We start from the raw sequence: 72,089 nt of genomic DNA, 5'->3' as shown, positions 1-72,089 counted from the left end.
AGCTGTATTAGTCAAAGTGATGGTCAATGACCCAGGGATGGTCTTCAAATTGGCTGCTAATTCAATGTATTTTTTCCAGGAAGGAAAGAAATAATTGCAGCCATTAGATACAAACATAGTGCTGGTCTCTGGTACAACTGGAAAAAAACCCAGCCAGTTCCCAACTTTGGGTAGTTTAAGAAGCACTGATTTAGAGAAGGTCCTGGGAAAATTAGAAAAAAGTGGAGTGACTGAAGGCTGTAGATAGCTTACTATAGTAGTTAGAGAATATAGGAGCACTCAGTATACCATGTGGAAGTTAAGACAGAAACCCAGAAGAAGGAATGGGCTTTGGTGTCCCATTTCCAAGTGTGACAACTATGCTTGTTGGCCAGTTTCAGTGGCAGTTGGTCCCTAGTAAATTGAGAAACTCTAGTGTGCTACTCCTTTCAGTGCAGTATCTTTTTCTATGCCTCCTTCCACACAGCTGTATAAAATTCACATTGAACTGGATTGTATGGCAGTATGGACTCAGATAAACCCAGTTCAAAGTGGATATTGTGGAATAGCTGCCTTGATATTCTGGGTTATATGGCTGTGTGGAAGGGCCTTATGTTTACCTTTCCTACTTTTACCAGAGACTGACTGTCATTGAAGCTGTCTGAACAGCACCTTGAGTGTGTATGGTAGCATTAATGTCTTACTGTGAAATAGGGCACTTGTTTTTGCCTTAATTCACCCTCAGCAGAACAGTATTGAAGTTTGAGCAGTTATTGCCCTTGATGTACCTAGGGAGTAGGGAAAGTGCAGCTTTCTGCAGCCTGCAAGTCCATTTTGTGATCATCGCTCCCCGGGCTCACAACAAAAATCTATTTTCTCCTTAAAATAACCCAACACTCACAAGGTCAACATCTCGTTTATTTTCTTGATAAAACAAAGGCCTTTTTAAAAATTGCTCCTCACTACATAGGTGTTGTGGGTGACTGTTTTAGTCATGAGTGGATTAAAACAAATTTTGGGTGTGGTTTTAGGGATTAAATTCATATTGCTGAAGCAGGTCAATATGACCTGCACATCCTTACATGTTTATTATCCACCAAAAGAAAACAACCAAATGGTGCTGATAAGAAAAACTGAATTAGGTGCTGCTAGGAGGCATCTCTGATGCTGGCCATGTAGCAAGTTCCAGGAAGAGGAAGATTTCCGGGGGGTTAGCATGTGTTGCATCTGGGCCCGGGCTGTGGCGCAGGTGGGAGAGCAAGCCAGCTACAATTAACTGCAATGAATCACTCTGACCAGGAGGTCATGAGTTCGCGGCCGCTCGGAGCCTATGTTTGTTTGTCTTTGTTCTATGTTAAAAAGGCATTGAATGTTTGCCTATATGTGTAATGTGATCCGCCCTGAGTCCCCTTCGGGGTGAGAAGGGCGGAATATAAATGCTGTAAATAAATAAATAAATAAATTGCATCTGATCCTCAATGTTGGCCCTATCATCAAGAAAAATGAGGTGATCACCTCAGGCATCAGTAGCTAAGAGGTAGTTATGGTAGCTTTGGAGCCATGTTTTCTTTCTTTCAATATTCTTAGTCTTCCTCTCTGTTGGAAGACAGAATGCCTATACTGCATAGCCTGTCCTAGGCTACCCAAACTAGTGTGAAGCTTGAGGTTCTGGTGCTGCCACATCTTTTCATCGGGTTAGGATATAGTCATCTATTTTAAACCAACTCCTGTCAATGCAGAAAATTAACAGGTAAAACATCATTGACAGGTGTCCATCCAATCTTTGCTAAAAAACCATCATATCATCAGCAGTTGTAATAAGACTAAACTGACAGAAAAATTAGGCTGGTTTTTTTACATGAAATGTGATCAGTGTGTTGATGGGCCATGTTGTACATATTGTATATGGTCTCAAGGAGTGTAGCATCACCAATTTTCATTTCTGTTCTCATATTCACTTGGAGGGATGAGATATCACTTCTTGGATGCCTTTCAGGTTGAAGAGTGAAAGGCTGTTAGCTGTAGCCACCTACAGGAAGAGGTGCTCTGTTTATACACAAGGATAAAATGTAAAAAGAACCATGGCAAGGATTTTATGGCAGAGCAGTTTTTTTCTGTTCAGGTGTATATGGTAACATTTGTTTTAGAGAACTTAATTTGAGATTATTTTGTTATGGTTCAAATGGTTAAGGAATCTGCATGAGAAAATCCTAAATTACTTCCTTATACCTGGAGAACAAGATCAATGTTATTGGAAGCTGTAAATGCTCCAATAGAAAACAGCTAATGTCTTGAGCAATGACCATCCACCCAATTCATTGTTCCAAGGACTTCCCAGTAAATATTACTACAGAGAAGAAGATGGTCAATGCCTTTGCCTGAGGTGACCTCAGAACAAATAATCATTACACCCTAACAAGGAACAGTTTGACCCCATAAATTGCCTGCCTACACCCAAAGGAGGAACAGTTTGACCCCATAAATTGCCTGCCCTTCAGTGACTTAATCTGAAGAAGGAAGATAAAATCCCTGAGGATTAAATAAGGAACAACACTCTGAAAACAGGGGAATTCCAGGCATGAATCAATCAGGGCAGCTAACACCTCTGAACAAAAGATTTCCCCAGGCCATTAATGCTAATCAAGGTGATTAATTAAAACATTCACACTGGCTTCTAACAGACAAGAGTTCCTTCTCCCACCCTGGACCTTCCACAGATATATAAACCTTCCTTGCTTAGTTTTTTCCAATATAGCTCACAACCTCTGAGGATGCCTGCCATAGATGTGGGCAAAACGTCAGGAGAGAATGCTTCTGGAACATGGCAATTCAGCCCGGAAAACACACAACAATCCTGTGATTCCAGCCATGAAAGCCTTCGACAACACAATCCCTGAGGAGCTTTGTTGGCTAATGTCTTGCTCTGAATTTGGATGGAAAGAGCTCTTCCATAATTCTTGTCCGTTCAGAACAGTGAGTCAGAAAGCACTGGTCTCTCTGAATACATTGCTAGGAAGCGCTTCAAACGCTACATGGTTATACCGCATGATTCCATTTGTCATGTTTCCATGAAATTCTACAGATACTGTTGACTGCACATCTCAGCAACCTTATCTTGCATAGCTAATCATAAAAACTCTGACACTTGCAGTCCAACAACATCTGAAAGATCCCATGATTGCCACCCTTTCTGCAAGAGGTCAAATGCAGAGTTTGGGAAAGTTACTTTTTTGGACTATTATTCCCATGTGGACACTAGGCTGGAAATTGTAAAGATTGCAACTGAAAAAAACTATGTTTCTAAAGCATGTTCAAATGTAATCTTCATAAGCAACACAGAAATTTAATTCTGCTTCTGCACATTGTGTTCTTGCAAGGTTTCATTGTACTCCTAGTCATTTTTTCCCTTCTTAATTATTAAAATCTATTTCAGGCAGCATTACTTTGATAACTCTTTCAGGAGTGCCAGCAGCTTAAAATCTTCATTAGGGGATTCCAATGCAGAATGAATCATAGAAAATCTTACAATGTAGTATTTTCTATCTATTTGCTCCTTTGCTATTCTTTCCAGTGTCTGGCAGTGCTATTGCTTCTCTTCTGATTTAGAGGAATTGCCATGCAGTTGAGATAGTGAACCAAGATAATGGCTGTGTGGGAATATGCCTCTGAGTGAGAGAGGGAGAGATCAGGTGAGCTATTTGAGCTGGTTATCAATTGTTAATTGTCTACTGATCCTTAAACTAGATACCAAAACTGAAAGGACCACTATCAGCAGTGCATGCAAATTATATGGATCTTGTAGGTGTGCTGGACCTAAACGATAAGTGGGATACTAAATTTTTTATTGCTTCCCAGAGCTTTTTGAATCTGCTCAGTTTTTCTCTTTAGTCAAAGTATCTGCTTAACTGAAAAAGTGGTTAAGAAAAAGGGGATACAGTTTGCACACACTTTGCCTTAACTATAAAGCAACAGTGGCAACTATCAGAGCAGAGGCTAAGAGGTTGCCTTTAAGACGACCTTGGGGAGACGCAACCTCAAAAGCCCTTTGGGGATGGGAGATGTCATTTTCACCACATTTTAGGCTCAGGAGAGGCTTCCAGATAATAAATAATGCAAATCTCTATATTATTTGGGTCCAGAGTGTTCACGGAACATCTCCCCAGTACCAAACTGGCAGACCATTACAGTCCTTAGGCCTGGTTCTGAAAGCTACAGATTTTCATTTGTAGCCAATATACAAATGCATTTTGTCTAGAGTGTCAATCACCTTCTGAAATGATATCTCCTTTTGATATATGAGGTTTCCACAGTGGCATTTTTAGGCATTTAGTAAAAACATATACTAGAGGCAACTGGTGTCTCCCATATTATAAGGCCAGTGAATTCACTCCTGCTTCAGTCCAAATGTTAAAAGCTATATTGCACATTGGTGTTTTTGTGTCATTGTTTTATTATTCTGCAGTAAACTGTAATATTTCCAGAGGAGGAAAATCAAAATGGTAAAAGGTCTGGAGACCATGTCCTATGAGAATTGACTTAAGAAGGTGGGCATGTTTAGCCTGGAGAAATTAAAGTTACGAGGTGACATAAGTTATGGACTATGGAGGTGGCTTGTTTTTTGCTGCTTCAGACACTAAGACACAGAGTAATTGGAGGGGGCGGGTCGCATAAGAGATTCCACCTAAAGATTAGGAAGATCTTCCTCATGGAAAGAGCTGTTTGACAGTGAAAAATGCTGGACAGACATTTGCTATAAATGCTTTGTTTAAATATTCCTGCATTGCAGAAGAGGATTGGGCTGGATGGCCCTTGCTGTCTCCTCCAACTGGATGTTTCTATGATTCTGTAATTTTATTTGTGAAAATAAAAAGTGGTATAGATATATTTCTAAGAAATAATGTGATATGTCTAAATCAGAAGCCAATTACTTTTTAGCTAAAAACCCAGGAGGAGCAAGCAGAAGGAGTAGACGTGGACCTGCAGTATTATTGTTCTTCGGCAGGTGAGGATGGAACATTTTATGGTCAGAACAGACATACTACTGGACCTACCTGCTTTGCCATGAGAGGGCACAATAAAGATATAGTTTCAAAGGTGCTGACAGATGTGCCTTCTATCATTCATCTGATCTGAAGAGACACTGAATCAACAGAATAAAGATCCCATGGCGACTTCACTGCAAACAGTGATGCCCTTCAGAATGATATCTTTGTCCTTCAGTGTTCGTTCAGGTGCTTTAGGAAAATGATAGCCTTAGCATTAAAAATAGCACAAAGCATCCAACTCTGTAAAGGAAAAGGAAAAATTCTATTTCGCACAAAAGAATATTATGTATTCCTGCTTGTTTTCCATCTTTCTATATCTGCCTGTTTTTATCTGTTTATGCACTTTTCTGTCTATTGTTTGCTTCACTGTTGGAGGGGAGGTTGTTCTTTACACACACAAATATATGTCAGGTTATTTCAGGCAGAATTATGCACACAAATGAAAAGCAAACATTTCATTGCTATGCTGAATATAGATGTATCATTCTAATCACAACTTGAAATCTATTATTTTCTGGAAATCATGCTCAATAGCCACCTTTTAAAATGCACACAAAAATGATAGTATTTGTAAAAATACAACAAATACACACTTGGAATGCCTTATATTCTTGGGTGGGAAAGAACAGGTTCAAGGAGTTATTGTTCCTTGAAAGCAGTGCTACTTTTGCATTTTTCCTAGGTAATATGGGTTTGGCTACTGTGGTCCATCACCACCACACACAAACACACCCACATTAGGGCAGTAGAATCACTGAAATGGGACTGCCTTTGAAGACTATCAAAAAGCTACAACTAGTACAAAATATAGTGAAAAAATAGTCTATTGTATTCTTTAGGGACCACATATTATTGATATTTTTTAGTTCAATTCATGGTGATCTCCAGTATCCTCAACAGCCTGGGACCAGGTCATCAAAATGATTGCATTTTCAGTTACCCAGAATCTGCAGTGTGTCTAACCACTCTAAGACACTAAGTTGGTGAATACACATGATAAAGTTTTCTCTCTAGCAGCACCTTGGCTGTGGAACTCACTTCTAAGGAAAATCAGGCCAGTTGCATTGAAACTGACGTCTGAATTTAGGATTTAAAGTTCATAAGCAGAATCACTGTATACATGATGATATGCATGTTGTAGAATTGCCATATTAGCTTAAGTCTGAGTCTTATTCTTAGCCCAACCAAGTGAATCCATCGATCCTGTGAAAGTATTGATTTATCATTCTGCAATTGATTCAATTGACCCATTCAACTGCAATTGATTCAATTGACCCATTTGTATTTTTGCACATGTTTGCCACTTATAAAAATCGAATCTAGGGTTGAATCTTTCTCTCCAAACAATTCCCCCCTCCCAAAAAAAAAAAGCTTTAAATTTCATCCAAAAATTAAGACTACAATTAAACCTCTGAGTATTTAAGCCCTACTGAAAGACAAATGTTTTCACTGAAGGATAGCTAAGGGAGTTCCAGTCTATTTCTTTACCAGGAAATAAATTCCAGAGCCTAGAAGTAGTAATGAAGAAGGCCCTGTCCTGTATTCCTACCAGATGTATCTGTGAGCATGGTGAAACATATAAGACAGCCTCCTCAGAAGCTCTTAAAATTAGGCAGGTTTATATAAGAGAACAGAGTATTTGCACCACCTGCGTCATATATAGGTTATAATGTGTAATTTGAAATGTGCCCCAAAACAGACTGGCAGTTAATTGAGCTGTTGCAACAAAGAAATTATATGTATCTTATCCATCAAAGTAATCAAAGCTACCTCTGACGCATAACCAGACTTGAAATTAGATGGATAATCCACCTCATCTATAAAATCTTGAAACTGGGTAACCCATTACATGCTCCAGTTACTTTGCCCACAAATGGAATTTTGGAAACTGGCCAGTTAGCTGTCCAGTGTGATGGAATTTTTCAACAGTGGAGTTATAAATGTCTGCTTTAGACCTGATGACTTGTTTTGGTGAGGCACTGACCACCTCCTCTACCAACTCATCTTGGCCCTCTCTGGCTTTTAAAATAAATGATGGCGTACTCATGTGATGAACCTCACCTTTCCAAGAACCCTGTCCACATTCTTGGGTGGTACAAATTGAAACATATTTATTATTAATGGACAAGCACAAGGCAAAGTTTCACCCACTGCATCTATGTATTAATTATAATGTACAAGTCAGATCAGATCAAAGCAATTATGTATGTAAAATATTAGGAAAGTTACTCACAGTGGGCTGTTGTCGTTCCTGTTGCTGCTGCTATTGTTCCAGTAAGAAAGATGACTGCTCAATTTCTCTATTTCTTAATGTCCATCCAGGAAAAAGAGTTGCTGGTTGCAACTCTGGATTTATTTCTTCATTTGTTTAAGGCATTTATTTTTGTGGGTGAATCCCCACGTTAATCTTATTGTGTACGAGCCTTCGTTCCGAAGGAAGCAGTCAAAATATTTCCCCTTGTGTCATTCAGTATTATTTCTAATCATTTCTTTTTTTATGAGTTCCTCTGCTGGGTTCCCAGAACGCATGTGCAAGATTTTGTAATTTCCTAAAGGGTATCACCACATGAGTGACCTTGGGAAAGAAGAAAAGGGGGAAATGTCCATCCATGATATTAGATCCGTCACCATGTAATCTGTCATAAATTCCTAAAAATGATTGACAATTTATCAAATGTGAGGAATCCTTTGTGTGTGGTAAGAATAAGATGTGGCAAGATGCAGGAAATTCATGCCAGATAACAAAAGGGAAACCTCATTGTCTGGTGTGTTCTCAGTGCGTCAATATTGTAGAATTAATGCAATTTGACACCACTTTAACTGCCATGATTCAATGCTATATAATAATGGAAATTGTAGTTTTACAAGGACTTCAGCTTTTTCTGCCAAAGAGTGCTGGTCCTCAAACCATCAATCCCAGATTCCATTACATTGAATAACTGAAAGATAGACTTCATCGTGGGGAGTAGAGGTGCACCCCATGAATATGTGATTGTTTGCATGGGGTGAGATGATTTTTAAAAGAGCAAATTTGTTCAACTGCCTTTTCTCTTCTTCATTTTCCTTCTGATGTAAATATATATATCTTGCAGTTGCTATTCCCTCACCTCACTTTCTTTTTATCCTCTCTTCAAGAAGAGATATCATCTTATCTTTCAAGAGGCTGAAACAAGAAAGGCTCCAAACCATTCCAGTGTACTTAAAATGAGAATGCACTTATATTACTGTTTCTATCTCAACATATCTTTTAATACACCTTACCTTTCCTATTTCATAACAAATGGATGGTAGTAATAGCAATTTAAAGAAAGTAAATCCATGAACCACTTGTTATGTGCATAAATGTCCAGTTTTAACATGCCAAATTGTTTTGTAGCTTTTGTCTGTTGATCCCCCCCCCAATTTAAATTATTGAAATTGGTGAAACTGATTTTGATGTGATACAGAGTGAGATATAAATACTCTAATATTTGGGGGGGGGGGGGTATTCCAACGGTCTAAATCCACAAAACGCATTCCACCTTTCTCACCTGAAGGGGACTTAGGGCAGAGCACAACATGTATACAGCAGACCCCCCCCTCCCAAATTCTCAGGGTGCTCCGTGAAAAAGCCTTACATTTATTATTTAAACTGTCATGTTTATTCATATCATGATCTGATCACTATGCGCAATATATCCCATATGCATGGGGGTATTGGGATAACGATACAAAAGGTTTGATAGGGTAGATCCCCCCTCACCCAGACTCAGCGCCCCCCCCCCCCCCGAACCAAAAATCCCATCCCCTCCCGAATCAAAATCCTGGCTACGGGCCTGACAGCAAGCATTCCATGCCGTGACATAAAATAATTATAAATATATACAAATATTAAAACATTAAAAACATTAAAAACATTAAACATTAAAACATTAAACATTAAAATCAGTTATATCTACTTTAAAACCAGCTGTTTAAACCAACTCAGGACACCATGCTGGCTCTGGTCAGTGAAGTAGGTTTCCTATTATTGCCTCACTGCACTGCCCCAAAGGCTTGGTCCCACAGCCAGGTCTTTGCCATCTTTCTAAAGAACAGGAGGTCTAATATCTAATATCTGATCTAATATCGCCAGGGAGGAAGTTCCATAGCGAAGGGGCAATCACTGAGAAGGCCCTATCTCTCGTCCCCACCAATCACGCCTGTAACAGTGGCAGGACGGAGAGCAGGGCCTCCCCAAAAGATCTTAATCTCTGCGGTGGTTCATAGAGGGAGATGTGTTTGGACAGGTAAACTGGGCCGGGGCCGTTTAGAGCTTTATAAGCCAAAACCAGCACTTAATTGTGCTTGGTAGCTAACTTTAGACATTAGACCGCTTTCAACTCTAACATGCATGGATTTGCATGCTAAAACTGGGGTAAAGGCACAAATGACAATCCTATATTCAGCAACCATTTAGAGATCTACCTTTTCCACTCCAAAACTGAATAAATAAATTTGATCTAGAAAATGTGAAAAAGGCTTCTACATGCCATTATCTGAGATTGCCAAGACTGATCACATGAGTGAGAAACATAGGTTATCAAAATGGAAGATTTGTGATGCGCAATACAGGGATGAAGATGTTGGGCTCTCGGAGTAATGTGTCCACCTTAATGTATCTTACACAATTCACCACTCATATTTTCAGTGGTCTGCCTACTAGTCATGTGCACGGCATCTGTTCGTGCCATTTAATTCATGTTTCCGTACTGTTTGTTTCATTCAGGGAGAACGATACGGTAAACCCCCCTCTGGAACGAAAATTAGCTCCAAAGGAAAGAAAGCAGGAGTGGGTACCATTTCCTTGCCTGCTTTTCATGAGCACAGTTTCGTCTTTTTTTATTAATCCCCCAGCAAACAAAAAGTAAACTCTCATTTACTCTCTTCTTCCAGGAGGTCATCACTCTTCCTTATCTGCAAGTGGGAAGCCTCCTTAAAATGCCTTGGAGAGTGTATGTGTAGTTCCTCCTCCCTTCTTCTCAGCTCTTGGAGGGGGCTAGAGAAACCTTCCTTGCATGAGAGATGGAGGAGGAAAAGGAGAGGGAGGCAGCAGCAGCAAGCAAGAACCCAAGATGGCAGCTCCAAAACAAACCATGCCATTGCCAAAAATGATGGGAAGGGCAGGGAAATTCCCACCATTGCCGCCAGTTAGAGAAAAAGTGAAATAGTGGGGCTGAGCAGGCACTGGGCTGTGAGTGTGGTGTGTGGAGATCTTTGACAGACATTTGGCAGGAAGCAATGGTGCCCTGCCCTGCCTGCCTGCTGCTGCTGCTCTTGGAGAAGTTAAAAACGGGGCCAGCAAAGAGGGGGGGGGGGGGGGGAGAGAAGAAATGTTTTTAAGGAGATTTTATTTATAGAAAAAAATCCCTAAAAATCAGGGGATGACCCAAACATTATAAAATTTGGTGGGCTAAGAGTAGTTGATGTGCCCTCCATGTGTGGCAATTTTCACCCCTCTAGCCCTAAAACTGAGGGAAGGGGAGCCTGGGGAAGCTGCCTATTGCCACCAATAGACTGAAAATATTCATATTTTGAGATGTGGAACAAATACGCCCATTTGGAAAGGCACCCCTTTTCGGAAGGTGCTCAAAAAAGAAAATAGTGGCCTTACAAATGAAACAAACAGAAACAGATAGCAATTCTATACAGATGCACAAGACTACTTCCTACATAGGGAGGACTGGGTGCAAATGATGGCAGAGCATGTGACCAAGATAATAAAGAGATAAAATGAAACTTCAGCTTTTTGGTGATTAACATTCTATTAATTGGAGAAATGTTGAGCTTTCTTGTGTGGTTATGTATAACTCCGATGACAATTTTACTGAAATAATTAAACATTTTATTTTCTTATTGACTTTATATTCCACCTTTCTCCCAGAGTAGAATAAAAGGAAGTTTCTAAAACAATACATCAAAAACATTTACAATATACTTTTAAAACAATTTAAAACATTGTATAATACATTTTAAAATCAATTAAAATATTCTAATCTTAAAAAGATAAGTGACACATTCCCAACATTTCTTTGCCTGCCAAAAAAAAAAAAAAGAAAAAAAGGAGGGAGAGTGCCAACCTACCCTCCTGTGGAAAGGAGTTCTAGTGGATAGGAATAGTTACTGAGAAGTCTTTATCTTGTGTCCTCACCAAACGAATCTGTGTTGGTGGTAGAACCATGGGAAAAAAACTTCCCCTGAAGATCTTAGGGCTCTGATAAGTGCATAGGAGGAGATCTGGTCTTTCAGATAAAATGGGCCCAAGCTTGGAAATATCAGTGGCTTTAACATACTACAACCATAATGCTGCCTGAGGCATTTCCCTTTGATAAAACAACTTCCTTAACTACTTCATGGCCAACTCTGAATTGTGCCCTGAAACAATGAAGTAGCCAATGAAGTTGAAGGGGAAATGCCCCAGTCAGCATTATAGTTAGAATATTTTAAAGCCACTGATGTTTCCAACAACTTCCCAAAGGTATCCCCACAAAAAAAATGCACTACAGTAGTCCACACAAATCTCAGGCTCACAGGTTGGTTATTATAACAAAAGCGTGACTCGCTGAAGTCAGACCTGATGTCTCAAGGAACAGGCACAGCTGACACTAGACTGTGCAAATGCATTCCTAGCCACTATTGAAATCTGGGCATCCAGGCTTAGAGTTAAGTCCAGGAGAATATTCAGACTGCAAGCCTGAGATTTCAGGGGGAGTGTAATCTCAGCCAGAGTCCCTGTTCCCTGATTTGCCTTTCAACTAACCACAACTTCTGGCCTGCTTGGATTACGTTTCACTTTGTTTTCCATCATTTCAGTCCATTACTGCCAATACACATTAGTCAGACTGAGATAGCTTCCTTGAAGCCAGATGCAAAGGTGAGATAGGGTTGGGTGTCATCAGCATACCTGGTAACACCACACCCCAAAATCCCAAGAAGTTTCATGTAGATGTCCTTGTGCATCTTATCTGGATCGTTACATAAACTTATGTGTATTGTTACCACATATCTGTTTTGTGTTTTATGCTTCAAATGCATTGCAATATGCTAGCTGCTGTTAATTGTATTGCTTTGTCTTTCTTTCATGTTTCCTGTTCCATAGAGCTGACAGCAAAGAAGAAAATGTATCTCTGAATAAGAAAAGAGAATGAGATACCCATCTAGAGAAACAGGGAGATGGAAAGTTATATCTTTCAGGGATTGCAGTGTTGGCCATTTATATTGCCTGGCCAACTACCCCATAGAATGCTGTGACAAGGTGACACAATAACTCATTCAAGAAACAAATCCAAACTACCAATAATAAGCTAATTAGATGAAATTCTTGGCAGTGTTGGATTTAAATTGATTTTGAATGACCACAGCAATTGTCAGATATACAAGTATGTGCTCCTTGTTAACTTCCTTCTATCCACCCTGTCTTCTGGCACACTGAGGTAAGGGATGAGAAAAACCATTTTTCTTAGATGTGATAAAATATAAAAAAGTAACAGAGCAAACAAAAATAGAAAACATGCAGTTTGCTAAAGGAACAATTAGCCCTGGTCACCTAACAAGTGGATTTATGCATCCCATGAATTAATATCCTTCATGGAATTTTCCTGGGACCACATGTAACCTAAGTACAATTCCTATAAGTAGATATAACTGAGTACGATAGTAGACATCACATACTTGATATAATTCTTTATATTTGCAATTCACATGTTTGTTGGTTTCTAATGCAATTCTAGGCTGAATCAATAGGAATATAGTCTTGAGATCATAGTCCCACTCTGTTCTGCTTTGGTCAGACTTCACCTGGAATATTGTGTCCAGTTCTGGGCATTCAAAAAGATATAGACAAGCTAGAATGTGTCCAGAGAAGGGCAACCAGAATGGTCAAAGGTTTGGGAACCAAGCCCTATGAGGAATGGCCAAGGGAGCAAGGTATGTTTAGCTTGGAGAAAAGAAGGCTGAGAGGGAACATGATAGCCATGGTTAAGTATTTGAAAGGATGTCACATTGAGAACACAGAGTAATGGATTGAAATTGCAGACAAAAAGATTCCACCTAAACATTAGAAAGAACTGATAAGAGTTGTTTGGCAGTGGAATATGCTGCCTTGCAGGGCAGCGGAGTCTCCTTCTCTGGAGGTTTTTAAGCCGAGGCTGGGTGTCCATCTGTTATGGTTGTGTTGATTCTGTGTTCCTGCATGGCAAGGGGTTGGACTGGTTGGTCCTTATGGTCTCTTCCAACTCTATGATTATCTGATTAGGTACTGATATTTCCTTTATTTCACCTTCCCATACTTGCTGATCAAATGGCTATGTGGACTCATTTCATGTATATGAACTAGCTTTTGTGAAAAACATGATGTTAGGAAACACAAAACTTCTGAAATTTACTTTTCATTCATTACCATTACAGTTCAAAAGTCCAGTACTTTTGTTCTGGAAAAAAAATGATTTGAAACATGTGTGTGATTTTAATTGTCATAGCTCCATCCTATGCCATCCGGAGAGCTGAACTTTGCTAAATTACTATTGTACAGTCAATCAGGGAGTGTACTCAAGGCTATCCAAAAGGTAATTCTCAGCGTCTCTCCTGACAACAAATCCCAGAATTCCATAGGACAGACCCATGACAATTAAACAGAATCAAGTTGATGTAACTACAGACTGTAGACACACTCTAAGTGCATTTTCTCTATGGTGAAAATGGAAACAATAGTGAAACAAGCAATTCACATATCCTTCTGCTCATTCAGGCACAAAACCAAAAATGGAAAACAGCTAATACAGCAGGAGTCATTTTCCTGCTGTGGCAATTATGCCCCCAATTACCTAGTGCTGAAAGACCAGGCAATATGGATAAGTAAGCTCTGAAATCTAACACCCTATGAATGGAAGCCTTTGCAGCATGGTCATTGCTGGCAAGGGGAAATGCTGAAAATGATCAAGAAGAGAGTCATGCCCCAGGGAGGGAAAAAAAACATTTTGGAGCTTCAAGAAGATAAATCCTAGAAGAAGACAAATTGACTCTATGACAAGGAAGAAGAATGGAAGCAAAAATAATCCCCCCTCCCTTTTTTTTCATTGTCATTCCCTTTTTGGTTTTTACCCTCTGATTCCCTTCCCTCCCCTCCCTCCCCTCCCTATTTTAATCCTAATTAGTTCTTTAACTGTTCTTATTTCTTTTTTCCCCTACTTTCCTTTATTTAAAATGTTTTCCCACTTTTTATGTAATTAAAACTTTCTCCTTCTCAATAAAAATTATTTACAAAAAAGGGTGAAAAATAGTTCACCTTTCAATTACTTAATCTTTACAAAATATCTCACAAAATATTTTGTCACCTATAGAAATTAGCGCCTATACATTAATATATATGCTTTAATAAATTATTCCATCTTTTAAAAAAGAAGAAGATAGATCCTATTATTTGTGCATTAATTTAAAAAAGAGAGAGAGAGATTATTTGAGGAGAAGATCCATGGAGTTTACCATCATCTTTGTTAGACACAGTGCGTCCTGTTCTCAGTACAAAAATAATAATTTAATAAATTAACAAATTACTCTGGCTGGGACAAAGGAAGGCTATTATAAGTAATCAGTGACCTGGGCATTATGAAATCAACATTTATTTATTTATTTACCTTATTTCTACCCCACCTTTCTCTACTCCGAAGGGGACTCAAGGCAGCTTACATATGGCAACCATTTGATGCCTTAAAAATACATACAGCATATTAGTGACCTGTATATCTATCTATCATCTATCTATATAATAAAAGTTAAAATATGTTTGTATGTTTGTGGGTACGTAATGTATGTGTGTATCTATGGTTGTGGGCGACGGATTTCCAAGACAGCTCCCACTTCTAGAGAGCCCTGTAACTCCCTCCGATGATGGATCTGGACCAAACATGGCACATAGACCCCCATGACAAACAGAAAATATTGGAGAGGTTTGAGGGTGACTGACCCAGCATGATAGGAGCTGCAGTCCCTGCACATCCAGAAAACCCAGTGACCTCCATCAGGGTAAGTTTCTTAAAACATAAATCAGAAAACTCAGGAAAAGCATTTGCTCGTTTTGCTCTCTCTTCTTCCTCCTCCTCCTTTTCTGTCTCCTCTTCAATATGTCAGTTTCCTCCTAGCCTCAGTCTTTTTGCAAGATATGGATTGAAATGTACATGGCATATTGGTTGAAAAGCTTGATGCAGGAGCAACTGGTACCTCAGTTGTGAAACAGTTAATGTTTCATTTTCTATGCTTGAGCAAACCAAGAGTCAAGTCCACAGCCTTTGCTCTGTTTCCAGACTTGACATTCAAGCAACATTACAAGGATATTTCCTCATTAACTTCCTACTTCCAAATTTTTGGCAAACTTCCTTTGCTCTATCTATCATCTATCCAGCTCGAGATTGTAATGACTGCACACACATATATTTTATCACCTGACCCCATCAAATACTCTAACAGCCCTTTGTCTACTGTTCATTATGTTTTACTGTTTATATGCTTGTTTTATATGCTTGTTGTATGTGTTATTGTTTTAAATGTATTGATACGGTACTTTATGATGTACTGGGCTTCATCCCCATGTGAGCTGCCCCGAGTCCCTCTCGGGGTAAAAGGTAAAGGTTTCCCCTGACATTAAGTCCAGTCATGTCTGACTCTGGGGGTTGGTGCTCATCTCCATTTCTAAGCCGAAGAGCCAGCGTTGTCCGTAGACACCTCCAAGGTCATGTGGCCAGCATGACTGCATGGAGCACCGTTACCTTCCTGCTGGAGCGGTACCTATTGAGCTACTCACATTTGGCATGTTTTTGAACTGCTAGGTTGGCAGAAGCTGGAGCTAACAGCGGGCGCTCAATCCGCTCCCGGAATTTGAACTTGCGACCTTTCGGTCTGCAAGTTCAGCAGCTCAGTGCTTTAACACACTTTGCCACCGTGTGGAGATGGGGATGGGGTTATTATTATCTATAAAACTTACATTGTACTCTTTTAAACTTCCATAGGAATTAGAGCTGGCCCTCGAGGCAAGACGTGTGTGGCTTTCATTTTGGTTTGCCTTTGTTTTTCCTCTGTATCCCTATATTGTTATCCCTCAACACTGTGCTCTTACACTGCTGTGCCCAGCTGAACTTGATGGAATACATTATGCAAATCCATGGCCGCTGCTTGGGTATCAGCAAGAGAAATCTCGGTAACGTAAGCATTATTGTATAGTTACTGATTAAAGTCAGCCGCACACTGCCAAATGCCAAAACAGCAAGGGCTTTCAGTGAAAGGGCAAGATGGAGACATTTGAAAGCAGTGGAGGAGAATAAAGTAAGACATTACCCCAGGCTGGTAAAAAACACAGACACGCTGACTTTTTGCACCTTAAAATGTAACTGTAGTTTGCTCATAATATTATGCATGAGAAGAATAATGATATTTGTGCTAGTGCATGAAGCAGTATCAAGGAGTGCCAGTGATTTGATTATTAGACTACTAGGACTCTGGAGACCAGAGTTCAAATCCCACTTGTACTTGGGAAAACACTGTGTGACCTTGAGTAGGTCACATTCCCTGAGTCTCAAAGGTAATAACAAACCTATGCATAATCTTGCCAATAAAACCTTAGGGTCACTGTAAGTTGGAAGTGTCTTTAAAGGCACACAAAACAACAACATACGTTACAAAATGTATTGCAGCTGTGTCCACAGAAATCAGAGCTGCAGTCATAGCCTTTGCTACCAATATACAGCTAAAAATTAGTATGTCTCATCCATTTGAAGTGAGACTGAAAAACGTCCTACCATGTCATGGTGATAACAATAATCTGTTCCAGAGAAGACATTTATACTGTTCATGGCCAGTGATTGGTGCCTCACAAATGTAGTTGGGTATAGGGTTCGACCAGGTGCAATGGCTTGAAGTTACAGGATACTAGATTTTGTTTGAATACATCTTGACAATAAGACAGGTTCAGCAATGAAGTCAGTTATGCTGAAAAGTGGTGAGGTTTTCATCCCTAGAGAAAGAGGCCAAACATTTATCTGTTGGGAGTGCTTTAACTGGCCAACCTACAGGAGGTTGAACTCAATGGTCCATGATGCCCCTTCCAACCCTATGATTGTATGAGTCTAACATTATCCCTTAAATAGGTTCAGGACCTTGAATAATTCATTTAAAGTTCAGACTAAACCCCAGTACACATTTACTATCCCACTGAGAAAGGAAGCTCTTCTTATAATTTTCTCTATTTTCAATATGAAATACTAGATGGTATATTCTGGGATGGTCAAGGACATTTTGCTGTCTGAAGCAAGGACAAAATAATTCCACCACATACAGAAAGTCATAGGCTAACTCATTATTTGAAGTTGGCAAAGTAACAGCCCAGAACCACCACCCCTGTGCAACAGGCTGGTTTGCAAAAGGACAGGTTGTATGATGAATAGTGTGGAGGCTGACATTGTAGCCCTTTCGCATCTGCCATTCTGTCCTGTTGTTGTTGTGTACCTTCAAGTTTTTAATGACCTTTAGTGGTCCTAACATGAAACTATCATGGTTTTTCTTCACAAGAGTCATTCAGAGGTGGGTTGCCATTACCTACTCCTGAGGCTGAGAGAGTGTGACTTGTCCAAGGCCATCCAATGGGTTTCTCTGGCCAAGCAAGGATTCGAATGCTGATTTCTCAAGGATCTTAATCCGGCACTCAAATCACTACACGTGCTGTCGCTAGGAATGGCACAGTTAGATGTGGATATGTTCTTGACAATGTTCATGCTGTTCTGGACCTTAATGTTTCATGATGTATTAATATATTAGGACCAACACAGCTGTCAACATCTCCAACCTTTGCCAACGTGAGCAAGGTGGAGCACAAGTGCCATGGTAACAATGCTGCTGGTTTATGGCTGCCAGAGCTTGTAATCACACAATCCATTCCAAGCTGTGGATGCCCAGTCTGCCAAAGATAATGACAGCACTTTAAACAAGCTCATCTCTCTGAATCACATTTAAAGAAGACCTTTCCGTGATACACAGTCTTGTTCAGTGATAGGGCTCATGGAAGGAAAAGGCTTCAAGATAATGAATTGTCTTTTCCAGAAAGAAACCTAACCTTTAAAAATGATAGCCTTAACTGGGTGATGATGAGATAACATATAATCGAATTTGATGAGGAGAGAATCAAGCATGCAAGCTCTCTGAATAAATAAGTGATGGTCATATAGTTCAAGGTTGTTATTTTATAGGGGGGGGGGGTGTCTGAAAAGCAAGGAATGGTTTGATTTATCACTGCAGCAAAGTCCAGGGCAGTCAGCTGTTAAGGGGAAGAGAATGGTTGCCAGTGTTCAAGCTTAGAATTTGCTTCAGTGCTAGCAAGTAAGCATCTTTTCTTTGATCCAGTCTTTTAAAAAGAGGAGTTTAAAAGATCTTGCAGCACAGATAAGAACCGTTGTGATTTTCTACACTCAAACTCCCTTTTTCTACTCAGTTGTTTCTCACAGCAGCTGAAGAAGGGACAAAGGAGGATGACTCTGCAGGGATGGATCTAGAAATGTATGGAAGGGCTAGGAGCTGGCAAGAATGCAGAAATGGTGAGTACAGCTAAGTGGCAGGGATCAAAAAAAAGATTGCCAACCAACCCCCAAAAAACCCAGCTTTGTTTACTCTTCAGCAGGTAAAGCTTTTTATGGCAGACAGAAAAGCCTCTCCAGCTGTCCATTGCTGCATACAAAAAAAACCCCCACAGTAATGTGTTGTTCAAAGGCTTTCATGGCCGGGATCACAGGGTTGTTGTATGTTTTCTGGGCTATATGGCCATGTTCTAGAAGTATTCTCTTCTGATGTTTTCCCACATCTATGGCAGGCATCCTCAGAGGTTGAGAGGTATGGAGAAACTAAACAAGGAAGATGTGTTGTCGAAGGCTTTCATGGCCGGGATCACAGGGTTGTTGTACGTCTTTTGGGCTGTGTGAGAATACTTTTGGAACATGGCCACACAGCCTGAAAGACATACAACAACCCTGTAAACAAGGAAGGTTTATATATATCTGTGGACTCTCCACAGATATATATATAAACCTTCCTTGTTTAGTTTCTCCATACCTCTCAACCTCTGAGGATGCCTGCCATAGATGTGGGCAAAACGTCAGGAGAGAACACTTCTAGAACATGGCCATACAGCCCGGAAAACATACAACAACCCACAGTAAGATCACTTCAGAAATTGACAATATGAATTAACAAACTGGATAAAAGTTTATTGGTATATAACTAAGTTTTTCCCAATGGAATCATGATTGAACAAAAATACAGGGCATTCAGAGCAACCAACCCTCATTCTTCCTGAGGTTTTTATTTTTTTAAATTGAGCATTTGACATATCGGCAGCTGTTTCTTTGCTTTATATTCTCCATTTATTCATGGCTTGAGAATTTCCAGAGCCTGCACTATCTGCATTCATTTTCTTTTGGAGTCTTATATATAATATAACCTAAATATTCACAGCAAATATGTTCCTGGAGTTGTTGTGGACAAGTGAAACCACAGTTAATAGAGAACCCTATTAGAAATGAATTACTTCCAGTGGAAGAATACCATAAATTCATACTACCAGTAGAGTATCTAGAAAATGCCTACATGTGAGTAAGTGAAATTGTGGATATTGGTCCCACAGACCGGGATGGCATGGGATCACCCAAAAGCCCCCCAAAATAAGCCAGCCACCATTAAAGTACTGCTGGATTCCTCTTGGTGCATAGAAATGATGCACAAGGAGACAGGGAAGTGGGGAAGAGCCATTTTCTTCCTCACCCCCTCTCCGTCTCCTGGCACATCATTTCTATGCACCAGGAAGACTCCAGCAGTACCTTAATGGTGACCAGGTAAGTTGTTTTACATTTCCAGGGCTTTTGGGGAACGGGGAGAGGGTGGGTACGATCTTTCACCTTTGGGCTTCGGGAACCCAAGGGGTTTGAGATGGCTGTGGGGTCTGACCCCCGGGAAGTCCCAGGCAAGGTATACCCTGTAGTCAGAGACCCAATGCCCTTTAGACCCGGACCTTTCAGGAAGGCTCAGGTCTAATGAGGTATTTAATTAATTTGGAACAAAGCCTCTGGTAAAAGGACGACATAACTTTTGGGCCTGTCTGGAAAGGCCTTCAGTCTCTTCTAATCTGCAGGAAGAGGTATGCTACCTTATATTTACTCCAAACCCTGTTGGGTATATAATTCTAACATACAAGAGAAACCCTCAACCAACTCCCCCTAGAAAAAGAAACATCTTTCAATTCAAAACTAAACAATCTGTGCAAATCATGAGAGGCTTAGCAGAATCCAGAATATCAGCCATATGCAATCACTTGTCTGAACATTTTGGGGTTTTTTTGGCAAAGCTCTCAAAATCCTCAATGCTGACAGGGCGTTTTAGAGGTTGCAGTTCAAAATTTTCAAGCTTTGGCCATGATAGGCTGGCTACTGATAGAGTGAAACTGTGAGTCCTGTGTCTAAACTGAAGCACCTTAGTGAATCACTGATGGCTCAGTGTGTCAACCACTTCACAACTTAATGTGTAGATCATTTCATTAAATAACTTTACATGTTAACCAACCAATATACATTTCGAATAACAAAAATCTTATTTGTGACTAGAAGACAATACTCTGGAAGAAAGTAAATGTAGGGTTCATTCTGTCTCGTGCCTCTATTTTTGTACTCAAATTGTTGAAATGGATATGATTAATTCATATTTCCCTTTGTTTAAAAACAACTCAAGATTCAGCAGTTCAAGTTGCTGTGTCTCCACCTTTTCCTCTTCAAAGTTTCTCCCGCTGAGTTTCATTGCCTGTATTAAATAGCAATACTAAATGAGAATGATATGAATGTGTAACTGATAGCAGTGCATTTGTTGACATTCTCAACAAATGTATTGCTATCATTTACAATCATTAACAAACAATGTCGTGTGAGTTTACTCATTAATAAGGTTTACTGTACTCAATGGCACTTATTTCCAGGAAAATACACCGTACATAAAATTGCATCTGAACAGAGAGAAAAACTAAGCAGCAAAACATATATTACATGCTACAGCACCAATTTTAAGTAAAGAAAACTAATGCCAAAGGAGAAATGGGTGTATTTTATTCTCTCAAAAACAATATTTTTGTTCTAGAACAGCACAAGACATGGAATTGTGTGCATGATGTATTGCAGGAGTGAGAATAATGTGAACCTCTAGATCTTATTGAACTTCAATTCCCATCCATCCTAGCCAGCATAGATAATAGTGAGGAATGCCAGGAATTGCAGGCTAACAATACCTGGAGGCCTATAGTATATCTAATCCTGCCTTACCAATGCTCCTGCCTGAGTTCAATGAGACAATATCTTCCTTCCCTTGATATTCATCACTCTTGGATCTGTTTTCAAATACCTATGATTGCCTTTATCTTCCTGTGTATATGCAGATGCTAGAAGCAGGGCCGTAGCCAGAAAAAAATTTCGGGAGGGGTTTTGAAAATTTCGGGGGGGGGGGGGTTAACCCCTAGCACACACCCCTCCCCGCTACAAACCTGTCAATATCTGCTTGAGATAGTGCCTGGAGGGACTCTTAATGTTTTGTGTCTCATAGACTTACCATGGGGATTTGGTTAACCAGTTAAAATTCATGAGTAAACCAGGTTTTTTTATAACCTGAAAAATTTCGAGGGGGGTTTGAACCCCTAACCCCCCCCCCCCCCCGCTACAGGCCTGGCTAGAAGTATACATGACAAAGGGAACAGACACATATCAAAAGAGCCACATGTTTCTGGCCCCTTGGAGTTCACCTTGGGCAAATTTTCAGATGTCCTGACAGTTAGATCACTATAACAGTTTGTTTGTTGGGTACACTTTTGTTCCTGTCTCTGCTTTCATATCCATTTGGTAATTGAACTTAAGTTTGTAATATCTATGGCACTCCTTGGGACACCAATCTGTTATAGAGGAGAGGACAAGTTTTCTTGATTTGCAGGCAATTCTCTCAAGATTATTTTGGAGGCTAGCTCTTACAGTTAATGTGAGCTGACATGAATCGCCTATGCTGATGGTTAACTCTAGAAACTGCTCCAGTGACTGTGCACAGATCTCTTTGTGCTCAGCCCCCAGGATTGTTCTGTCTCAGAATCAAAACAGAGGGTGGAATCTAGCTTTTATTGTCCAACCAGAATCAAGCTAGCAAAGAACCTTTGGCTCCATTTGTCCTAGTAACCTTGATATAGGTACCCTTGTATGTTTAGGGGGGTTTTGTTGGCAGAAAAAGTTAAGCAGAGTGGAAACAGTCAGGAAAAGGCACTGTTCACAGCTTTTGTGGACAGGAGGAATCTAGTCTATTAGTCACTTTCAGCAAAAAGAATGAATTTTCCTATCAGCAGTTTAAAGCCTAGTTCTACCACATTTTATTTCATATAAGTTTTTGTGGACTGTCCCTCTTGCATACCCTCCTAGATGTCACAGATGAAAACTGGGGCATATGAGGCCAAACAACAGTATGTGTTTGAGGTGACAAATATATATTAATAACGAAGAACAGGCAAGGTAGAGGAGGTTGCAGCATTGTGCTTTTGCTTGTTGTTGTTAATTCAAATCAAGTTGACTTATGGCAACACTATGTATGAGAAACCTCCAAGTCACCCTGTTATTAACATCACTGCTCAGGCTTGCAAGTTCATGGCTGTGGCTTGCTCACTTGAGTCTTTGTAACTGTAGCCAGAAATGCTTAAAACATTTCATATATACTTTCTAAAATTTCAGAAGAATGGCCTGGAAACTACTTTTCCTTTGGGAAGCTCTGCATCTTAGAAATAAAAGGAAAAAAAAGATGTTTATGCTCATTTTTAAGGCTAAAGTGTTGTGACTGCGCCTTCGGGGATTATGGTTGACGGGGGATGGAATTCGAAGAGGAAGAAAAAACCCTCGTGATGAGGGTTCACTGGAGGAGTTGCGCAGGAAGCGACTTAGAGACCTATATGGGGGATCTTCTGAGGAAGATTCAGATGGGAAGATGGATGCTGAGGAACAGGTGGTGGCTGGGGAAGCGGGCACTGAATGGGCACAGCCACCGGAGATGTCTGGGGATTTGGGGTCTATGGATACTTTTGAACCTGGGGTTTCTGCAGGAGCTGATCCCAATTGGGATGCTTGGAGAAGGGAGGATGGTTCTTTAAGTGTTCATGGGGCTAAGTGTGGGCAGGATGATTGGGACTCCGACGAATTGCTAGGTACTCCAGATCCACGAGCTCTAGCTGTGTGGAGCTCAGACTCTGAGTAGATTTGGGACACCTGGTGTTTGGGTGTGAGTGTTTGGTCACCCAGGAGGAAGGGAAATAAAATGGGAATGTTTGGCCACTGCACTTTGCGTGTGGCAAGGTGTTGCTGAGGCGCCATTGGGATCTCTGTGTTTCCATGAAGACTGGACTTGGACTATGATTTGAATCTGCTGTTATCACCTAGCTTGGCTCTCGCTGTGTCTTATCGTGACCTGTTTTGGATGACTGCACCCTCTTCAGACCTTGGATCGGAATTTGACCTTGCTACTGCCTTCGCCCTGTGATTGATGACTACTATCGGCTTTTGACTCCTGGCTTGCTCTTTGGACACCGCTGTTATCTCCTGACCTGACCTTGGAATCCCGGACGACGTCTTTTCACCATCCTTTTGGAGCCTTCGGCTTTATCCACATTGTGGAAGCAGTCTACTGCATTCTTAGTTTGTTTGTTTGTTTCCTGACCAATTTGGTGTTTTCTTTTGGGAACTGTTCCTTTGAAAACTACAGAGCCGGCTAGCAGGGCCTGGACTCAGAAAGTGCAGTTTGCACTAAGTTTGTTTAGCTTTGTTTTTACCTGCTTGTGTTGCTGAATTACATTTTTGTTTGAACTGCTCTTGAAGCACTGATAGTGAAGTGTTTCAAGGTTTTTTCTGTGTTAACATTACTTTTTGGCTTATCTGCTGAATAAACTCTATTTTTGTTCGCTAATTGGCGTCTGACTCTTGACATAAAGTCTTACTAGCTTTTTACTCTTCCGTTTACACTTTTACCCTTACCTGTGGCTGCAGCTTATTGACAGAGTATATGCTATGGATGCGAAAGATCCCATGTTACCCCTTGTATCCCCAGGCAGGATAAGAAACCTGTCTGAAATCCCAGATAATCCATGCCAGCTGGTATTGACAGTATAGTACTAAATAGTCTGACTCAGTACAAGACAGCCTCCTGTCTTCTTCCTGTCATCCTGACTTCAGCAGGATCGTTTCCTTCTAAGTTACAGTGCACACTTCTGGGTGAAGAATACAAACATAAGCAAAACAGGAGCAGGATGCTGGTTGGCACTGCTTGTATTCAAAATGTTCTAAATTTTAGGTGCATTGGAATGCCCTAAAATGGGAGCTACATCCTGACTATACTGTGGAATAGCGTACAATTATTTTATGCAGTTGTCTAGTGTGAATTTGTTCTGGACAACAAAGCAGTTAAATGTAATTAGTGATTTGATCATAGTGCTGGTGTCTGTATGGAGAACATGTGCTCGGCTGATGAGACTGAATGATGTGGTTAGTGTATATGTAGAAGCGACTGCAAATAATTGTTACCTTGACGCATTGCTGGGGCTTGAGTGCCTCGATGATGCCATGAGCTAAACCATGAAGGGGCACCCAAGACAGGAAGGTCATGGCAGAGAGGTCAGACTAAACACAATCCCTGGGGAAGGTAATGGCAACCCTACCCAGTATTATTGCCATGAAAACTAAATGGATCAGTACAACTAGAGATATGTCGGTATACCATCAGAAGATAGGACTCCCAGGTCGGAAGATGATTAAAATGCTACTGGGGAGGAACAGAGGATAAGCCCAACTAGCCCCAGATATGATGACGCAGTTAGCTCAAAGCCGAAAGGAAGACCAATGGCTGATGGTGCTGGAGGCATCAATAAAAGTTGTGGCATTTATATTCAAATTTATTTGCGGCATGGTGTGAATATTACTGTAGCAGACTCACCCCAATCATGCAAACTTTAAAAGAAAACCCTAAAGCAGGGATTTTAGGTGATGGTGGATTTTAGCTCCCAGAGGTTCCAACCACCCAATGGGCAATGGTGAAGAATTCTGAGAACCGAAATCCAAATAAATCTGGAAACACTGTGGTTGGAAAATGCTGCTTTCTTCTTGGAGACTTAGGTTCTTAGAGTCTTTGCTTTTATGCTGTTTATAGAAGTGGGCAGTACAGAAGTTGCTGAGTTTTATAATCTCTAGAGGCATACAATGAAGAATATGTTCCATGTTTCTTCTCTGTCTGACTGCCTGAGTGGGTTGGTAGGAATGTACAGAGAGAAATTCCCTGCTGTAGATTGATCTGTAGAGAAATTATGTGGCATTCTCTTCTCATTGGACTTAGAAAAAATAGTTCACATATTTTAATAATAGCCAGCCACACACATACAAACATATGGAATCATATATTTTGGATTGGATTGGATATATTGGATTATATATTTTAAGAGACCAAATGGACCATCTAGTCCAACTCCCTGCCATGCAAGAAAAGCACAAAGTACCCCTGACAGATGGTCATCTAGCCTCTGTTTAAAATTCACCACACTCCAAGGCAGTGGGCTTCTCTGTTGAACAGCTCTTACGGCCAGGAAATTCTTCCTAATGTTCAAATGGAATGTCTTTTCCCGTAATTCGAACCCATTGCTCCAAGTCCTAGTCCTAGTCTCCAGGGCAGCAGAAAACAAGCTTGCTTCCTCTTCCTTATGACATCCTTTTACATATTTATACATGGCTATTGTGTCTCCTCTCAGTCTTCTCTTCTGCAGACTAAACATACCCAGCTCTTTAAGATGATCCTCATACAGCATGGTCTCCAGACCTTTGATCATTTTAGTCATCCACCTCTGGACACCTTCCAGCTTGTCAATGTCTTTCTTGAATTGTGGTGCCCAGAATTGGACACAGTATTCCAGGTGAAATCTGACCAAATCAGAATAGAGAGACATAATGACTTCCCTTGATCTAGACACTATACTCCTTTTGATGTAGCCCAAAATCCCATTGGCTTTTGTAGCTGCTGCATCACCTTGTTGGCTCATGTTTAATTTGTTGTCCACTAAGACAATACAATGCAAAAATTACAAACACTGCCTTTTTATGACTCAATTAAAATTTCTGTCTGAAGTCAGCCATTCCCTCTCTTTCTCTCTGTTACTCTCTCACACATACATATTTGCACTCACACATATAGTTTTAATTTTGACTCACAGGTCTTTCATCTATACTATAGTTTTAGCAAAGTTATAATGTAAAAGTGCATTTTTAGAAATTAGTTGTGGGTAAGCCATTGTGAAAAACCCAAGTTCCTGCTCCCAACACAAGCAAGTGGGCTAAAGGGCTTCTTCTGTTTATGGTTACAAGTATGCCATCAAGAGGATCACAGAGGCCATTCAGCCCCGCCATGCAAAGAACAAGTGGGTGTCACAAGAAAAGCTATCTGTTAGCAGCCTTCTTTACTGGAGCGAATGAAATTATAAAAATGTGTGTAGGCCATGCAGTCATTCTGGGACTTGTTGCTATTTTGTAGTAGCTGGTTTGGCCTTCTTTATGCTCAGGCCATCCCCCAAATGCTAGAATGTATAATTCCATGGATGAAATAATAAAGATATTATTCAGCATGAACAAATAATTTTGAACGGAGAATCTAGGGTATGCATACACTGCAAAACAGATCAATTCTCAGGATATTTCCTTTTGATTTTTTAAATGGCACCAATTTCTGAATCTAACTTATGTTTTCTCTCCCCCCCCCCCCCCTACCCTTCATTGGATATAGTAAACATCTCTAAGGCCTCATGAGGCTGTCTAAGGACTTCATCACATTGAGGTCCTTAATGTGGCCAATGGCAGGGAATTTTCCAGGCAGCATGGTGAATCTGTGGGACAGTGCGGGAAACCATTGTCCCGCACCTCGCATCATCCACATTGCCGCCATCCCCATCACACAAGGGAAAGTGTCACTGTCCAGCTTCCCCCCATGTTGTCCCCACTGTAGGCTATGATAACATTGTAGACTATGAGAACACAATGGTTTCCCCCGCTGTCCCACAGATTCACCATGCTGCATGGAAAATTACTCCACTGTCACTCGCGGGGACCTCAATGTGATGAGGTAGCCATCCATGTTCTCAGGGCTCCATCCTAGGACGCTTCCAAAATGGAGCCCTGTCAGAAGTCGCCCTGCGTTGTGTGAAGGGCTCCATTCTTGCTCTGACTTAGGACAGAGCCAGAAATCCGTGTGATAAGGTTTTCTCCTAATAAGACTGCTTGCTTGTCATCCTGCTTCTCTGCCATCATCCTTTCAAACCTAGAGTCCCTGTTGGGTGTGTGATTTTGGTGTGTGGGTTGTCCTAAATCAGTGGTTCTCATCCTATGGTCCCCAGATGCTTTTGGCCTACAACTCCCAGAAATCCCAGCCAGTTTACCAGCTGTTAGGATTTCTGGGAGTTGAAGGCCAAAAACATCTTGGGACCCCAGAATGAGAACCACTGTCCTAAATAGAAACTTTTTCCATGCTTTATATCAAATCTCTTTGAAGGAATATGTAATGGTATTTACTCTTCTCAATGAACAGAAAAATAGAAACAGTAATCAGGGTATCCATGTAAAGATAACAAAACAAACGACAAGCAACACAAGCACAGTTTATGCAAACTATTTTAATAATGTTTTTGTTCTGAATCAATATGTATATTGGCTAAATTTACAATAAAGAAAAAAAAGAGACACCATTATATAGAAATGCTTTTGCGATAATGACAGTTCCTCAAATATATGAGTATATGACTTAAAGTTGCAGAAATCAGAGCACAATGTATTTATCAAGCAAGAGTTGGTATTTCTACTTCACATGATATCATACTTAATTGGAGAGGGACTACAAGGAGAAATACATCAGTCAGTTTGCATTTGTGAACTGGGCAGGCATAATGTCAGCAAGCAGAGTAAATAAGCGATTGACCTATCAAAAGTAGCACAAAGAGTCAAGGAACTGAATGATGACACTGACATAAGAAATGTCTGAAGAAATGTGGTCCACTTTTATGTGCTATGCTAGTCAATCAATAGATGCAGGAAGACAAGCTCCAAGATAAAGATCTAAAATGGAGTCTGATAAATCCACATTCACAAAAAGGATGAACTGTCTGGAGACTGCTCTAGCCATCCCCAGTTTGCATGCCTTTGTTTTTAGGTAATGCTTTATAGTTATAAAACAGGAAATGAGGCAACCAAGCAAAGCTTAGTCTGTCATTAGCCAGAAAGGCCATGTGATAATGCTTGTTGTTCAGTTGCTTTTGACTCTTCTTGACCTCATGGACCAACCCACGCCAGAGCTTCCTGTTGGCCGTGGCCACCCCCAGCTTCTTCAAGGTCAAGCCAGTCACTTCAAGAATACCATCCATCCATCTTGCCCTTGGTCGGCCTCTCTTGCTTTTTCCTTCCATTTCCCCCAGCATCATACTCTTCTCCAAGTTTTTCTGTTTTTTCATTATGTGACCAAAGTACTTCATCTTTGCCTGTAATGTCCTTCCCTCCAGTGAGCAGTCGGGCATTATTTCCTGGTGGATGGACTGGTTTGAGCTTTGTGCGGTCCAAGGCACTCTCAGAATTTTCCTGAAACACCACAGTCCAAATGTGTATATCTTCCTTCGCTCAGCTCTCACATCCATAGGTTACTACAGAGAATACCATTGCTTTAACTATGCAGACCTTCGTTGCCAGTGTGATGTCTCTACTCTTCACTGTTTTACTGAGATTGGTCATTGCTCTCCTCCCAAGAAGTAAATGTCTTCTGGTTTCATGGCTGCAAATAAGGGGAACTATGAAACTATTGTTCTAGTGTCAACCATTGTCCTACCTATACAAGAAATGCATGCATATCCTCTGTATTATTTTTTCTTTTTGCTTGTCTGTAGGCCTGAATACATTATTTTCTCCTGGTCCAAGCAAAATCTGCATCATTTTCACCTGTCCTTGAATATGAGAGCTGTTTTCCCTGCCTGATGGGTAACACAAACACTCATGTGCTTATATGGAATGATGCACTCAGTTTAATTAAGACATTACCTCTGGAGTCCAAATTGATTACTGTACATTGTATTAATGCTTTGCAATGGTGTTAGTTTATTCGTAAATTTTGTTTCATTTGTGGGCCTAGCAAAAGGATTACTTTCTATAGGCCATCCAGGGGCAGAGAAGATTCCTACTTCTCCTCTAGAAGGTGATTTATAAAGCTAAACATGTATGTAACTGGGGACATATCTGAATTGAAAACTGCCTGAAGACCACATGCATATCACCTTGATTTCCACGATAATTTAAAAATGAATTATTAATACAGCCAGCCATAAGTTCAGCATATTTGAAAATGAGATTGAACTACAATCAAATTCTGCACATTATTCTTCCACATTTTGTACCTAATGACTAGTTACAAAATGGCTTTAAAATCCATTCATATTTTTGGTGTTACATATGCATGTGATGTCTAACAATAGTATAAAGTATTTATATGGGGAAATTGCCTTAAGGTAAAAAAAAAAAAGTGGAAGATTAACATGTAGAATCTGATTGTTGTTCAATGTCACTAAAATCTTCATTACTCATTTTGAAAACCCTATTACGAGAGAATATCAGCCAATAAAATCAAACATTAGTAAAAGGAAAATCAAGCAACACTCATATTCACTGGCTAATGCTGTTTCATAGACAGCAGCAGAGGAACTAAATATTTATGGTTCAGTGCAGTCTAATCATTACTGTGCTTGGTAATGTAAATAAACTATAAATGCTATGTTAATTTATATTTCTTTGATATCTAGAAAAAAACAATGTAGATAATAAAATGTGATATTAATAAAGCTTACATTTTATTTTTCTTCTAATATGTAAATAAAAAGGAAATGAGTACTCTAATACGTTTAGTCAATATGCTATAGAGGAGAATCTTCGCCATTGTGTCTTTAACTATGCTGAATGATCACATTGAAATTAAGAGAGTTTTCAGTATTCAGCATTTCCACCATCAATGGAATACCTTTTTGTTTCCTAATTGTTATTTTTGCCAGGTTTTTAATTAATGGTTTTATTATATATATTACTAGCTGTGCCCGGCCACGCGTTGCTGTGGCAAAGTCTGGTGGTATGGGAAATAAAGTATTGAGGAATTGGTGGTAGTTAAGGTAAAGGTAAACGTTTTCCCCTGACGTTAAGTCCAGTCATGTCTGACTCTGGAGGTTGGTGCTCATTTCCGTTTCTAAGCCGAAGAGCCGGTGTTGTCCGTAGACTCCTCCAAGGTCATGTGGGATGACTGCATGGAGCGGCGTTCCCGCCAGAGTAGTACCTATTGATGCACTCACATTTGCATGTTTTTGAACCTCTGGGTTGGCAGAAGCTGGGGCTAACAGTGGGGGCTCTCTCCGCTCCCCCAGTTCAAACCTGTGGCCTTTCGGTCCAGAAGTTCAGCAGCTCAACGCTTTAACACGCTGCGCCATCAGGGGATATTATTTCTTAAAGGTTGTGAATATACAATATTTCTGATTGTTTTTTTTGTCTGTTGGAGGCAAGTATGAATGCTGCAATTAGGAAAAATGATTAGGATGTAATGGCCTTTCAGCTTTAAAGCCTGGCTGTTTCCTCCCTGAGTGATTTTTTTGTTGGGAGGTGTTAGCTGGCCCTGATTGTTTCCTGTCTGGAATTCCCTTGTTTTCAGAGTGATGCTATTTGCGATATTTTATGTGCTTCTACTGTCTGTGGCCCTGAGAAAACAGAGGATTTGCCAGACTTTGATGATGGGAATACTTTGTTCGGAGGTGTTAGCTGGCCCTGATTGTTTCCTGTGTGGAATTCCCCTGTTTATTTACTGTCCTGGTTTTAGAGATTATATTGTTCTGCATTATTCTATCCCAGTAATTATTTCATATTAAAGAAGAATCTCACTTATCCAACATTCGCTTATACAATGTTCTGGATTATCCAACGCAGTCTGCCTTTTCATAATCAATGTTTTTTGTAGTCAGTGTTTTAAATTCATTGTGATATTTTAGTGGTAAATTTGTAAATACAGTACAGTAGAGTCTCACTTATCCAACATAAACGGGCTGGCAGAATGTTGGATAAGCGAATATGTTGGATAATGAGGAATTAAGGATAACCCTATTAAACATCAAATTAAGTTATGATTTTACAAATTAAGCACCAAAACATCATGTTAGACAACAAATTTGTCAGAAAAAAGTAGTTCAGTACACAGTAATGCTATATAGTAATTACTGTATTTATGAATTTAGCACCAAAATATCACGATATATTGAAAGCATTGACTACAAAAATGCGTTGGATAATCCAGAACATTGGATAAGCGAGTGTTGGATAAGTGAGACTCTACTGTAAATACTACATAGCATTACTGCGCATGGAACTACTTTTTCTGTCAAATTTGTTGTATAATATGATGTTTTGGTGCTTAATTTGTATAACGATTACCTAATTTGATGTTTAATTGGCTTTTCCTGAATCCCTTCTTATTATCCAACATATTCACTTATCCCGCCGGCCTGTTTACGTTGGATAAGTGAGACTCTACTGTATATTGATAATCTTATATTATCTGCTTAGAACTGGATTATATGAGGCCCCTTCTTCACAGCTGTATAAAGTGGATTATATGGTAGTGTGGAGTCAAGATAATCCAGTGCAAAGCAGATAATATAAGATTATAAATGGGTTATATAGCTGTGTGGAAGGGCCTTGAGTCTACACTGCCATATAATCCAGTGCAAATTAGATAATCTGTGGAAGAAGTCTAAGTGAGGCCTAAATCTGCCTGTCCCCTAACTGAAACCTGGCTGTCCCTTGGCTGGTTGCTAGGCGACCAAATGGGCAGAGATTAGCCCTCTAAACTGGCAGCAATTGGATAAAAATAATATTGCTCTCCCTCTAATTAGGACTTTATTTTTCTTTTCTTTTTGTTGTATCAACCTTGAGGCGTGGATGATGGGTTGTGTTGTCAAATTTTGAGGTTGGGGGGCCTGTACTTTTGTTGTTTTGTGAATTGCCGTGATGCCATCACTCTTTTATATATATAGATTATATATATACACACACATCATTATTTAATCCTTTGATCCTTTTGACCACAGTTTTATTGTGCCAGTTTTTATTGTCATGTACTCTTGGGCTTTTCAAATGAAAAGTGGCATACAAATATACAAGTAAGTAATAAATAAGCAGAAGTAAACCATACTCCTTAGAAATCTACAACACCACAATTTTCATTGTTTTTTAGATAATGAAAACAGTTTAAGTCTGTCTCTAATATATAGGGGTGTGTGTGAAAAATATGTTTGTATGTTTGTATGCTTCCATTTCCAGAGAGCGCTGCGAACCTCGCCAATGATGGATCTGGACCAAACAATGCCATGACCAACTTTAAATGCTAGTGGGATTTGGAGGAGATTGACCTTAGAGGCTGAGTGTTATAGTTCACCCACATCCAGAGAGCATTGTGCACCCAGTCAATGTACCACACATACCCAACATGACCCATTTTAAATGCTGATGCATAAATAGCATAACGAAATACCTAGCCTGGGAATCGTAAGGTACTTAAGATAGTATATCTCATATATAGTCATTCCTTTAACTGTGGATAATACATGCTTCTACACAAGCATATATTTATAGTAATTAGTATTTCCTTAATAATTATTCCAGCACAAAGAGCAACTCATTCCAAATGTTCATGTCTATGTGCACATCTTAATTATCTCATTGCAACAGTTGTTGATGGGAAAAAAGAAGTTAATGAAAATGGGAAAGGGAACTTTGTGCTGGTTCTATGCAGGAGCAAGATGCAGTCAAATTCCTCCCAACTGGAAAAAGAAAGAAAACTGCAAGGGAGCTTAGTAACTGGTTTCTTTTCTACATCATTTACCAGTAACTCCTTATTAGCTGAAACCATTATTGAGTGCAGTTTTCCAAATCATACTTTCCCTTGCCTTTTTCTTCTTCCTCTTTAGTATAGTGTGCTTGAATGTGTGTGACATTCGCACCCTATACAACTCCATTCCAAACTTTCAATTACCCGTGAAAGAGATAATTTAATATTTTACTTTGCTAGAGCTTTTAGAGGTTTGAGGGCATTCTGGATTGAAGTTGGGGCAAACATTTAGACACCCTTCTCCCTAACTGTTGCCCCATCTAGCGGACCTTCCAGGTAGCCTCATAATGTGGGACAAAGAAGTGGGGAAGAAAATCACAGTACCTGGAGCTGTCAACAAATAGTCCCCCAGCATCCTGACAGTTTTGGTTGTAGTGGATATTAGAAACCCGCAAAATGGACGTGGGACATCATCCAGAAGTTTTCTTTGAAGTTTTTTAATTGACTCTCCAAGATCTGCAGGACCTAATAAGTGCTGATATGGATATATAAATATGCACACAAGCAGATTTCTTGTCATTATCTCTTCTCACCCTCCTTCTACCTTTATGTTTACCCTCTTGAACCACACTTCTCTTTGGGGTCACTTGCCTGCCATGCTGGAGTCTACTATATAAATTCAAGATCGGTTTAATTTCACAACTATGAGAATAAAGGAATGGTTGCAGAGAGGTCTCATGGGAATTGCTTTTCATTTGTGCTCCATTTAGCTACCTGTGTGTCTGTGGCTCTTTCTGTTTACAGCCCTCATCAGCTGTTTGGGGATTTTAAAATGCATACATGCACTGGAGCAGTCCACACCAGTGTATCACAATGAAGTCCTGTGGTTTTTGTTTTTTTTAGTGTAGTGATATACAGTGATGTGAATATCAGCATTTTTGACCTCAGATGTTAAGCACACCTTTTTAACCCTTGTTTTTCGGCCAATGATACGATTCAATGCACATTTTTGACAAACATCATCTAGTCACCCCTCCCCTTTATTCCAGTTTTTCTCAGATTTTAAGGTGTGTAGAAGGGCCCTAGATGGTCACTTCATATATCCATGCTACAGAAGAAAAAAAGTTGGCAAAAATTCCAAATATGAAGGTTTCTGATTAATGATGAATAGTATTCTTTAACCCCTTTCAATCCCATTTCAAACCCTACTTGTTACCTCAAGCTTAGAAGAAAATTGGAGCATATTAGTTATGTGTATTCATATAGAATTGCGTTCATTTTGTGTAGTTTCATTTGTGTCATCTCATATTTGTATTCATGTCCTAGTAATGAAAATGGGCTGCCTATACGACACGAGTTTTCATCTGTCTTACGGAAAAAGTGAAAATTTTCCAACCATTGGCTGTAATGGGAGGGCTTCCAAGGCTCAACCCCCCCCCCCCCCCCCCGGCTCGATTTTTGGACTAGAGGGGTGAAAATCACCACACATGTAGGGCATTTCGACCCCTTCTATCCCACCAACTTTTAAAACGTTTGAGTCTTCCCCAGAGTACTATTGTTATTAATATTATTATCAAAACCCATTGATACACATTGGATGTAATTGGGAGGCACTGCTCTCCCAGACTCAGCTTAGGGTGCCAGAATAACTGCTGTTCTTAATATTAATATAAATATTATAATCAAGATCCATGGATACACATTGGATGTAATTGGGAGGCACTGCTCTCCCAGACTCAGTTTTGGGTGCCAGAATAACTGCTGTTCTTAATATTAATATAAATATTATCATCAAGACCCATGGATACACATCGGATGTAATTGGGAGGCACTCCTCTCCCAGACTCAGCTTAGGGTACCAGAGTAACTATCGTTATTCATATTAATATTATTATTAACACCCATTGGTACACACCAGCTGTAATGGGAAATCAGCCCTCTGTCAGTACCTGCTTATTGTTACGGGGCCGAAACGAAAGGAAAATGAAAGCAAGCATGATGATTGTGTGGCTTTTATTTTCCTGTCGCCTCTCGTTTCCTCCGAAAATGTCATCATTCGTTTTGTGTAGTCAAACGGTCAAAATGAAACGATGGCACGAAGGAAATGAATGAAAAATTTTGGCGCACATTTCTAGAGCATATGTTAAAGTGATTACGAGCTTATAACTTTCTGTGAAAATTCTTGCTGAATCTCTGCATTTGTGTCATACTACTGACCCATGTACATATGCCCACACAAGCATACATGGGCACATAAACTGTCTATTTATGCTGAAACCAACCTACCTTGGAAATTCTGCCATCTAAAAACCTATAGGCTTACATAATACATATCCTACACCCTGCCTACATCACCCATAACTCTCTCATCCTTCATCACCCATAGCTTCCAATAACCTCTAAATGGGTACAAGAGTACATCTGAGAACTTTCCAAGAAGCAACAGAACAGCCCTCTGAGAAAAGGAATTATGAAATTTATTAGCACATAACTGTAGCTGTTGCTCATGTAGATAATAAGAGAATAAGTTTTTACTCTTAACTCTCAGAATAAAGCACAACTCTAACACTGAAGAAAATTGGTGCAAAAGAAGCAATTTACTTGAGAAACACCTGCTTATCAGAGGATATCCTCCTTATATCAAGCAACCAACCAATTTCACAAGAGGAAATCTCTGTGAAAGAGATGAGTCAAGCAACAGTGAACAATGCATTGCATTTATAGTGGAACAATATATTCCATTTAGTTAGATTTTCATCTTCACCACCACATGACAGTGAAAGCAAGCTATCCATTGTTAGCCAGCTCTAAATGTATTGGTTAATCTTTCAGCAAGCATCCTATTCTATCCTCTAGATTTATGGAGTGTGCTAGTGGTAGGTATCTGTGAATCACTAGCCATCAACCTTACATGATGCCATTGTGAAACCAAGCACTTCATCACTTATGTGTATCGAAAGACAAATAATCTTGAATAACCCCACATCAGCAGGTTCTTCTATATTAAACTGAACATCATTTTCCACCAACAGATCCTTCTATACTAAACAGAACATCATTTGCAAATTCTGCAACATAACTCAGGACACTGGACATTGGATGTACAGGTTGCCATCTACAGCATGCAGGAAAAACAACAACAGGTCTAAACACATTCTTCATAAACCACAAGTCTGCCATAATAATCATAATAAAAATAATAAACAACTTTATATATCTCCCCTCTCCATGCAAGACTTGAAGTGGCTTACAAGGAATAAAACCCAGCGCCATCCTTACCAGAAAATGTAAACATCATGTTACTAGACATTCTAATTCTGATAGGTATTGTCAAATTGACTCCAAGTTTATGCCAGTCTGTTATAGCTTTTTCTTCATAAGATTTATTCAAAGGAAGTTTGGTATTGCCTTCCTCTTAGGCTGAGAGAATGTAACTTGCCCAAAGCTAATATGGCTGAGCAGGGGATTAAAATATTGGTCTTCTAGAATTCTATTCTGACAGTCAGACCACACCATGCCAGTTGAAGAGGTTTATTTCCAGACTGAAGCCTCTCATGATTCCATGGGCTGCAAAAATGGATGGGAACCACATTGTGCCCATAGTTCATGAATTTCCTTTCCCTGGTATAGCAAAACATTCTTGAAATGCTGGGTGGGATCTTCTGGGGGATATAGTCCAATATGTCAGGCTTATCTTATTTGAGAATAAAAAAATCATCAGCAAATTTGAGAAACATTTCCAAAGGAACAACATGTTACATTTTAAAGATGGATGACACATTTTAATATACAGGCAGTCCCCAAGTTACGAACATGATAGGTTCTGTAGATTTATTCTTAAGTTGAATTTGTTTGTAACATTTGTGCCCCTGTTCAGAAGATTTCACCTCACTTTCTGTCCCTGTGACAATAGGATTTTAGAAAATTCGGCTTGATATGAAAACTAGGATTGGTGATAAAGTGTATAAGTTGTATATGAAACAAAAATGGATTTTATGTTTAGACTTGGGTCTCATCTGTATATGCAAGTATCTCAACATTTAGAAAAAATAAAAATCCAGAAAACCCCTGGTTCCAAGAATTTCATATAAGAAAAACTCAATCTGTACCTGCTTAGCTTCAATACGATGGTTTTAGAATGTGACAGCCTCATAATAAAATGAAAACAAGAACTTTTTATGTCTGCTATGTTGGAGAAGGAATTCAGAGTGACTTATCTGCATCTCTGCTGTCATGTTGTTTAGAGCTTTTTGGAGGCTTCTCAGGGACTTACCTTGTAGCTGGATGAAACATTTGTTACTACTGCTAATGGGATTGTATGTGGCTCTGTGCTTCTGAAGTATACAAAATTAAATCTTTTATACAAATGCCACTACGTTAGATGGACATATCTCTTTTCATAGAATCATTCCATCTGGTACCTGGATGAATATTTGAAAAATTGAATTGAAAGATAATAAATTAGTCTAACAACTCAATAATTACTTTGGGTTTAATTAATAAGCTAAATTATGTTGAGTGTATTAAACTGCACTTTTAAGTTTCTCCTGTTTTATATTAACTAGTGATGATTAGTGTACCCTCAGCTTTTCTCATCATAGCATTTCTGGGGAATGACAATAAATGTCAAGGATTCATAGAACAGACAATAAATTTTGGAGAAATATCACATTATATTAAGCTGGATCCCCTGCCTTCACACCCTATTACTGCAGATGAAGGTTGCTTATGAAATGTGAATCTTTCTTCACCCTTTACTTCTACCACCCTGGCTATTGTGCTTTGTTGCATAACACAACTCTGTAGCTATCAGTGTCAGGAACAGTGGAGGATGGGTCTGTGGAAGAACTGAGATGAAACATTGTCCATTTATTCAGGCAGGAAAAGACAACAGATTAGCAGCAGAGAACATGTTATACTTCTGCATGCAAAATTATTATGTTATGCTGGACGATGAAGGACTGAAATCATAATGTGTCTAACAGAGCATTTTGCTCAGCATTATTTAGATAGCCAGTTGGCAATCTTTACTGATGAAAAAGAACAGTGGAATTAAATAGTGGACAGTCTTTCATAATAGTTTACTTCCTGTCAAGGTGATTGATCTCATCTGCATCATGTAATTAATGTTGAGCAATGTGGGCTATACTTTTCTTTACTTAAAAGAGTTAGAATGGAATGGAATGGAATGGAATAGAATAGACTCATAGAGTTGTGCCATCTAGTCCAACCCCCTGCAATGCAGTAAAAGTACAATTAAAGTACCCCTGACAGATGGCTATTCAGCTTCTGTTTAAAAGCCTCCAAAGGAGGAGCTTCCACCACCCTCTGAGGCAGTGTTTTCCACTGTTGAACAGCTCTTACAGTCAGGAAGACTAATGTTCAAGTGGTGATAACTTTATTACTTTGATAAAAGACACAAATATTGGTTAATAGTAATTTAACTAAATCATGTGAAACACTAAAAGGTTGCCCTCTCTCCTCTTCTATTTTGGCTTTTGAAGTTTTGAACATAGCTATACAACAGGATCAGAAAACATTGATTGTGGTGGCTGATGGCTTTCATGTCAGTTGACTGATACATGCAAACTAGAATTTCAGTCATACTTAAAAGGAGCTATACAAGGCTCTGAACACTTTTCTCAAAACAGGAATAGTATCTTAGATAGTTCCTTTAAAGACTGAACTGAAACCTTGAGCAAATTTTCTGCCCCTCTGACATGGAAGCCATCAAGTGGCATCAAATATTTCAAACAGAAATATGACATGCACACACATTGCCTGAGTTCTTGAGTTTGTTTCCTCTCCTGAGATAAGTAGAATTTTGCCCTCAAGATTTTCCTCCTGGTAGAAGGGAAAGGAGGCTTTTACTAGATCTTCTTTTATTGTGCAGTGCTTATTTTCCCTGAAAATCAAATCTGAAGGTCTTCAGTGGAGAAGAAAGAAGAGCTAACCCTCATTTCCATCAACAGGACCTTTAGTGAATCCTAATCCTTCTGATGAACGGCAAGACCCATTCTGTTCCTGCTCTTGGTGTTCCAAGTCATATTTTTTAATGCTAAACTCAAATATTGAGTAGTTGCTGTTTGACCCTTATTCTATTTTTTGCCTATCCCTTCCTTAATTCTTTCCACTTCTAAAATATGAAATAATGATTTTGTCCTGAAGCTTTAGTCTACTCATTGTAACATATAGACTATGATGCAAGTGAATTCACAGGAAAAACAAATTATCTCCTGGGTGTGTGTAAACTAGTTTGGCATGCATAGCATTTATCTATAGTTAATAAGGAAACACAGAAGAAGCACTCTTTATCAAAGTAAAGGAGTCAAACTAATTGTGTAGCAATATTGTGACAGCAATAGTTGGGAAGATGAAGGGTTGTGGTTCCCCTTTGATTTAAGGCTTCCTAATATTTTGCTAATCACAAAATCATGACTAGATAATGCAGGCCATATAAGATTGCACTTACAAAAGTCATGCTGACGCAAGCTGTTATGCAAAACAGGTTCAAGAATTGGCTCTGATTGCTTCTGTTGGAGAAACAGCTAAACAATGTCTGTATGATCAGGGGCAGCTTCAGAAAGAATAGCCATTAAAATGAGGAGAAATTTACCACCCAGCAACAATAAATTCACCAGTGATCTCTGTACTATTTCATCACCAACATTGAGATAAAGTTCAGCTTCCTGTCCAATTTAATGGGGTGTCATCTTTTGCCTCTCTTACCACCTAATCATACCTTAGGCAGTGGCTCTTGATGGCACTTCGGTTTGCTGCCGGATATTGGGAAGTCAATGCTACATGCCCCACTTTGCTGCGCTCCTCCAGCAGATCTTCCTCCATTGAAGGAATGGCAACATGGGAAGCCTCCTGTGTTGCCAGAGTGGTGGTGGTATGCCAGTTCCGCCCTCCTTCATCCACGGAGCCAGCTTGATGTTGTGTGATCGGAGCCGGCTGGCTTCATGGGTGACCGGGGCTGGATCGGTGTTTACCACCAAATCCCGCCCCACATGATGCAGTCGTTAATCAACAAAATCTTCCCATCTGGCCTTGGAAAAGGCAGGAAGAACATATTATTGTTCTAGCATTCCTGTGGAACAGGATGAAAAGAAGACAATACACAAGAAACAAGACAGAAGACCTTAAACAAGAAGAAAATCACAATACAGAAATCTTAATACAGAACTGCCATGTTCTATAGTTATTTAGTGAATTTGAGTTATTAAATTTTAAATTTGATTAATCATCTAATGATTCATAAACTCTTACCTTATGCATGAGGAACCCATCGCCCCACATACTGCATCACCCAGCTTCCTCCTCACCCCATCCCATGGGGGGAAGCATCCACCCCTGTTTCCCCCCATTGTTGCCTATGCGGTATACCGCACTCCCACTTCATTTGAGGCATGGAGCCTGCTGGAAGTAGATCAATGTTGTGGGATGGGAGCCAGTAAGCTCCATGCTACAAGTGAAATGGGAGTGTCATATGACAGGCAGTTTTGCCCGTCTGATGAGGCTGCATGTCAATCTTGGAAGCCAAATGTTACGTACGTATAGAACTAGAGAATGAGATGTGATTCTTCACACATATGTACTTATTTAAGAGGTTTACAGACAGAGCTTGGAAAAAATACTTTATTATTATAGTTCACAAATTCTTTTTTGTGTCCTCCTCCCTCCCAAACACATACACACTTTTTACATTAAGGCTGGATCTACACTGCCATATAATCCAGATTATCAAACCAGATAATCCAGATGACTTGATTTGAACTGGATTATATGAGTATGCATTGCCACATAATCCAGATCAAACCAGATAATCTGGATTTTGCTTGGTAGTGTAGATGGCATGTCTCACTTCCAGCATGCCTAGGCTCAGAAGCAGATGAAAAAGTCTCCATTCCAAATGTCACTGCCTTGGTCTAGGAGTGAAAGAAGAAGAGAAGGGAAAGTAGTAGCAGATAAAAGGTTCTCTACCCAATCCAGTTGCCATGGTCATCTTGGTGAAGTTGTTTGAGCACTGAATTAGGACTCTGGGATTTGAGTATCTGCTCAACCATGAAAACCCACTGGCTGTTCTTGGACAAGTACATTGGCTGATCTTGGACAAATCAGCTTAAAATGAAGACAAACATGAACCCCCAAACTAATCTTGCCAAGAAAAGTTGGGTTCCTGATCAAACTACACATCCCAAGATTCCTTAGGATGCTGCCATGGAAGTTACAGTAGAATCACAGGACTACAAGCAGAGACCTGGCATTTTGCTGTTGCTGATGCAAATAAATCAGATTACAATGCAAGTGATCAATGGGCCTCTCTAAATTTGCGCAGTGGCCACCATCCAAAACTTTATGCATTTTAGTATTTGGAGAGTCACACATAGTGATGGGGTGGATCCAGAAGCTGTTTAAAAGGTTCCCCTCAAAACTACTTAAATTTGTCCAGTGAGACCTAACTATTCTCTGACTAGTCAGCTCCAGTGCCATGTAAGGGGTCATCTTTGGAATCCCCTCTGTTTCAAAGAACAGAGGAACCATGTGAGGTGATGAGAAACAGCAGGGGTTCACAACCTTTCTGGTATTGCCATCTAGAAATCCAAATTATCTTGATAGCTAATGAATTTTGGAAGTTCTGTGAGTGATTGGTTTTTGTGGATTTAATGGCAAGTTTACATATTTTGTACAGGCATCCAATAGGAAAATGTACTTAATGTCATTTAATGGGTATTGTTACAGGACAATTAGTATGGTTTAGTGATTTGACAATTGGATTTTTGTTTAAGGGGAGGGGAGAATTTTAGAACAAATTCAACCCTTTAATGTGGAGTTGCCTGAAATACTGCTAGCATTGACAAAATGGTTCAGTCTGCTTACACAAAATTAAGGACACAAAACCATCCAATTACTGTACAGGACATTGTTATCCAATTACAACACCAATAGTGTAATATGCCTATACTCGTGTCACACTCATGAATCAATCTTCTGGCCCTCTGTGTCCTGTACTCTTCATCATAAGGCACCATAACTAGATATAATGGGAGTTGTGATACAGTAACATCTGGCAGGCTGTTTAGTCAGCATAATGATGTTTGAATTTTGATACAAGGCTTGCGGACTTCAAATTGCCTTTTAACCTTCCCCCCACCTTAGCCACAAGTGCATCACAAAGCCTCACACTCCTTTTCCTTTCTTCTCACCCATTTAATTTTGCAGCCGAACAGAGGATTCCTAGCCACACCATAGAAACCCCCTCCTTTGTGGAGAGCATTGATTCTCTACTCTGCATTTTGGACCTGGAACCTGGACTACCTAGAAGACACGGAGGCAGGTGCAAAAAAGGACTCACCGCAAGAAGATAGAATATGGCCCAGCCTCTGCACTCCTTGTCTTGGAACTACAACTGTTACACTCCCATGAGTTAAGCAAGATCTTATTGTATAAATGGGGATGTTTTTTAATAGAGCATTTCCTAGATATCTTTTAGCTTTTCTATCTTTTAAAGGGTTTTAAAAGTTAATTTAGGTGCTTTTTAACTTATTGTTTTTGAGAACCACCTTTGGTTGTACATGTTATCTTTTTAAGTTTTATATTTATTTTAAAGGGTATTTATTATAATTTTAACTAAGTAAGTGAAGTTTACATATCTGTGGAATGTCCAGGGTGGATATCTGTGGAATGTCCCACACCATGGACATTCCACAGATGTGTAAACATCACTTACTTAGTTTCCAACAGACCCCTCAACCTCTGAGGATGCCTGCCATGGATGTGGGTGAAACGTCAGGAGAGAATGCTTCTGGAACATGGTCATACAGCCTGGAAAACTCACAACCCAGTGATTCCAGCCATGAAAGCCTTTGACAACACAACTACTAAAGAGGTTAATTTCTGATTCTCAAAAATGTTTCATAGAAATAAATTGGCTAGTACCCATAGTATATTTTTACTGGCCTGTTATTTCTTATCATAGTTGCGAGATGCATAGAGGCATTAATTAAAATGGTTTAACAAATAAGAGTGGACACAATAGTGGCATTTGTCCTTTAAAACAATGAACTTACTCACACTACAAAACTATAGAGCTATTTCACTTTAACTACCACAATTCCTTCCTATGAAATTCCAGGGGTTGGATTTTATTCATTTCTTGCATTTGTATGCTGCCTTTATCCCAGAACAGGACACAAAGCAGCTTCCAAAATAATTACAGAGATTACCATAAATATTTAAAACACAAAGAAGTATAACCACATTTTCAAAAAGGAAATGCAAGTTTATCAGAATAAAATAGCCCCATAAAAAGCTTTCCTGCTCTCATGCTGAAAGCTTCCTATAGCAGAAGCACCATTGACTGCCAATAAATAAAAAAGCTAGAAGAGTCTTGCAGAGATTGGGAGCCTTCATTGAAAAAGCTGTCTCTCCAAGGAAGAGCAACTGAGAAACTAGAGCTCTTTGGCAGATAGTCTTAAATAAATACCCCACCTCAGGCGGACTTTACCATACCCCCAGGTGAAGATGGCGATGCACTAGCAGCGCCTGACTTTGCTCCTGGAAATAGCTGCTTTCCCTCAAACTCTCCAAGATTTATAACCCAAAATGACAGCCAAGGGAAATAAAAGATCCCAGACCAGCCCCAGCAATGGAACAGGGTCCCATAAATCACCAAAGGTGCAGAAACAGATGAGAATGGATGCTTACCTTCCGAACTTCTCATACAACAACAGGAACGGTGAATAAAGGAGCACCAACAACACCTTCAATAAACTCACTTAATGAGTGTTCCCCCCTGTCTGACCGGGAGTCTAGCCCAGGACAAATGCCAGAGGGTGATGGACATAATGATTATCTGAGCTCCCCGGGGTGCAGCCCTTCCCTAGACCATCCTATGAAGAAATATCAGGAGACTAGTTGCTGTGGCTAGGACTTACTTTTTCTTTTCTTTTTGTTGTATGAACGTAGAGGCATGGATGAGAGGTTGTGCTGTCAATTTTCGAGGTTGTGGGGCGTTTAGTTTAGTTGTTTTGTCCGGTGCCGTGATTCCATTACCCTTTTATATATATAGATATGTTTGTTGTCAGTGGAATCAATGATGCTGATTTTGAACAAACTGGGTCAAATTTCACACCAAATCCAAAGGCTAATTGAGTTGCATCCCCCACAGTGTTGCCACTGGGAGTTGATAGTGCAGAGAAGCCCAGGCGTTCACACATGGACACTCCTCCTCCAACCACACCAGTTGTAAATCACTGTCTTAAACCAACAGCTGAACCTAACGCTTTTCTCACTCTACAAAAAACCCAGATAGTGTTGCAGCTCAGTCAAAAGGCTTTGGGCTGGAGCCATAAACAACAAATTGTAAAATCACTGGCTTTCTTGCTCAGAACCCAGCCCAAACTTATCGACTTAAAAGATCACAATTTCCTTCCAACACAGAATGGTGTAAAACAAATCCTACTTACCTTCCATTCCCTTGAAATGCCAGACTGCCTAGCTCAAATTAAGGACATCTTACGGAGCAGGCACAGTATAACTATCAGCAGGGTATTTAAGGATTTGACAGTCTATAACCTCATTCTTCAAACTACATCAGATACACAAGGGCAAAGAAGAAATCCAACACAGACAACACAGATAACACAACTCCAAGACAGGAATTGTCAGCCTGCAGTTGCTTCCATTGATCTGGAACTCTAATCCGACCCTAATACAGATTCTTTCATGACTCCTCCCTCCAAGACTATTATATTAAAAAAACCCAATAATGATAGAGATCCATCTGTGATTCCAATAATGACTCAAGTAACAGAAAAGCAGAACATAGTGTTGTGACTGCGCCTTCGGGGATTATGGATGATGGTGGTGGGATTAGAAGAGGAAGGAAAAACCCTCGCGAGGAGGGCTCATTGGAGGAGTTGCACAGGAAACGGATTAGAGAGCTCAATGGGGAATCTTCTGAGGAAGATTCAGATGGGGAGTTTGAGGAAGAAATGGATGCTGGTGAACAGGTGGTGGCTGGGGAAGTGGGCACTGAATGGGCACAGCCACCGGAGATGTCTGGGGAATTGGGGCCTATGGATACTACTGAACCTGGGGTATCTTCAGGAGCAGATCACACTTGGGCTGCTTGGAGAAGGGAGGATGGTTCTTTAAGTGTGCATGGGGGTGAGTATGGGCAGGATGATTGGAACTCCGACGAGCAATTAGGCACGCCTGATCCACGAGCTCTAGCTGTGTGGAGTTCTGATTCTGAGTAAGATCTGGGACACCTGTTGTTTGGGTGTGAGTGTTTGGTCACCCAAGAGGAAGGGGAATAAATTGGGAATGTTTGGTCACTTCACTTTGCGTGTGGCAAGGTGTTGCTGAAGCGCCATTGGGATTTCTGTTCATTCAAGAAGACTGGACTGGGACTTTGCTTCTGATCTGCTGTTACCATCATTGCCTTGGCTCTTTGTGCCATTTCGTGGACCTGGTTTTGATGACTGCACCCTTTTAGATCCTGGACTATAACTCGACCTTGCTTCTGTCTTCGCCCTTTGATGGATGACTACTCACGGCTCTTGACCACTGGCTTGCCCTCCTGACCCTGCTGCTGTTTCCTGCCCTGACCCTGGATCACCCTGACGACGCCTCTTCGCCTTTCCTTTGGAGCTCCTGGCATTATCTGCATCGTAGAAGCAGTTTGCTGCAGTTCTAGTTTATTTGTTCTCAGACCAGTTTGGTGATTCTTTTTGGAACTGCCCCTTTAATTCCACAGAGCCGGCTGGCTGCAACAGTAAGGGCTTGGACCCAAAGTGACTTTTGCACCGGCTCTAAGTTTGTTTTTCCCTGGCTTTATTTTCCTGTTCTGGATTTAAGCTACTATTGTAGCTCTTGGAAGGTTTTTGGAAGGTTCCAAGTCCTTGTTTGTTTTCTCTATTTTTATAAGCCAACTCAATTTGTTTTTGAAGCTGAATTGAAGCATCTTTTTAGTTTTATCTAAATACTTGCATAGATAATCCAGTTGGCTTGCTAAAACATACTTTTGTTATTTATTTTTGTTTGGACTGCTTTTTAAACACTGATAGTTAAGTGTTTAAAGCTATCTTCTGTGTTTATGTTTACCTTTTGGCCTATCTCCTGAATAAACTCTGTTTTGTTTGTTAATTGGCGTCTGACTCTTGACACATAGTCACTTCTACAGGTGCCACTTTAAACATTCCGCATACTATGGACTCCCCTCAATTGCAGCTGGAGCTTGCCCTTAAATCGGACATATGTGAGGACTCACAGACAGTAAATGCATTTGGCTCTCTACTCACCAATGATCCACATTTTATTACTCACGTGGCACTGATCCATCCACCCCCTTGAACAGAAGGATAAGTTTCTTCCCTACCAGACAAGGATCCGGACCTGATGCAGAAGGATTGTGACCGAGCCATAGAGCCCTTGGGCCAATGACAGCTACAGAGCCAGCACGGGGTCAGCCTATAAGTGTCTATTTGCCCCCAATGAGGAAGAAAGCCCAAACTAGAGCTCTATGGTCAAAATTGGAAAATTACGCTGCAGACCTTATGATGGAGAACCCAAACTTCTCTGTAATTATGGGAGGGGACCTCAATGCAAGAATGGGACCTGATGATGCCACACTCTTTAAATGCCACAAAAGCCTTCCTCCCACCACTGAATATGAGGTCCCACTTCTAACCAAGTGGGATTCCCAAGATCAAAAAACAAACCTTGCAGGGCTGCATTTGGCTCAATCAATGTCAAGATTGAATCTCCATGTCCTAAATGCCCAGCCAGAGAGCTCTTGGGCTCCACTGAATGCAAACCCCAGAAATTGATGGGACGCAGCCAAATAGCAATTAAAGTTGGACAATAGAGTTCTAAGTCAGTAGTGTCACATTGTCTTGGATTTTCTGAGTTTTCTGGGAGGGCACATGTTATAGTCAAGTGAAAGAAAAGTAGGTAGATTTTCTCTTTGTTGACCATGAAAGGTCATTTTAAGTTTAATTTTATTTTAATGTTTATATGTCAGGTGTTAAATTGTATTTTTGAATGTTGCAAGACACTTTAAGAGGGGAAAGTGGTATATAATAATAATGTTGACACCATCTGGAGGGAAGAGCCTTGCTCTGTTCAGATGCTGGCTTCAAAGGTTTGATTCAAGCATGTCACCTGGAAGCTTTTTGATCTAAGCAGCAGGACAAAATTGCTATCAAGCCATTTTAAAGTGAACAACAAACTCAAAGCATCTCTCAGAGTTGATATTTTCATCCTGAACTAAAAGATATCATTCAGTCAGTTCATTGAGAACACAATTGAAATATTCAAAATTGGGACCTATCAGTATTTTTTTAAGAAAATCTATTTCTCTTTTAATAGGTTTCTGGGCCACAATTAATCTTCCATATCAATACTGAGAACTACTCTACTAAAGAAGAGTACACATATAAAAATGTTCAATTGAAAACTGACCTTTCCATCAACTGAGGCCATATTTATGAAAAAATAAATGCTCTTGTGTAGCCTTTAAAACATAAATATTTTATTTCTAAGTAATAAAGAATACTTGATATCACTAGGTTAAAATAATTTTGTGATGGAAACTCCAGATGACCGAAGGACCTTCAACCAGTGGAATAAAATTACGTTTGACTAAAGGATTTGACTACAGTATTTGCTGGATACATAAGAGAACTAGTACTGAAGAGAACACTTAATGCACCACTGAAACAATTCTGTTCCTTTAGAAACAGCATAATCCATGCTCACCTGACATGCCACATCTTGATTTAAGTGGGCAGATCTAATTGTTACAGTCCATAGAGAATCAGAATGACCCAGTGATCCATGGTGCTGTGGATAGGTCTGATAGCCAGGGTGGGGAGGTGCTGTTTGAAGAGCCAGTGTTTGAAATGGAGCACCAGTGCACAGCAGCTTCCTCAGTTTAGCTTGGAAGAAGAGCCTATGGAGGAACCTACCAATTTTCAGCCTGCAGACCAAGTTCATCTGAGCAGGTGGAAGAAGGATTAAGTGTTCCACCTCTTTGAGATATGTTAAGGGAGAAGATTCAACTTCACAGGTCCTCCAGGTTAGTAGAGAAATGAGCTATCAATAGTCAACACCTAAGAAGGTTGGTTGCATGCTGCAAGTCGCTTCTGGTTGTGAAAGAATCTGCTGTCTATTGATGCCTAGTGTGGAACACATCTCACCACATTAAAACAGTGGATATGGTTCTTAATGAGACATGCCGTATTATCACAGGATGTCTACGCCCCACACCACTGGAGAAATTATACTGTTTAGCCGGTATTGCACCACCTGACATCCGCCAGGAAGTAGCAGTCAACAATGAAAGGGCCAAGGCAGTGACATCTCCTGTTTGGACATCAGCCAGCACACCAGTGCCTTAAATCAAGAAATAGTTTTCTAGGATCTACAGCAATACTCACAGGAACACCTTAGCAAGTGAGAGTCCAAAAGTGGCAGGCTAAAATTGGAACCTCAAGCCATGGCTGATACCGAATGAGAGATTCCCTCCTGGGCACATAGAAGACTGCGTGATTTGGAACTGCTGACCTAAAGACCTGAAAGTCGGTGGTTCAAATCCGTGAGAGAGAGTGAGTTCCCATCTGTCAGCCCCAGCTTCCCATGCAAGGACATGAGAGAAGCCTCCCACAGGATGGTAACACATCCGGGTGTCCCTTGGCAAGGTCTTTGTAGATGGCTGGTTCTCTCACACCAGAAGCAACTTGCCTCAATTCGCGTCTGACATGATAAAAAAATCATTTTAGTCACCCTCCTCTGGACATGTTCCAACTTGTCAATACATTATTCATAGTAGGGTTTCCTTTACCTTCCTCTGAGGCTGAAAGAGCGTGACTTGCCTTAAGAACACCCAGCAATTGGCAACTCATTTTAAAAAGAAAGCATAGTAATAATAATAAGTACATAACACAACACAAACATATAAATTTACAAATTTACAAATAAATTTACAAATTCACCATCACCATTAAGTGATACAATTGTACAAACATAGGAAGTGATATATTTGCTGTTGAAATGTGAGAGGTAAGTGACCATAGCCATCATAACAACGGAAGTGTAGCTTGTAACAAAAGCCATCTTTATCAGGAGGGAAGGCTGCCCCAATAGCTCTCAAATAGCTCAGGAGCCAGCAAAGCAGCTTACTCTCCTGACAGAGATGGCAATAATAAGTCTGAGATTGCACATAGCAAAAATATCCAGTTAAATGAGGCAGCGTGATGGAATTAATTTGACTGTGTGCGTTTATATAAATTATTGCAGCTTACACCTTGGGAAGACATTGCTTATTGGACTAAATTCTTTACTTCCTGTGGAGTGAAAACAATTACCATCTACTTCGACATGTATTGTGCAAAAATGAAAGTTCAATATTTTTTACAGTAAAATGTGCTTTGGGAAATTATGGAATCCTAATTAGATTTCTTTGGATTCAGTCCTCAGGACATGGGGAAGGAATCTCAGGGTGACATTCGAATCATAGACTCAAAGTGGCTTTGGTGACTTTTTGTGACTCTGGAGACTCCAGCTGTCTTTAAAAAATGTATAATTTAAAATGTATTTGTCCACTGGGTGACAGTATTTCCCAGACAAGTAATTTTTTATTTATTTATTTATTTATTTATTTATTTTACTGCTGTTGTACATATGGTCACTAGATGGTAGCATTTCACCAGCTTAAATACCCTTAGTTCATAAAGAATTCTTCAACAGTTTGGTTTATGCCTCATCTAATCTTTTGAATTGCAGCTTTTCCATGGCAACAAAAAAAGCTGTTTTTCTTTCCATCGTTCATTTAAGTGAAATGAAACTGATTCCCCCCTTTGATCTTTAAGTAAAAAAATCATAAACCAACATATTTAAACTTTTTAAAGTTTATAGTATGTTCCTCTTCCCACCCATCTAGTTGCCCCCATCCTAATTTACCTTTAGTAGAGACCACATACAGCTATTTATTTATTTGTTCTTTCCCGGTATTTAGGTTGGGTTTCCTCACATTGCCACAGACCTAGAAATATGATGTACAAGACAGAATTTTTGGAGTACTTTTATCAGTTAAACCACATGGTAAAGAAAGACCATCTGGCTGGATAATAAAAGGCCACCCAGTGGACAAATAAATTTTAACTTATACCTTTTTTTTTATTCCTTCAAAAAACTTTCCACCTTGACCACATCCTTTTTGAATTGTTTTCCTCCAAACTGGACACAGTCTTATTCCAGGTTAGGTTTGACCAAAGCAGAATAGGGTACTCCTTTTGATGCAACCTAGAATCCCATTGTCTTTTTTGGCTGATGCATCACACTATTGACTCAAGTTCAGCTGCTTGTCTACTTTCACATAGACTACTGCCAAACCAGATGTCACCCATCCTATATCAGTGCATTTCATATTTATTGCCTTGGTTTAGTATTGTGCGTTTTTCCCTGTTGAAATTCTCTGTGTCGGTTTTGGCCCAGCTCTCTAATCTGTTAATGTCCTTTTGGATTCTGATCTTATCTTCTAGGGTATTATCTATCCCTCCCAATTTAGTGTCATCTACAAATTTGATAAATGTGCCTTCTTTTCTGTCATCCAGGTCATTGATAAAGATGTTGAATAGCTCTGGCCACAAGAGTGAGTTTTACCTCACTAGTTGCTTCTTTCCAGGATGAAGAGGAGTCATTGGTAAGCATCTTTAAATTTGGCCAGTCAACAAATTCCCAAGCCACCTAATAGTAGCAATAACATTATCTAACTCATATCTTACAGTGTCTTTGTGAGGATATTATGGGGGACATAGGGAACAGCAACACTGTGGAATTAGATCTCCCTGGGTTCAGCCCTTAGGGCAGTGGTTCTCAACCTGGGGTCTCCAGATGTTTTGGGCTTCAACTCCCAGAAATCCCAGATGGTAAACTGGATGGGATTTCTGGGAGTTGTAGGCCAAAACACCTGGGGACCCACAGATTGAGAACCACTGCCTTAGGGCAAGGCGGAGGAATCTCAGCAAGAGATGGAAACCAAGGTTGCATCTACACTGTAAAATTAATGGAGTTTGACACCACTTTCACTGCCATGGCTCAATGCTATGGAATCATGAGTGTTGTAGGCTTGCAATAATTTCGGCTGTCTCTGCCAAAGAGTGCTGCTACCCTTCCAAAACCTGAGCTCCCATAATTCCTTAGCATTGAGCCAAGGCAGTGAAAGTGGCATCAAACTCAATTAATCCTACAGTGTGGATAAACCCATAGATATAGGTATACGACTCCTCAGAGCTGCTGTTGACTTTCTGTTCAGAAGAGAACTCAAAAAATATTTGGTTGAATTGGGTCATTTTAAAAAGCAGTATATGTCAAGATAGTGCAATTTCTTCATGAGAGGCAAATATAGTATAAATTGACGTTCCTCACCATGTACTTTATGAATTGGAAATTTGTTCCTAATAAGAGATCATGTGCATAAGATACCTAGACATTATAATGTTGAAGAAAGAAATATTCCAAAAACTTCCATTTCTCAGAAAGAGACTGTTGTTGTGGACCTTCAAGTCATTTCTGATTTATGGCCCAAGAAATCCTGCGGAACTGTCACAAGGGTTGTCTTGGCAAGATTTGTTCCGAGGGGATTGGCTTTGCCTTCGTCTGAGAGAATGCGACCTGCCCAAGGTCACCCAGTGGACTTTCATGGGTGAGTGGCAATTCAAACTCTGGTTGTCATATCCCAAGATTCTGTTTCTAGACTGTTAATGTTTGTGTGTGGTGACAAATCTTCCCAGATACAGTATAATTGCATAAGCTAATTATTTTACTGAACAAATACATTAAAATATTATAAACCAGTATCTTTATTTTCTTGTCATATAAAATATGTAAAATTCAAAAGTTTGAGAGAATCTTAAGGGAAATGTTGATACTGGCTTGCCTAATACATAACACATTTGCTTATAACCATGGGAACTTTGGTGAATAAAAATTTAAAATCTAAGGAACTCTGGTTTAATATCAGTTTACAGACAAAAGGCAACAGACATTAATCCCCACAATGAAGCAATGCGGTGGGGGAACCACACCTGTTTCAATGGCTCTATTGCCCTCCAGCAGTTCTTGAGGCCGACACGGTTTTCACACTGTGAATTTTCATTGTACAGAATGTTATCTATGAATTTTGCTCTAGGGTCAGAACAACATGTTTACTAAACATTTGATATTGCAAAATTGCTCCAGGCATTGATAGAAACCGAGATCTTCTCCTAACCTCACTTCTTGCATTTCTCTTTCTGAACCTCTCTCTTGGGATTAGCTTGAAGGTTATGGTTTCTTTGCATCCCTGGAGCAATTGTGAAACACATCGAATAGTAACTAGACAACTGGTTATGACCTGCTCTGCGGCAAACCATCAACAGCATTCCATGAATAATAGTTATTGCAAACACCTCATGTTTTCAAAAGAGTTAATTGGTATATTTTAACTAAGCATTGGTAGTGCTATTGTTAATAGAAATGAAATAAAATGTTGAAGGTGCAATGTATGTCACCCAGATCTATATATATAAAAGGATAAAGTTGCGGGCGCAGTGACTATAACAACAAAACTAAACATCCCAGAAATACGAAATTTGGCAACACAATGCAAAAGGCTTGCCTCCAGGTTACAACAACACAACCACACCACAAAACCACAATCCAGACCCACAACACTCACAACAACGCATCATGCGATAACAACACAACTAAACGCCCCAGAAATACAAAACTTGGCAACACAATGCAAAAGCCTTGCCTCCCAGTTGTAACAACACAACCACACCACAAAACCACACAGGACCCACAAAACTCACAACAACGCATCGTGACTATAACAACACAACTAAACGCCCCAGAAATACGAAACTTGGCAACACAACGCAAAAGCCTTCCCTCCAGGTTGTAACAACACAACCACACCACAAAACCACAATCCGCACCCATAAAACTCACAACAATGCATTGTGACTATAACAACACAACTAAACGCCCCAGAAATACGAAACTTGGCACACAACTAAACGCCCCAGAAATATAAAACTTGACAACACAACACAAAAGCCTTTTCTCCCGATTGTAACAACACAACTACACCACAAAACCACAATCCGGACCCACAAAACTCACAACAACGCATCATGACTATAACACAACAAAACGCCCCAGAAATACAAAATTTGACAACACAACGCAAAAGCCTTGCCTCCCAGTTGTCAGAACACAACCACAACACAAAACCACAATCTGGACCCACAAAACTCACAACAACGTATCATGACTATAACAACACAACTAAACGCCCCAGAAATACAGAACTTGGCAAAACAATGCAAAAGCCTTGCCTCCCGGTTGTAACAACACAACCACACCACAAAACCACACCGGACCCACAAAACTCACAACAACGCATCATGACTATAACAACACAACTAAACGCCCCAGAAATACGAAACTTGGCAACACAACACAAAAGCATTCCCTCCCGATTGTAACAACACAACCACACCACAAAACCACAATCCGGACCCACAAAACTCACAACAATGCATCGTGACTATAACAACACAACTAAACGCCCCAGAAATACAAAACTTGGCACACAACTAAACGCCCCAGAAATACAAAACTTCACAACACAACACAAAAGCCTTGCCTCTCAGTTGTAACAACACAACCACACCACAAAACCACAATCCAGACCCACAAAACTCACAACAACGCATTGTGACTATAACAAATACAACATTTGACAACACAACTCATCCACCTCCCCAATCCCTACATTCACACTTGGCCTCCAAAAAAACAATTACAATAATAACAATGACAACAACAACAACAATAAGAATCAACACCATCACAGGCAAGAAACAGCCAGGCACTGAGGCTGAGAGGCCAGTCAGTGCTAAACTGGGCCTCCAAAAAACAATACAGTAGCATCTAACTTATCCAACCTTCATAATCACTACAACAACAATAATAATAAACACCTACACAGGCAAAACAAAAAAAAAGACTATTGTACCACAATAAAAATATAAACCGCACTCAGCAGAATCAGACATTACAATTAACAACAAACCAAAGACAACAGAGATCTCAAGCAATTATCAATCAACACAAAAATTGAAGAAGGTAACAGACTTCAAATACTACTACTAATGTGAGTATAAAGAAGGGTGGAGGTCACAGCATCAATACAACCTAATGTAGACTGACCAACACCACCAGACTAAGCCACAGCAACGCGTGGCCGGGCACAGCTAGTTACTTTATAATGTGGACATCATGAATAATAATAGATTGAGGGAACCAATTGTCCCACTTTATTCTGCATTGCTCAAACCTCACTTGGAGTACTTTGTCCAGTCCTGGGCACCATAATTCAATATTATTTATATTGAATTCATAATATTGACAAACTGGAACATGCCAGTAGAAGTGCAACCATAATAATAAAAAATCTGGAAGCCAAGCCCTATGACAAATGGCTTAGGGAGCTGGCTATGTTTATCCTGGAGAAGAAAAGGTTAAAAGGAGACATGATAGTTATATTTGAAAAGATGACATAGTAAGGTGTGGTGAGGTTTGTTTTCTGCTGCTGTAGAGCTTAGGACATGGATCAATGGATTCACATTGCAAGAAAAGAGATTCCATCTAAACATTTAGAAGAACTTTCAGATGGTAAGGCACTAGAATATGCTGCATCGGATTGTTATGGGTGGCCATCTATTGGGAGTGTTTTGATTGTGTCTTCCTGTGGTCTCTTCCAGCTCTATGATTCTATGATTCTAACTCTATCCTATGCCATGAAACTTCATCTTATTTTCTGTGCCATCCCAGAAATGATTTTTGGGACAGCTTGGCAATTGACCAATATATTTTTTAAAAATAATCAAAATTTGATGTTGTAACATTTTAATGAAAAATGTAAGCTATCACTAAACTCACTCTCATTAAGCAACAGGCTGGAAAGTAGCCAACAGTTTAACCCAATTCAAATTGGAGAAAAGAATTCAAGGGAGCCAGGAAATGCAACCCTGTCAGTTTAACTTCTGTGCCAGATAAATTGGAAGAAAAGTGTAATTAACACTCAAAGCAATGTAAAATAATGTGCCTTAGGGAGGAAGAATCAGCAGGACAGATTGAAGTCATGCTGCAATAATCACTTTGAATTCTTTGAGGATATCCGCAATCATGTAGGATGTGGGGGTGTGACAGGGATTATAGTGTTGATTTTGAAATGGTGTCTCAGAGCCCTTCCACACTGCTCTATATCCCAGGATCTGATCCCAGATTATCTACCATGTTCTCTGGCAGTTCATGTGTATGTGTGGCATTCCACTCTACATGGGTCATCACAATACTAAATCCCACATGAAACAAGTGAAAACCTGAGCATGTCTATTCATCAGTGAACTGCAGCACAACTGCATTCAGACGTATACAATATAATTTGATATTTTTCATTTTGTCTATCCAGGCATGCAATTTTCAGCTCAATCCTGTGCACAGATGTAAGTTCCAATGCAACAGCATTCAGGCACACAAAGTCCAGCTCAGTTCTTACATATCAGGAGCAAACTCCAACACAGCAGCATTGGGACATGCAAAGCACAGTTCAATACTAATCATATTGTCTATCCAGCAGTAAATCCTGATGCAATGACTTCTGGGAACGTCACACTTCAGTCAGATGTAAGTCCCAGTCCAACAGCTTCCAGGCATTTGAAGCACAGCTCTGTTCTATGCATCACTATTAAATTATCTTAACAGATTAGAGAGATGGGCCAAAACTAACAAAATGAAGTTCAACAGGGACAAATGCAAGATACTCCACCTAGGCAGAAAAAATGTAATGCAAATATACAGAATAGGGGATGCCTGGCTCGACGGCAGTAAGTGTGAAAAAGATCTTTGAGTCCTCGTGGACAACAAGTCAAACATGAATCAACAATGTCATGCAGCAGCTTAAAAAGCCAATGGGATTTTGGCCTGCATCAATAGTATAGTATCTTAATCCAGGGAAGTCGTGCTACCCCTCTCTTCTGCCTTGGTTAGACCACACCTGGAATACTGCAGTTGAAGGGAGATGTTGACAAGCTGGAAGGTGTCCAGAGGAGGGTGACTAAAATGAACAAGGGTCTGGAGAACAAGCCCTATGAGGAGCGGCTTAAATAGCTGGGCATGTTTAGCCTGCAGAAGAGAAGGCTGAGAGGAGACATGATGGCCGTGTATAAATATGTGAGGGGAAGTCATAGGGAGGAGGGAGCAAGCTTGTTTTCTGCTGCCCTGGAGGCTAGGACACAGCACAATGGCTTCAAATTACAGGAAAGGAGATTCCACCTGAACATTAGGAAGACCTTCCTCACTGTGAGGGCTGTTCGGCAGTGGAACTCTCTGTCTCGGACTGTAGTGGAGGCTCCTTCTTTGGAGGCTTTTAAATGGAGGCTGGATGGCCATCTGTCAGAGATGCTTTGAATGTGATTTTCCTGCTTCTTGGCAGGGGATTGGCCTGGATGGCCCATGATGTTTCTTCCAACTCTATGATTCTGTGATTCTGTGATTCTATGTTCTACCCATCTCTATTAACTTATTTGCATCTCTATTAATAGTGTGCTGCTGCTTAAATTCAAGAATATGGCCTTAAACTTTTTGAAAAACCCATGTCTCTAATGACTGATCAGAGAAAGCTCTTTCCTGAACAATGGTATCTTCAGGATTAGTCAGAGAAATCAAATTGGTATGATTGTGAATCAGAGAGATGGGACTGGAATTTCTTGCATAATATAAGAAAATAGGCAGGGTGAGGTTTGTTGTATGGATGGGGAAACCTTATGGGCAAAATATGGCCCATGGAAGTCTCCCCCTTTTTATTATTATTTATATTTTCCTCCCTTATATATTTATTTATTTTAGTTCATTCAAATATACATACATTTGCAAGTGTTTGTTGCAAACAGTGCAATACTTTTCATCTATTAGTCTTTCATAATCTTTCCTCAGATAATACATTTCCAATAAGGGGTTTCCCCTTTTAAAACCTTCTAAAACATATTGTCTCCCTTACCTAGAATTTGAACAGAAGAAAGCAGAAAATCTGGGCTCATTCTTGGGAAAATGTACTTTATGAATTATAGTTGCTAAAATTCCCCTTTGAATAAGCAACTTCTCAAACTCTGGCTCTCAAACTCTTGTGCTATCTATGTCAATGTAACCTTTGCATACCATTATAGTCCTTAGAGGCACTTCTAAAAGTTGAATGTCCTTCTTTCCTTCCCTATTGGTACTATACTCTGTCTTACTCATAAGATCAAGAACTGTAATTTCCTTTCTCTTATATACTTGCACAAGGAAACTTCTACCTTAATTCACCGAGAGATTTTGCAAGAGTAAATCTTTAGTTTTGGACACTGTCCAAAATTTCTTACTCCATGTTAAAGCAGGGCTGTAAACGTCTTCTTCCTGCCAAATCTCAGACATTTTATCTTTGTTAAGCATAAAAGTAGTATTGTTGGAATGTGTCAGTTTGTCTAGAGGGCATTAGAATCATATACATTTTTACTAAACAAAAACCCACATTGCTATGGATATTTAGATAATTTTCCTTTGTTCATTTCTACCTAACCATTTGTAAAATGTACAACTGACACAGCAAACAAGATAGTTATGCTGGATTTTGTATCACAAAATCACAAGTTGAACACTTCCCAAGCATTTAGGACTGTGTGATGTATTTTCGGATGATGCACACAGATCCCAGTAGGGTGGCCTTTTGCAGTTGACAGAGCGTAATTTTGTCAATGTCTATTGTTTCCAAATGCCGGCTGAGATATTTTGGCATGGCACCCAATGTGCCAATTACCACTGGGACCACCTGCACTGGTTTCTGCCAGAGTCTTTGAAGTTCAATCTTGAGGTCCTGATAGCAGCTGAGTTTTTACTGTTGTTTTTCGTCAATGCGACTGTCACCTGGGATGGCAACATCAATGATCCAAACCTTTTTTCTTTCCACAACTGTGATGTCTGGTGTGTTGTGTTCCAGAACTTTGTCAGTCTGGATTCGGAAGTCCCACAGTATCTTTGCGTGCTCATTCTCCAATACTTTTGCAGGTTTGTGATCCCACCAGTTCTTTACTGCAGGGAGGTGGTACTTGAGGCATAAGTTTGTTGTTGTTGTTGTTGTTGTTGTTGTTGTTATTATTATTATTATTATTTGAAGAATGGGATCTAAGTTAGCTCCTAAAACAATCAATTAACAATATTCTCAATGTAATTTAAAACATGAAATAGTATAAAACATTTTTAAAAACAAACACAAGTCTAAAAAGATGAATAGTCTTCTATGTCTTGGGTTCATTATATAAATTAAACAACATATATTATTATATTATAGTGTGTGCTTATAGCTGTCTTTTTTAAAACTTCCCAATAGATGAGTCCTGCTCCATATTGAGTTTCCCACATCCTCGGAGAAAGACTCAAATTGCTAGAATTCCAAGTATGCCCAGCACTTAAAGATCTGTTGAAATGCACTTGTAGAATTAATGCAATTTGACATGGCTTTAACTGCCATGGCCCAATGCTGTGGAATTCCAGTATTTGAAGTGAAACACCAGCAATCTTTGGCAGAAAAGGAAGAGGACCTTGTAAAACTACAACTCCCATGATCCCATTGCATTAAGCCATGGCAGTTAAAGCCATACAAAACTGCATTAATTCCACAGTTTAGAATAAAAGAGAGTAAAAGACGATTAAGTAATTGTACAGTGACCCAAGTCTCTTAGGACCTTATCCCACCTTATTTCCTACTTGATAGATGCAACTATCTTTCGGGTTGCTAAGTCAGCAACGAGCAGGGCTATATTTTATTTTTAATTGACGGGTGCTCACCCCGCCACGGGCTGGCCTCAAACTCATGAACTCATGGTCAGAGTGATTTATTACAGCAGCTGCTCACCAGCCTGCGCCACAGCCCGGCCCCAACTATTGATGATGGAGCTCTTTCATAATGCTATCCCCCCCCCCTGCAAGCACACATGGGATAAGCTTCTAAATTCCCTAAATAACTGGCCTAACATAGCATTCATAAAGTGAAACTTGATTAGTTTAGTAGCAGCTAGAGAATTTTATTTTCTTCCTTAAGATAGGAAGGTCCCCTAGACTGATGCAGAATTCATCTAGTTACTACAGCAAACCCTCCAACTCCCCCAATTTCCCAGGGACAGTTCCAAGTAATCCTCTGTCAATTAATCCTATGTTTTCCATTTAAAACTGAAACAGTGCTTCTATCCTGCCCCCATCTGCTCTCTGCTTCTTTCCTTTGGTGCAAACTATTTCCTTCCATTCAAAGTGGAAATGCAGTTTGCCCATATTAGGAGACAGAAGATGAGAGGAGAGGAATTATGCACCCCCACCCAATAAAGCCTTTAGTTTGTTTATTGGGCCATTTATAGCTCAACTCCTTGATCAATTTCCTATAGCTACTGCTTGGCATTCTCCAACACAAACCTTCCTCCCCAACTCGTTCCTCCCAAAACTTTGACCTTCTAGTCCCCATTGGTTCATAAAAAGGAGACAAAATTAACTTGGCTCCAATACAGTTTCTCCTTCTTCCTTTAAAACTCACGTGGAAAGGATAGGAAGGAGACACTACATATCCAGTCCTGATCAGGTGTTTACTTGCTTACTTTCTCCCTGCTCTGAATTCAAAGTGGCTTATAGACTTTTAAGATAGTATCTTTTTGCGCCATACTATGCAATTCATATAGGTTGGACCATAAAGACTACAATATAGTCACACTAGGGAGAGAGAGTGTGTATTACAGAAAGCTAGACCATATATCATTAGTCTGCCAATAATACATGTTGCAAACAACACAGCACGTGAGATTAAGATAATCATGTGTGATTTTCCGGACAAAGTTTTAAAAGTAGACTGTATAGCTGACTGATATGGACAAAATATCATTTGTTTTGTTCTCACAGTGAGACCATGTGTGTCTCTATTGACCAATAGTGAATTTCGATATTGGCAAACCTTCAGAGATGCTGGGTCAGTGGAGAAAGTAATTGCATTTGGAGTATTGGGAAAGGTTGGGAGTGCCTGAAGTTGATCCAAAGGCAATTAGAAAAATCTAATCAAAAAGTTAAGCAAGGATTCCTAGAAGCATAATGGTTTACAGACTTCAGATGAGAAGCTGAATCCATCAGGCCCTAAGAAGTTAGAAACAATTGGTTTTTGGTTTGAGAGTGCAGTGATCTGGAGGAAGCAGAATGAGAGGAAGAAAGACATTCATAGATGTTGCAAAAGGATGGTGACACATTTCTCTAATTTGGATAGAGAGGTATTAGAGTAATAGCTGAACATCAAATGACAAAAAATACCATGATGATGATAACAAAGTTCTGAATAAATAACTATTATATACAAGCACATAACATCTGCTCTAAACAATATCTCCAAATTCAAGCCATTTGGTATGAATATCCTGTGGCTGGTGTGAGGGGGTATACCAAAAGGTAAGCTGTAACAAAAAATGTTCCATATGGTTCTATTGATTTTTCTCAGTTGGGTCCCTTTTATGTTCCCATCAATATAATATAATAATATAAAACATTGTCCATGTAATTTTTGGGCAAACCACAAAGTGCCAAAGCTGATGTGATATATGATGTGCTCTGCTTATCAGTAGTTTTGCCCCATTTGGGCAAAACTGAAATTTCTTCTGTAGGTTGAATGGAAAAAATAGAATTAACTGGGTTTAGGAAATACTACACAATGTTTTGTTTATTTTAACACTTTTTATCCAATCTGATTTGATATCTATTACAACTTGTGTTGTTTGGACCCTGGTGGCCTCAGAAGAACAGACTTGATTTTGAAGCTATAAACATTGGCTAAAATTCTAAATTGATGCTTAGTTACATTAACGTATCTACGTAGTACCTCTTGCCTGCCCTGATGTCATCAAACCTTATTGGACAGCAGCAGCTGCTATAAAAAACAGAGATCTGTTCGCCTCAGTGAATGGCATGCTGACTTTTGTAACCCCCTCCCCAAACAATAACTGGGGTGACAATCAGAATAAAGTTCCCTGTCACAATTTCTCTTCCCACTGGAGATCGTTGGCAGGAAAAAGATGAAACCATCAGTATTCTGCCTCCAGATCTATAGACCTGCATCACTCACAGGAGCTGCTGCTCAATGAAGTGGAATTAGAGAAATGTCATTATTGTAGCAATAGCAGCACCATGATTGTGACTACATAGGAACCATGAATATGAAACAGTTGTGGATATGAAACTCTAGATATACGATATAGAAATATTGAAAGTAATTTTTTTTATTAATGAATGAGTAGCAGCATTAAAGTTAAAAGAGACTTAAAATCAGATGAGATGTTGACAGAGCATCTGAGAGCAACTAAATGAATACAGCAATCTGAACTGAAATACTAGGTGATAGAGTGAAACCATTCATCTTAACCATGAAGTCATTCCACAATTCTATTGTTTGTTCTTGCCTTCTGACAAGTTTCAAAACTAAAACAAATGCATTCCAGGCAACTGTGGCCTGATAAATGTAAGTATAATAAAGTAACACTGGCATTTAAGCCATAGAAAATGAGTTGAACCATGTTGATTCATGAGCTTGTCATCAATGAGTTCAAAAACCTTCAATGACTGTAAATCATTTATGCTATATCTAAATAAGTTTCAAACACTAAAGTATTTCAGATGCTCAGCCTCCACTATCCCTTACATGACTGATAAAAACAGAAAGACACAGAAGGACATGGAGATTGCAGACCTACTTTCAGGAACATTCCACAATTGCTATGATATACAAACGTAATTTAGTTCTCAAAAACAATGATTCATGGAAACTAAAGTTGTCTTATTGCATGGCCTCATATCTACCCCTTCTTGCCAGTGTAATAAAGGTTTTATGGGCTACTGCTTGGAAAATGTGAAAAATTAAAATAAATTTCTGTCGCACAGCTCACTTCGATAGCAGATAGATATATGAATCCTGCATTGGATTATGAATGGAAGCATGGGTTGATAACTGAAGTATACTCAACAATGCCCTGGTCCTTTTCTAACATACCGAAAGGGATACATGGAGCTTTCTGCTTTATTGTTTGCCATTTATGATCTCGGGAAACTTCAGAAAGTCATCTTCCATGATTCCACACTAAGTCTGTTGACTTAGTTCTTGTTTATTTTACTATTTTTTTCCCTGCTTCACAGTCCTAACAAGAATGCCTTTACTGGTTTCTAGAGCCTTTCCACCACCCACAATTATAGCACTGTGATTCCACTTTAACTATTGTGGTTGTGGTTTAAGGAGGGGCATTTAGAATTATTCTTCTGCAGAGCTCAAGTGCCCCTCAAACTACAAACCCCAGGATTCTATAGGATAAAGCCATGGCTATTGAAGTGGACTTATAGCTCTAGCATTGTGGATTGTGAAAGAGCTTCTACTTGTCCTTCTAACAACTATTTCCTGATGAGTTTTTCTGCTATCCTTTGGAATTTTGACTTGAAGTGGCCAACATGATTAAAAACCACTTTGTAATATTTTGAGACATCTATCATGGTTTCCCCATAAGTGATGGATGCCCTCTGTTTTGTTTCTGTCTAGCTCACCATTTGAAATAGTAATTTGTACAGCCTTCATTGCCAGTGCAGTAAATATTTATTTATCTATTTATTTGCCTTACAACTATGCACTGCAACCCAGTCAAAAATAAAAGCCCATCACTGTCCATTTTTGAGGCATCCGTCATGAGTTCCAGGTGAGTTATATCTTTTCTTCTTTTTTGCTACTAGTAATCACTCTCTTTTCTCCATCTGAAACTTCATCTTGAAACTCAGCACTCAAACCTGGATAACAACCATAAACATTCTATCAAATGTGGGGTTGTCTATCACAATGTCCTGATAACTGCTACAGAAAGAAACATGGACATTTTCTCCTTTTGTTATCAATTTATTTTATATCCTGTTATTTTACCCAAAAAAAAAAATCTTGGGTCCAAACCACACTGAAGGATAAACCAACTTTATCCATAGTTACTTAAAGGGAATTACTCAGAAATGAGTAGTATTTGTGAATCAGATTGCAGCTCAAACAAATATGTGTTTTTTCTAAACAACGGTTTAGGAAATCATTCCAACAATTGAGAACATCTGAAGTTTGATGGGCTTGCCTCAGTCCATACTTCCTGGACTGTTTGCAACCTGGACACATTTTGCATTCTGGACATCTTCACATTGACAGATGGCTCTGAGCATGTCCCAAAATTAAAAGTACATATTTGAAAAGCCTGCATAAAAACTACACACATTTGAAATGAACAACACTGCTGAAATATGCTTTAGGGATGTGCTTGTGCAAAATGTCCAACCTAAACAATGCATATTAAGATGTAAAAATAAATAAAACACCAAGATCTTGTCTTGTTAACAGAAAAAAATGGAGGTGGGATTGATGAAGTGAAGGCCAGAAGCCAGAACCAAGCATGGACCAGATGTTGCAGTGTGAAAATAAGGATTAGCACAGATTAACTCTAGCCTAAATTCTATCAAATAGACCCATAGAATTGTTGAATGATGGATCAAAACACAATTAAACCCGTTGATTCAATATATTCACTCTAGTTGGGACTTAAGAGTCCATCTACACTGCAGAATTAAGGCAGTTTGACATCACTTTAATTGCCATGGCTCAATGCTATAGAACAGTGATTCCCAACCTTTTTTTTTGACCAAGGAACACTTTGACCAGGGACGATTTGAGCAGGGACCACTCTCCAACATTAGTACCAAAAGGGTTACAAATCAGTTTTTGGTCAACATTAGATTCAGTTTTGTTATTTGGGATGCTGCATCAAAAATTACATTGGATAGACCACACCAGCTCTAATTTCTGATACAGAACATATGCCATCCAGTAATCACCATCTGCTCACCCACAGAAAACCAGATTTCAGGTTGGGAACCACTGCTATAGAATCATGAGAGTTTTACAGATCTTTAGCCTTCTCTGCCAGAGTGTTGATGCTTCAGCAAACTACAAATTCCAGGATTCCATAGCCTTCAGCCATAACAGTCAAGTGGTGTGAAGCTGAAATAATTCTATCATGTAGATGCACCCTTAGTTATAAGATTAAAACCTTTACGTGAACATCTTTGTCTAACTTGCAAATGATATATCACTTATGTTCAAATCTTTTGTTAGGAAAATTTAATAATTGAGAGTCCCAAATGATGTTTAGAAGTTATTATCTTTACAAATTGTTCATCACCAATGAGTTCATATAAGGAGTAAGGCATGAAATTAACACAAAAATGAGACTCAAACAGGATATACAATTCCATTTTAGCAATGAAAATATTGTCAAGATATTTTGTAATGGAATAAATGAATAGTACCTTAAGACCAGATCTTTGTCTTAATTCTGAGGAAATACTGTCTCATCTTAGTATTTAGTAAACAAAAGCAAGCTCGGTTACCTGGTACCACTGATACACATCTAGCGTTGTCATGATGCAGATGGCCTGATATTAATTCTCAGCCAAATTAGGATATTTTTCATTTCATGATTGAATTAGTACCATGTAAACCCAGTGGTGAAAGGAAACCCCACATCTACAGGAAAGATGAAAACTGTTTTATGACAAATGCAGTCAAATCAAGATGGCTTCTTTTTGACACCCTTCTAATTATGATGTGAAAGGAGGATCAATTGCTATGAGATCTTTTTGTTGTGATAAGAAAGAAATTGATGGAAGAGTAGTGGGAGGACAAGAACATTTCATTTTATACACTTATATATTTTAAAAATCCCCTTTCAGTTTCATGAGAGGTGCCAGGGAAAGACAAACATAGAAACAGCTTTTTTCACGTCACAGCCAACCCAATACTTTTGTGCTATCCAGAGTAAAAAATAATATGGTCTTTCCCCCAGTTTCCCATGCAGAGTGACAAGCGAATCGTACTGCAGCACTGATGATAGAACAGCTTTTTCTACTGAAGGCTGCCTCAAATACATAAAATAGAATAGAGTAATAGTAGAGTAAATTGCCTTTCTGCTAAATAGATTTTCCCCTTTGACAAGGTTTACAGTTGATGATACATGATAAATTACAGCAAGCAAAAGAGGCTAAGTATAAGAAAAGAAGGTAAACTCTCTCTCCTTTCCACAGCCCTTAATTAGCTGCTCCCAAAGAATTTAATTAATTTCAAATGTAAATATCCATATCTTTCCAGGAATAAGACTTCTTGCTTCCAAGTCATTTTGCAACCTTTCTATGCCCTACTTCATATGCATAAACCAGCAATTTTTATGACATTCAAACTGCAAATTTTGTGGCTCTTTACTATTTTGTATGCCTTTTGACTACAATTCTTGATGAGGCACATGGCATTGTTTTTAAAAACAACAAGATGTGTGCAATATAAACAGCATGTACATGCCTAATGTCAATTACAAAGACCAATGTCCTATATACTTTGTGCTGTTGTTATATGTCGTCATGTCAGCTTCAGTTTATGGCAGAGATTTCAAAAAGAACAGCCTTGCTCAAGTCTTACAGCCTTTAGATCTGTGGCTCTGATGAATCAATTAACCTGTAATGCAATCTTCCTCTTCTTTTCTACTGCCTTCAGCTTCACCAAGCATTATCTTCTTTTGCACTATCGTCCCCTTATGATATTTCTGTTTAGTCATATTTACATTGTTGACCCAAAGACAGAATGGGCACTACAATGGTTACAACACTTAGGACCTCATCATACTTACCTCTGAAAGCATTGTATGGTGCTGTATGGTGGTTCAACTCTAGCTGGAAGACAGATTAGCATGCTGCCAATCACACAACACAGAGGAATTTCATCTGGAGGCCCCTCCTCCACTTTCAACACAGAAGGCTTCCCATGTTGTGGTGGCTTCAATGAAGGCAGCATACACCTGCACCCCCCAGGTGATGCTTCTCCTTTGTGATGGGGGTAGCATTGCTGTGAGGGAACGTTGCATGGGGCAATGGATTCTCCCCAGCTGCTCCTCATTTCTGTGGTGAGGCCAGGCAAAGCGGGATGCTTCATCTGCCTAATGTGATGAGGCCCCTGATCCATTCCTCATTCACCAACTGAAGTGTGAGAGAACAATGTAGGTTTGCACAGAATAGTTGGTTGAACTAGGGATTCCATTTATCCACATTTTCCCTAGTATGGAAAGTTCTTATACTAGTGTAAAGTTTCAAAAAAACTTCCAGTCAAAGTAACTAAAATTTTATATCAAACTGATGATCCCAAATCCCCATCAGTCTTCATATAGTGAACGTGGGCACTGGGCAGGTATTGATGCAACACACAAGTTGTAACGCCTTATCTCTTCCATGGTTGAAATAAACAATTGAATGAGTAATGAAAGATAATCCCAAAGAAACAATTTTAAGATAATATGAAGATGTGGATATCTCTTCTGCTCTGTAAATCTAAATAATCTTCATCTATCTGTGGTAACATTAAAACATAGCCAGTCACCTTTAAGCCCTTAGAAAAGCCTAAAAGTATGTTCTCCACACTGAACTCATTCAGTTGTGGTGTGAATCATACCATATACGGCATTGCATTATTTGGAGGCATGAAAGAGTTTCACGAGGTGTAGAAGAGAAGAATATTGGAGAAATGGGGGGGGGGGGGGAGAGAGAGAGAGAGAGAGAGATCAAAGAGTAGCTGCTCAAAGTCTGCCAAAGAAAACAGAGACATCGATGTGTATTTTTCCATATAGAGTTAAAAGGAGAGGAAAAAAATGATTTCGTTCTCCTATGTTTATTTCTCAGTTGGGATCTCATTAAATCAGCTGATTTCCCTTTTATGGCCCTTGCCCTGGGCATATGATCAAATTGGACCAGAATGTTTAATATGCAACAAAACTAAACTATATTTTTATGAAATACAATGAAATGATTTGTGCTTTTATGGTTCCTTGGATTTCTTAAATTGCAGTGCTTAAAACTGACATAAGATTGCACTGGTTCTATTCTTACTTGGGATCTAGACATTACTTTGTTCTTTTATACCCATGACCACCCAGCTCATATTCTCTATCACCTGCTTTATTCATGGAGAAGAGTATGCCTGCTTCCATCCTGATTCAGAATTTCCCAATTTGCATATATTTCTTTATTAAGAATTTCAAAATACAGTAGAGTCTCACTTGTCCAACGTAAATGGGCCGGCAGAAGCTTGGATAAGCGAATATGTTGGATAATAAGGAGAGATTAAGGAAAAGTCTATTAAACATTAAATTAGGTTATGATTTTACAAATTAAGCACCAAAACATCATGTTATACAACAAATTTGACAGAAAAAGTAGTTGAATACACAGTAATGCTATGTAGTAATTACTGTATTTACAAATTCAGCACCAAAATATCATGATGTATTGAAAACATTGACTACAAAAATGCGTTGGATAATCCAGAACGTTGGATAAGCAAGACTCTACTGTACATTAAAAATATGTCAAGGGGGAAAAAGAGAAGAAAATAAGATAAAATAAAACAGTTGAGGACCAAAAAATAAAGAAAGGCTGCTTTCTTTACAGTGATTATAAATGTTACTATATAAAATCTTACTTCTCCAGCTAACTCCAAATACATATTCTAATAATTCAAATCAACTAATTATCAAAACCTACAGTTATCATATTTTTTCTGCAAAAAGATATCTATAAAAATCATATAGGATATTTACATTAAAGGTAAATTGTCTCTTTACTACTTTTTTTTCCTTTCCTTTTCTCAACTTGTACACCAAATCCTTCAAGGTAACCTAATGGGTAACTTTGAACAAGCCATATTCGCTCAGCCTTGGAGGAAGGCAATAGAAAACCTTATCTGAACAAATCTTGCCTAGAAAACCCCATAATAGTTTTGTCTTAGAGTTGTTGACACTTTGGAAATGAAGGCAAACAGCAATAACAACATCCATATGGCAAGCACATGTGGCAGACTAACATGAATATATAGGAAATTATAGTAATACTGACATTAATTCTTATCTTTCTAGACAAGATTTTCTTTGTTACTAGAGAGTAGATAGTAATTAGTTGCCCCTAGTTCAATGAACATACAATGTTCCAGTCTCTCAGTCTTATGGATACACATAGGCTGACCAGGTCTATGGGCAGTTCTACACAGGCACTATAACACAGTTTGAAGCTGGCTTGAGGGCAGGATGTCCACAACACATACACCCTAAGGTGTTCTGCAGGACGCATCAAGTCAGAAACATTGCTCACCAGCAAGTCCAGAACAAGGTAGATAATGCGCTGCAGATCTCAAAACCAGGGTGATCCTCAATGGACATATGCAATAGCACATCTCAGCAGGCAGCATTTTCCAGTGAATGTCTAGCTGCAAATACTATGATTCCAGGGTTCGGTGCTAATCTGCAATCAGTGGCCACTGTCCCACATCAAATTGAACCCTGGGGCAATTGTGTAGGTGCTCCACAGTGGACCAGCTCATTTTAATCCTCTTCCAATTTGGATTATGATGTCTGTGTGGAACTGTATTCATGCTTTCTACTTCAGATTTAATCACATTTGTGACTTTTTTGGCATTGCATTTAATCACACCCAAGATGATTTTGATTTTTCTTTACTGTCGGATTGTATACAATATGATATGTCTAAGATATTGTAAAATGAGGAAAGAATGTATACTTATACATCTTGATTGATAAATTAATAATTTAAATAACTAATAATAACAAAAATAAAACATGTATAAACAGATAAAAGGTGTATAGTAGAGTGATATGTAGTAAAGTTGTACTGGAAAAGTTAAAAACTGATAAGAAATATGCTTAAACATGTTCTTGATTTTTTTACTGTCAGATTGTATACAATATGATATGTCTAAGATATTGTAAAATGAGGAAAGAATGTATACTTATACATTTGATTGATAAGTTAATACAAAAATTCAAAAAAATAAAAAATAAAAAACAAGATGAGGGTTGGTGGGGTATAGTGGTTTACTTTTGGACTGCAATTGGAGGCCAGGGTTCAGTTTCCTGCTTGGCCATAGAAATCCATTGGCTGATCTTGAATAAGTGACACTCTCTCAGCATCAGAGAAAAGCAAATTCCCTCTGAAGAGTCTAGCCAAGAAACCACCATGATGAAGGCACACATTCAGAACAAACAATACTTGAGATTATAGAGTCATTGGGAGTAGGGACCTGTCATTTGTTAATATTTATGTTTATCATGAAGCAATATAGTGTTGCATTAAATATACAGACTTTAATCATTTTCTTAACTTTTGGGGAGGAAGGGGTTTGCGTAGTAAATATATATGAATTTGACAGAAAACATATGGAAGTATTATTCCTTATGGCATCTTATACATTTTATGCAATATCTCTTTGATGGTTTTACCTCTTCTTTCAAATAAAAGTTTTCAAGCTGTACACTTCAAGGAACTTTTAAAAATAATTCAAAATTTCTTCTGCAATCTTTCAAACACAGGTAATCAAAACAGCAACTGTAAACAATAAAAATCCCTTCTTCCCATCTTTAATGAATGAACATTGAATATTGGCCAATTTTATGTTTTATGTTGGAAGCCGCCCTGCGCCTCTTCAGAGAGAGAGGGCAAGTTAAAAACAAATTATTATTATTATTATTATTATTATTATTATTATTATTATTCCCTTCTCTCACAATGGTGGCAATATTTAAAGAAGAGGTTATACCCTTTACCAAGAGGATTTTTTTTGTATAATCGTATTCCAGTCATGTTCCCGTTTATGGATTTTCACTGTGTCAGTTGCTGATTATGGCTGCAAACCGTTCCATAAAGTGGAAATGAATGCATAACTGAATGTAGTAAATTTTATTTCAAAGAAAATATTGAAAGTATTTGCATGTTTTGGCATCAAGTAGTGCCTATATATAAACATATGTATATACAACATGTACATATACATATACATCAGGGTTACATAAGCTCTTTGGTCCTAAGGTCGTATCCAGTCCTGGAAAGGGCATGAGGACACACAATGTACCAAAACACACATATCAACCTATCTATATGTATTTATATGGTACATGAAGAGAGAAATTGGGGGGGGGGGGGAGAGGAAGAAGAAAGAAGGGCTGTAGAACAGGCTTCATTAGCATCCATTTCATCAAGCCTGTGGAACTTCTCTTAGATGGTAAGACAGATGGGGGCAGGAGGGGGTAGCTGTGGCAAAGCAATTGATAGCTTCCTACCCCCTGAAATTTTCCTTCAGTTTCCAAATTTCTAGCATTACAGCACCTCGGTTGGGCATTCAAAATCACAATTTAGGCATCCAAAGAAAGTGGAGAGGCAAACTGCATTATATGGCAGTATCTCTGGGGCTCAAAGGAATGTGAGCATGGTGAATATAAGAGGTTGTGGTGTGAAAATTTTTCAGTGTTTCCCTTTCCACAATGCTATAAAATTGTGGATTAAAGGGAAAATGGGGGGGGGGGGGTGGTGCGCACATTCATATTTCGTTTTGTCTTCTCCTGTAGCTCTATCCCAGGGAGCAGGATTTTCATTCATTACAAGTTGGGGAGAATGTAAAAGATGAGGAGGTAGATTAGGAGTCTACAATAAAAGGTGTATCGCTTCCTCCCTTCTCCAGTAACTGTTATAGATAACTGCATTCAAGCCACAATTACAAGAATGGTTCTTGTCTCCGCCAGCCTTAGCGCACATTCTGCCATACCTGTCTCAGTCTGAGATTATTTCCACTCTTTCCTATCTTCCAATACATTTTAAGGTTTATCAGTGAAATTTCAAGGTTCATTCTTTACCATATATTGCTATACGAGACTCCTCTAGTAAAACAATCAAGGAAACAAAAACACTTGATTTCTCTGACATTTGTCAGACTTCAAGATGATACTTCTCTAAAAGGTCAAGTTTCTTATCTAAGGCCATCTCTGCCTTGTATGTCATTCTCATAAAAATGAACTTGAAAAAAATTGAAGCATCTCTTATTAAAAATTATAAACACTGCTCTTATAAACCCTCCCCTGCCTCTGTGCCTTAGAAAGTCAACAGGTTTGACTTACTTAGAAAGGGCCACTTTTCCTAGAAATGTCACACTGTTCTGCCAAGATGGAAGAAATAAGCAGCAATTCCCATTATTGGCAAAAGTACCTACCTTTGAAGGCACTTAGCACTCCATCCCTGTTTGTAGGTTGGTAGGCTTCATCTCCTAGAAAGCCTTATCAAACTGTAAAAGGCAGTGAGTTTGTAACTATTGACAATAGTAGTTTGTTAATTTCCCATGCCAGTTAATGAGAGATAAAAAAAATTAATTTCTCACTCCTGATTCATTTGAATCACAAGATTCTAATACTCGTCTAAATAATGTATCAATGACTTTTTATTGATATTAAATCTTACAGATAACGTTTTTCCAAGGGGTCTAGCCACAAAACTAGGAATATTAATCAAAATCAATAGGATCTTTCACATAAATATCACTGATTTCACACAAAGTATAATTCCACTCAAAGTATAATTATTTGTCTTCATTTCAGGCAGTGTTGGCTAGAGACTTCTGTTTCAATGAACAATCAGTTCTGAATTTTACTCCTAAGGAGTGAAATCTATTTTGATTTCAGAATCTTGAATAGTTCCTTTAAAGTTCTGTTCAAACCCCAAAGGAGATTTGCTGCCCCAAGGTCATGGATCCCACAGATGCAAATCTCAAGGAGTTTAGTAGGGGGAAAGTAATCAAAATATGCACACAACTGCAGCTTCAAAAATACTACTCTAAAGAGATTGACTCCAAAGCCAATATCTGAACATAAATATGTTGATTGTTGAAGCATGACTGACAATGCTGCAAATAAATCCAACTAAAAGAATCTCTCTTAAAAATATACTTTTAAAACAACCTCTTAGTGGCTTTATTCAACATGTCTGCTTTAATCATTGTTGGTTTTTATTCCCTTTGAGCCAACCAGTCATCATCTT

At 39.3% G+C, this 72,089-nt stretch overlaps 2 long non-coding RNA genes across 2 annotated transcripts; one reads left to right on the top strand and one right to left on the bottom strand.

Annotated features, from left to right (window-relative positions):
* Positions 1-18,083: 18,083 nt before the first annotated feature.
* Positions 18,084-42,940, top strand: LOC134299726 (uncharacterized). Its single transcript, XR_010006971.1, has 2 exons — positions 18,084-18,616; positions 42,219-42,940. It is a non-coding gene; the product is annotated as an uncharacterized LOC134299726 (long non-coding RNA).
* On the bottom strand, positions 27,756-40,108 carry LOC134299727 (uncharacterized). Its single transcript, XR_010006972.1, has 2 exons — positions 39,736-40,108; positions 27,756-28,916 (listed from the first exon to the last, which is right to left on the bottom strand). It is a non-coding gene; the product is annotated as an uncharacterized LOC134299727 (long non-coding RNA).
* Positions 42,941-72,089: the final 29,149 nt, after the last annotated feature.

Source organism: Anolis carolinensis, chromosome 5 (genome assembly GCF_035594765.1).
Source record: "Anolis carolinensis isolate JA03-04 chromosome 5, rAnoCar3.1.pri, whole genome shotgun sequence".
Taxonomy (NCBI): Eukaryota; Metazoa; Chordata; class Lepidosauria; order Squamata; family Dactyloidae; genus Anolis; species Anolis carolinensis.
The sequence above is the reverse complement of the archived record's forward strand: the minus strand, read 5'-3'. Positions and strand labels throughout refer to the sequence as shown.